The sequence below is a fragment of the Eumetopias jubatus genome, unplaced genomic scaffold (assembly GCF_037043125.1).
Source record: "Eumetopias jubatus isolate StellerSeaLion01/CBP00866 unplaced genomic scaffold, mEumJub1_p1.0 scaffold_4, whole genome shotgun sequence".
NCBI classification, from domain to species: domain Eukaryota; kingdom Metazoa; phylum Chordata; class Mammalia; order Carnivora; family Otariidae; genus Eumetopias; species Eumetopias jubatus.
This window is the reverse complement of record NW_028274810.1, coordinates 6,387,656-6,459,744: the sequence shown is the minus strand read 5'-3', so window position 1 is coordinate 6,459,744 and position 72,089 is coordinate 6,387,656. Positions and strand designations below refer to the sequence as shown.

The following is a 72,089-nucleotide window of genomic DNA, read 5'->3' as shown; positions in this document are numbered from 1 at the left end:
CCAAATAGGAATCATGACACTTTCCTCAACATCTGTAACTATAAACTTTGGAAAATTAGGAAGAAAATAGGAAAATGAAGGGAGGAAGAGGAGCATGATGGGACAGATGAGGTGGATCAATTGTGAGTGGTTTTCCTCTGTGTGTGAAATTATCTGTGTCATTAACTCAGTATACATGTATGGCTATATCTATTAATTTTCCAAAATCTCTTGCATATGGTATTATTGGAGAGCCCAGAATCTTATTTTTTAATCCTTCCCCCAAAATCTCACCCACAAGAGTTCCAGGAGCTCACACAGTTGCAAAGAGGTTTGTAATTATTTTCTGGAAAGAGAACCTGGCATCCACCACAGTCACTGGTGGCCCTTCATGACTGGACAGCTACTTTTGACTTCTAATGCTGCGAAGACCTTGCCTAGGTCACTATGGTCCTCCATGCAAAGATTGCAACTCTTTCGAGCTCACCTTGCCTTGTTCAGCCATCAATCTCCAGAGCACACACTTTGGTGCCTGAGCACTGTGTCTGGAGGTGCTCCCAGAATGGACCTTACCAGTCTGTACCCAAACCACTCCCCAACACTGATAGACAGCATCATTGGTCCCAATTCTCCACCTCTCCCTACATCCATGTCCTTTGCCATGTATCTTGGGAGTTTCCACCACTAAAGGGCAGAATATATTTCCCTACCTCTTAAATTTGGATTTGTCCATGTGACTTGCCTTGGCCAAAAAAAGAGCAAGTAACAGTGTGTCAGTTCTAAGACTAGGCCAGAAGAAGCCTCATGCATTTTCGCTTGTGGAACTGAGTTGAGCCACCCCAACCAAGGCCAGTTTAGATTAGCTAAGCTCCAACAAACCAGTATATACTTGTACAAGCCTATTGGAGATCAGCAGAACCATGAAGCTGAGCCCAGTATAGATCATTAAACCCTAGTCAGCCAGCAGACTCCTCATCTAAATGGTGCTTATTGGTTTTTCCGCCAATATTCTGTGGTTGTTATATAGAATTAGTGTGATCCTTGTTAACTGACCCATGCATCATTGGTTTTGTGTTGAGTTCAGGCCATCAATCTCATTCCTCCTTCCTCAGTATAATTTCATTTTTAGAGACTTCTCAGATCTTTCCTATCCCTGGCCTTGGTTAAGGCTAACCTGGTCCACCTCTGGTAGATTACTATTAATTTGATCCTTGGGACACAAGGTTGAGATCTCAGAAGGCCCCTGGGATCCTTTTGCAAATAGTTATAGACCCTTGCCAGAGCTTCCCTTTCCAAGGAGACAGGGAGTTTTATGAAGGCTTGAAATCCAGAAAAATTCAATTATTTCCTCTCTGAGAAAATTATAACCTGATCAGCCATCTGTGATGTAACTAACAGAGATTCCTCAGAATCTGCCTATACAGAGCTCTGGAAGCTTCTCTGGCTGGAAAAAAGTCTCTGAGAGTGCAGTGTATTATATAAACATAAGTCTTGGGGTGGCATCCAATTATGCATATTATTATAAGGTAATGATTTTATGAAGTAGTTTCACATTGAAGAAAACTGAAGCATTGAAAGCCTATATATCTGCCCAATTTCAAACACCTAAGGAAAGACAGAGTCAGCATCAGAATGAAAATGTTCGAGTTTTCCATTCATGTTTCTGGACATTTAAACCATGCTGGGGTGGGGCACCTGGGTGGCTCAGTTGGTTGAGCATCCAACTCTTGGTTTCGGCTCGGGTCATGATTCTCAGGGTGGTGGGATTGAGTCCCATGCTGCACTCCATGCTCAGTGGGGAGTTTGCTTAGGATTCTCTCCCTCTCCCTCAGCCCCTCGCCTCCTCAAATAAATAAATCTTTAAAAAAAAAAACATGCTGTGGTGTCTGAGGAAGCCCAATATAGAGCACACTCTTTTCTGTCCATGTTCTGTATAAATTAACTGGCAAATGGAGACAAAAATATGCTTTGTTTCTAATAGGGGCCAGGTTTGGAGGATATGGCAGTCTTTTAGCTGAGTAGATCTGCCAATGCTGGACCACAATAAGGAAAACGATCCCTCCCCTAGAAAAACAGAATAAAATGCTTCGTCTGTGTGAGCAACTTACTCCCAAGAGGAACATGGGTGGAACTGAGCCGAGCATGCCAAGATATATCAGTCAGTTAAGATACGCCATCCCCCCTGTGGAGAAAGGGGAACCCTCCTACACTGTTGGTGGGAATGCAAGCTGGTGCAACCCCTCTGGAAAACAGTATGGAGGTTCCTCAAACAGTTGAAAATAGAACTACCCTACGATCCAGCAATTGCACTACTGGGTATTTACCCCAAAGATACAAATATAGGGATCCGAAGGGGTACGTGCACCCCGATGTTTATAGCAGCAATGTCCACAATAGCCAAACTGTGGAAAGAGCCAAGATGTCCATCGACAGATGAATGGATAAAGAAGAGGTGGTATATATACACAATGGAATATTATGCAGCCATCAAAAGGAATGAGATCTTGCCATTTGCAACGACGTGGATGCAACTGGAGGGTGTTATGCTGAGTGAAATAAGTCAATCAGATAAAGACATGTATCACATGACCTCACTGATAGGAGGAATTCTTAATCTCAGGAAATAAACTGAGTGTTGCTGGAGTGGTGGGGGGTGGGAGGGATGGGGTGGCTGGGTGATAGACATTGGGTAAGGTATGTGCTATGGTGAGCGCTGTGAATTGTGCAAGACTGTTGAATCACAGTTCTGTACTTCTGAAACAAATAATGCAACATATGTTAAAAAAAGAAGAAGAAGAAGAAGATAGCAGGAGGGGAAGAATGAAGGGGAGTAAGTCAGAGGGGGAGACGAACCATGAGAGAGGATGGACTCTGAAAAACAAACTGAGGGCTCTAGAGGGGAGGAGGGTGGGGGGATGGGTTAGCCTGGTGATGGGTATTAAAGAGGGCACATTCTGCGTGGAGCACTGGGTGTTATGCACAAAGAATGAATCATGGAACACTACATGAAGAACTAATGATGCAATGTATGGTGATTAACATAACAATAAAAAAATTTAAAAAAAAGATACTCCATCCCCCCTTGGGGAAGTATGAGTAATGGACTGAAAGAGGAGTTACACTAAATGAGCTCCCTTTAACAAACAGAAACATCATGAGTTGAGTAAAAATGTTCCTACAGTACATCAGATTTATCTGATCTCAATCTAAGTTAGGTTTCATTAGAAAAGGCCATATCTTCCCCACATCCATAAAGCCAGATTGCTAGGTCTTCTGTCTCTACGTTAACAAAGACAGTAGTAATGTTTCAAACTTTGAACAAACCCTGAGGTACTGTGAAGTGGAGTAAGATGGAGTGTCTACTGAACCATCCTGAAATCACACCACCATATTCAACCATCCATTCTGCTTCTGTATAAAGTGGACCTGACTAACTCTGTCTGACACAAGGAAAATCCTCTGTGTTTCATCAGTTTGTTAGACACTATTTTAATTCTAGTAAACTTGTCATTTCCCATCCCATCCCCACCTTCAAATGTAGCAATGTTCTTTTAGGCCCAAACTGGTTCATCTTCTTCTAGAAAAATCATCTGTTAGAAGAATCTGGATCTTAAATAGCTTGCTGTTCTCTGCATATTCACAGTACATTACCTATTCCAGCTATTTATTAGCTCCTTGCAGCCAATTCATAAATGCACAACGAATGTTTAGAGAATAAGAATTGATAGATGGATTCTCCAAACCGTGGCAGCAAAGGTTACCAATTGCCAAAGGCTTTTATAAAGTAGATGGAGAGCAGGAATGGTTCTCATCATATGCTGTCTCCACCATCTTGATTCATCTACAGTGAAAAAGTAGGAGGGTATGGTGTGGAAATGTGTGTGTGTGTGTGTGTGTGTGCACGCGCGCACGCGCGCGTGTGCGCGTGTGTGTGTGTGAGAGAGAGAGAGAGATTCAAATTGCATTTTTTAGCTACATCTCCAGTAAGATGATTAAAGAACTTTAGCTCTTTGCAACCAGCTCAGCCAAAAGTTTGGGTATGCTTTGCTTTCCAAATATGGTTCTCATTTGCTTTCAACCTCATTCATTTCTTATTATTTGTCTTTTAGAGAAAAAGGCAGCAAGAAAAATCAACCTTGGGCTTCGTTAATTAAGGCTTGCATTCTTGCTCGTATACTTCAGAAAGACAATCGGTTCCTTTTGCCCCACTCTCTGGAGAACCTTATAATGTGGTTCTATTCATTCATCAGGGCTCTGTACAGCTTTGTGGCCTGTCCAGGTTTGGTGGCCCCTAAATTCATTTTCATGTGGAATTGTGGACATTGTATTGGTGTATTAAACTAATGTTTCTCCCTGCAGCACTCCAGCAAGCAACCACTAGGATAATCTCATAAATCTTCATTGGGAAGAAGCAGAAGCAAGGATTTTTATCTGACTTTGTGATTTCCATAATAAGGGAAAAGAAAAAAGGTAAGCATTAGATCTCTCACCCCCCACCCCAAACTGATCCAAATACCAAGCATTCTAGTTCTGATTCCCCATTTACTTGTTATGTGAGGTCCTGACCCATCTCTTAAGCTCAATCTCATTTTTCATGATAAACAACAAACAAACAAAGCAGGGAACTTTGGGGTTATCTTCCAGAATGTGGAACCAGACACAGTCAGAGGAGAAGTCATATGTCTGCCTTCTCAAATCTCTTCTCCTCTTCACATTAATGCTTTCTGAAAAGAAGACTGATATGGTTCAGTCATTTTACCCAAGCCCCTTTTGTCATTTAAACTAAAATAAGACTTTCAGGCTGGATTCCTTAGGTAAGATTGGATCCTAAAAGAAAGTTCTCCATCATAAATAATGTCAACAGACACTATTCTGCTCAATGCAACGGTGTGAGTGTTGTAGGGATTCAAAGATGAACTCACTGTGCCTACTAAGGGGTCCATAAACAGGACAGATATGGAACAGAAAGAGGAGAAGTAGAAAGGGATGAAGGGGAAGGCAGATAAAACACACCCCTTTGTGAAGTTGAATCTCACTGTCTTTGGTTTAGTTGACTCTTCACACATCATCATAATTCTAAACTTCTCCTCTAGTTCAGGATTCTTCTACACTGCCTCATTGCTTCCTAGGAACAAGGAAGCAAAATCAGCAACGAAAAGAAATGCACAAAAATCAATTGGCTGAAAACAAATGAGCCAAAAATTCAGTTTTGTAAAATCATTAATTTGTTAAATGATCAATTTACCAAACTAGTAATTACCAAAATTTTTTTCCTGTTAGGTACTTATAGAATTTATGCCAATTCACGTTGCTTGAATAGTTTCAACAAACTTGTGGAATTTTCCTAAATTTGGTTTCTTAGAGGTTTTGCTACATCCAGAGCCACTAGGTATCATAGAAGAATTCTACATATAAGAGAGCTTTATACATGTATATCCTTGATGAAAGAGTGGTCCCCCACTTTCTGGGGTGTTTCAGTGCATAGCTTTGAGAAGGATGCCCAGGAAGCAATGAGGGGTGGTCATGTGGCCAGGTAGCAATACCAAGTCAGCCAGGATCATGCATGAAGGGACAGATGTGGCAGCCCTCAAAGGCAAGTGGGGTTAGACATGGAAGAATCCTAAATATCAAGCGTGTGAGTTTGAAATTCCCAGGAGGCTCTGAATGCACTAGAATTCTAGGCTCTGAGCGCTAGAAAGACAAGAGTGTAGATGACACCTGCAACAGTGTATGCCACACAAAGGCACCCAAGACATACCTGTTGAATGAATAGCCTGCCTTAAGATACTCCATGTTTTTTTGCTTCAACTTGAGCAACAAGGCTGTAAGCAACCTCCTCCTTAAAGCAAAAACCAATTGCACTGATAATAGTTCTGCTTTGATTAGGTATGGGTCATAGCTGCATCTTTCTAATTGGAATATGGGACTATCAATGTTTGTGATATTCTTATTTAATTAACATCATCATTATCATTTGATAAATAGCCATGCTGTAGAATGGAGCATGGAAAATGTTGGACCCATGACTCAGAGGTGACAGTTCAAAACTATCCTCTATTATTAACATTTAAAACCTAGGGGGAGGGGCGCCTGGGTGGCTCAGTCATTAAGCATCTTCCTTCAGCTCAGGTCATGATCCCAGGGTCCTGAGATCAAGCCCCACATCCGGCTCCCTGCTCAGTGGGAAGCCTGCTTCTCCCTCTCCCACTCCCTCTGCTTGTGTTCCCTCTCTCGCTATCTCTTTCTGGCAAATAAATAAATAAAATCTTAAAAAAAAAAAAAACCTAGGGGGAGAGGAGGGTTCAAGATAGCAGTGTAGAAGGATCCTGAACTCACCTCATCCCAATAACACAACAAATCTACAAGTGCATATGCAACACTTCCTTCAGAAAAGGACCTGAAATGTAGCTGAACAGTGCCTCCACAACAAAGGATAAAAGGGCCACAGTGAGACAAGTAGAAGAGGTGGAGACATGGTTTCCAGGTAAGAAACCACACCCCAGGCACAGCCACCCACAGCTGGGAGAGAGCTCATACTACAGAGCTCATCTCTGAGGAGTGAGGGATTTGTGTCCCACATGAAGCACCCCAATCCTTGGGACCCATGGCAGAGAGATAAGCCCCCAAGTGTCTGGCCTTGAAAACCAGTGGGGCTTATTTCCAGGAGTATCATAGGGCCATAAGAAACAGAAAATCTGCTCTTCTAAAAGGCTCACAAACAGACTCATTCACCCGGGAGCCCAGTACAAAAGAAACAGTTTGAAAGGCACCTAGACCTAAGCAAAGGAGACTCATTTGCTTATCTGGAAACATCTGCAAGACAGAGATCTGTTGGGACATTCTCCAGGGACTTAGGCACTGGTGGGTACAATTGTTGTACTCCTCACACCCTGCCCCCCAGCCTGCTAGCTCCAGTGGTAGTGCCCAGCCCCTGGGCACCACAGCCATTGTTTGCTCTGCCACAGGGACCAGCTGAGCTCCCCTCCCCCACACATCATGGCTGTGGCACAGCAGGCCACAGCCAGAAGGCACAAGCAGCCCACTCAGATGCCACTGAGCCCATGGCCTGGTGGCCAGGGGGATTGTACTTCTGGGTCTGAAACAATCAGAGAGAAAATTTTTAGCAAGCTACCACCCCCTGAGCACTGCACAAACAGCAGACTGAAACACACCCCCACTCTTCATGTGAAAAAGGCCTATTCCTTGTCCTAGAGCTCAGCCTGAGAGGCAGTTTCAGGCTTGCCACACATCCAGAGATAATGGGAATGTAGGTAGAAACACATCATATTAGCCCCCTCCCTTGGCCTAACAACAGCTCACTGATAGCTCCCAAAAGGAGTTCATACACATATCTAAAGCCATGAGTTTTGCAACTGTCACCCAGGGTACACCTCCAGATCTCTTAGTCTGGAGGTCAGCCTAGTTTATAATTGCCAACCCACAGGACAATACCTATTTGCATACTTAAAAATCTGCTGCCTGAGGACCTGGGTTACAATTAGCCTAAAACTGGGCACTGTTTGTGATCCCTCCCTTTGGAACAGTGACAGGTCTTGGCACATCCTCAACAACTGGGACTTATCAAGGACAAATAAGGCTACTTAGACAATCACAAAGGTCTAAGAAACAAACGAAAGCTAGAAAAAGTTTGAATGATAAGTTTCATCTCCTACTTAAGTCCACTCCTTCAAGACTAGGAGAGATAGTTGTTTTGCCTAATTCATAGAAACAGTCAAGCAAAATGAATAGACAGAAAAATATGCTTCAAGTGAAAACAAGACAAAACATCAGAAAAAGGACTTAAAGAAATAGAAATAAGAAATCTACCTGATAGAGGTCAAAGTAATGGTCATAACAATGCTCACTGAACTCAGGAGAAGAAAGAATAAACACAGTCAGAACTTGAAAAAGGAGAAAGAAAAGATTGGAGAATACCAAACAGAAATTGCAGAGCTGAAGAATATAATCGCTGAACTGAAAACTATGCTACAGTAGTTCAACAGCAAAATGCTGTTGGATGAAGCAGAAGAATGGATTAATGACCTGGAAAACAGGGCAGTGGACATCACCTAAACAGGGCAGGAAAAAGAAAAAAGAATTTTAAATTTTTTTTAAGATTTTATTTATTTGAGAGAGGGAATGAGATAGAGAGAGCATGAGAGGGGGGAGGGTCAGAGGGAGAAGCAGACTCCCTGATGAGCAGGGAGCCCGATGTGGGCCTTGATCCCTGAACTCCAGGATCATGACCTGAGCCGAAGGCAGTCGCCCAACCAACTGAGCCACCCAGGCGCCCAGAAAAAATAATTTTAAAAAGTAAAGATAGCTTAAGGGATATATGTGAACCTTATGGTAACCACAAAGCAAAAATCCATAGTAGATACACAAAAGACAGTGAGAAAGAAATTTAAACATAACACTAAAGGAAATCACCAAACCACAAAGGAAGAGAGCAACAGAAGAAGAAAGGAACAGAGAGGAACTACAACTACAACCAGAAAACAAACAAAATGGCAATAAGTACATACCTATCAAAAATTACTTTAAATGTAAATGCACTAAATTCTCTGGTCAAAGGACATAGAATGACTAAATGGATAAAAAAAAAAACCAACCTACATGTTGCCTACAAGAGACTTGCTTCAGATCTAAGGACACACACAGACTGGAAGTAAAGGGGTAGAAAAAGATGTTCCATGCAAATGGAAGTGAAAAGAAAGCTGGTGTAGCAGTAATTATATCAACCAAAATAAACGTTAAAACAAAGGCTGTAAGAATAAATAAAGAAGGGCATTATATGATTGAAAAAAAGTCAATCTTGGGGTGCCTGGGTGGTTCAGTCATTAAACGTCTGCCTTTGGCTCAGGTCATGATCCCAGGGTCCTGGGATCGAGCCCTGCATCAGGAAGCCTGCTACGCACCCTGCTTGTGTTCCCTCTCTTGCTGTGTCTCTGTCAAACAAATAAATAAAATCTTAAAAAAAAAAGTCAATCCAAAAAGTATATATAACACTTGTAAATATATGCACCCAACACAGAAGCACCTAAACATATAAAGTGAATATTAACAGACCTAAAGGGAGAAATTGACAGCAATACAATAATAGTAGGGGACCTTAATACCTTACTTTCATCAATAGATGGATCATCCAGACAGAAAACCAAAAATGAAGCATCAACCATCTGACATTTTAGACCAGATGGACTTAATAGATATATACAGAAAATTTCATCCCAAAGCAGCAGAATACACATTTTTCTCAAGTGCATGTAGAACATTCTCCAGGATAGATCACATGTTAGGCCATATAACACAACTCAATAAATTCAAGAAGATTGAAATCATATCAAGCATCCTTTCTGACCACAATGGTGTAAAGCCAGAAATCAATTACAGAAAGAAAACTGGAAAAAAATGGCAATTACATGAAGATTAAACAACATGCTACTGAAGAACCATTAGGTCAACAAAAAAAATCAAAGGAGAAAGTTTAAAAATACCCAGAGACAAATGAAAATGGAAATTCAACAGTACAAAATCTATGGGATGCAGCAAAAGCAGTTTTAAGAGGGAAGTTTATAGCAATATAGGCCTACATCAAGAAACAAGAAAAATCTCAAATAAACAATCTAACTATACACCTAAGGGAACCAAAAAAAAAGAAGAAGAAACAAAGCTCAAAGTTAATAGGAGAAAGGAAATAATAAAGATCAGAGTGACATAAATGAAATAGAGACTAAAAAACAATTAGAAAAGTCAATGAAACTAAGAACTGGTTCTCTGAAAAGACAAAGCTTTTCTCTGAAAAGGAAAATTGACAAACTTTTAACTAGACTCACCATGTAAAAAAAAGAGAGGGGTTAAGTAAATAAAATAAAAAATGAAAGAGGAAAAGTTACAATTGGTATCACAGGAATACAAAGGCTCATAAGAGACCACTACAAACAATTATATGCCAAACAAATTGGACAATCTAGAAGAAATAGATACATTCCTAGAAACATACAATCTTCCAAGACTGAATCAGGAAGAAATAGAAAATCTGAATAGACTGATTATTAGTAAAGAGATTGAAGCAGTAATCAAAAATATCCCAAAAAAACAAAGTCCAGGACCAGAATTCACCAGGTGAATTCTAACAGATATTCAAAGAAGATTTAATACCTATCATTCTCAAACTCTTCCAAAAAATTAAAGAGGAGAAATGTTTCCAAAATTCAGTTTACAAGGCCAGTATTACCCTGATATCAAAACCAGACAAGGAGAGCACAAAAAAAGAAAATTACAGGCCAATATCCCTGATGAATATAGATGGAAAAAATCCTCAACAAAAATATTAGCAAACCGAAATCCATAATACATTAAAAGGATAATATATCATGATCAAGTGGGATTTATTCCAGAGATGCAAGGATGATTCAACACCCACAAAGTGATCAACATGATATACCACATTAACACAATGAAGGATAAAAACTATATGATCATCTCAATACATGCAGAAAATGCATTCAACAAAACTCAACATTCATTTATGATAAAAACTCTCAACAATGTGGGTATAGAAGGGAATGTTCCTTAATATAATAAAGTCCATACATGACAAACCCACAGCTGACATCATAGTGGTGAAAAGCTGAAAGCTTTTCCTCTAAGGTCAGGAACAAGACAAGAATACCCACTTTCACCACTTTTATTTAACATAGTATTGAAAGTCCTACTAGCCATAGCAATTAGGCAAGAAAAAGAATAAAAGTCATCTAAATTAGAAAGGCAGAAGTAAAACTGTCACTATTTGCAGATGACACAATACTATACACAGAAAATCTTAAAGACTTTACCAAAAAATGATTAGAACTAATAAATGAATTCAATAAAGTTGCAGGATACAAAATCAATATACAGAAATTTGTTGCATTAGTATACACTAGTAATTAACTATCAGAAAGAGAAATTTAAAAAAAAACAATCCCATTTACAATTGCATCAAAAAGAATAAAATACCTAGAAACAAATTTAACCAAGAAGGTAAAAGACCTGTATACTGAAAACTATAAAGCATTGATGAAAGAAATTGAAGAAGGTACAAATAAGTGGAAAGATCTTCCATGTTCATGGATTAGAAGACATTGTTAAAATGTCTGTCTTACCCAAAGCAATCTATAGATTCAATGCAACTCCTATCAATATCCTAATGGCATTTTTCACAGAATTAGAACAAATAATTCTAAAATTTCATGGCGCTACAGAAGACCCCAAATAGCCAAAGCAATCTTGAGAAAGAAGAACAAAGCTAAAAGTATCATGCTCCCTGATTTCAAACTATACTATGAAGCTATAGTAATCAAAACATTGGCATTGGCATAAAAACAGACAAATAGACCGTTGGAATAGAATACAGAGCCCAGAAACAAGCCCACACAAATATGGTAAGTTAATTTAAGACAAAGGGGTCAAGAATATACAATGGGGAAAGGACAATTTCTTCGGTAAATGATGTTGAGAAAACTGGACAGCTACATGCAAAAGAATGAAACTAGACCACTATCCATACACCATACACAAAAATTAACTCAAAATGGATTAAAGACTTGAAGGTAAAACCTCAAACCATAAAATCTGTAGAAGGAAACAAAGTGGTGATCTCCTTGACATTGGTCTGAGCAATGTTTTTTGGATCTAACTCCAAAAGCAAAGGAAATCAAAAGAAAACATTTTAAAATGAGACTATACCAAACTAAACAGCTCTTGCACAGTGAATGAAAGTACCAACAAAACAAAAAAGAACCTACTGAATGAGAGAAGATATTTGCAAATCATATAACCAATTAGGGGTTAATATCCAAAATATATAAAGAACTCATACAACCCAATAACAAAAGCAAACAAACCTGATTAAAAAATGGGCAAAGGACCTAAATAGACATTTTTCCAAAGAACACATGTAGATTGCCGACAGGCACATGAGAAGATGTTCAACATCACTAATTATCTATCACAGAAACACAAATCAAAATCACAATGAGTTATCACCTCACACCTGTTAAAAGGGCTATAATCAAAAAGAAAAGAAATAAGTGTTAGGGAGGAGGTGGAGAAAAGGGAATCCTTATATAACATTGGTGGGAATGTAAATTGGTACAGCCACTATGGAAAACTGTATGGAGATTCCTCAAAAAATTAAGAATAGAACTACCATATGATTCAGCAATTCCACTTTTGGGTATTTATCTGAAGAAAATGAAAACACTAATTCAAAAAGATATATGCACCAGCATATATATGCAGCATTATTTACAATAGCCAAGATATGGAAACAACCAAGGTGTCCATCAATGGGTGAATGGATAAAGAAAATGGATAAAGAAATTGTGGTATATGTTCATAATGGAATATTACTCAGCCTTTAAAAAGAAGGAAATCTTGCCATTTGTAACAATATGGATGGACCTTGAGAATATTATGCTAAGCAAAATAAGTCAGTCCAAATACCGTGTGATTTCCACTTATATGTGGAATCTAAAAAAACAAAACATATGAACAAACAAAACAAAACAAAAACAAACTCATAGATACAGAAAAGAGAATGGTGGTTTTGGGGGGAAGGAGATTGAGGGGGAGTTAAATGGATGAAGGGGTTCAATTATATGGTGATGGATGGTAACTCTACTTAAGGTGATCACTTCGTAGTGTATACATATATCAAATTATAGTGTTGTAATTGTGTCTGAAACATATAATGTTATATACCAATTTTACATCAATAAAAATAATTTAAATATAAAACAAAACCTAGGGGGAAAAGCTATTTGGTATCTAAAAGTTAAGCTATTCAAAGGGTTATAAAAAACAATGTCTATAAATATTGCATGTCAATTCTACCTCAATAAACAAACAAAAAAAACAAAAGAAGAAAACCCCAATGTCTATAAAATATCAATTTCATTTTATTGTTCTCCAATCACTTGTGTATTGGGTCATTATAAGCAAGAGAGTGAGAATGTTTAGAATGTGTTTAATTCCACTGAATTTGAACACTAAACACAAAGTACTAAGATCTTGGTATTAAACTGAGGTCTGGCTCTTCCTAGCTGTACACCCTTGAGTCAGCTTCTTATCCTTTCTGAGCCTTAGTTTCCTCAGCTGTAAAACCCATAACCCCTACCACAAAATGTTGTTCTGGAACTCAAAAGGCACAATCCCTGTGAGATTTGAATGAGGTGCTCCTTCTCTGACCGCACTGATGGATTCTCTCCCAGAGTACCTTGTTTATTATTTGGAATTGGTAGGGTCTGACTGCCTTGCTTACTCTGCTAATAAAAAGTATTAAAATAGCTATAATTAAAAGGAAATTACATGGGAGATGTATTAAACCAGTAGATTTCCATGGTCTTTGAACATTTCTCTCACTGCCCAGTTCCGCATGTCTTCCACCTGACTCGTGGGCTAAAGAAGCAAACATCTTCATGCTGCAGCTGCCACTGCCCCAGCTGCCCCCACCATACCGACCTTCCCACCAGGCAGAGGGCCTCCTTCCTCTTTTTTTCCTGAACTGTCTGCCCCCAGTTCTTTTTACTGTGTGCTTGCCCCTCCCCTCTATCCTGAAATCCACGGTCCTTATGGAGAGCAGGGGCCTTGATAACCTCAGTTGTCTTTCTGCGGTCACCACCTTTTGTCCCTCCTCTGGTGGAAAGGGACTCCTTTGGACCCCTTTTCATCTCTGCATCTTAGGAAACCCCTGGCCCCAATCAGTTAACTCATCTTATTCTCTTATGGCAAATTCTCCTCCCCCCATTGTGCACCCACCCATTCCCAATGCTATTGTACCTTCTAGTACCAGGTCCAACTTCAACTACCTCTCTGAGGGTCGTGTTCTCATTTACATATATTTAAATAACATGTAAGTCACACATGTGGGAGTTACATATGTATTATATGTAATACATACACATGTACATATATAAATCCAACATAGCACTTGACACTTTGGAGGCCTTTGATTTTGCCTCTGTCTCATATTCCCTATCTACCTGTTCAGTACAGTAGCCATCGGTCACATACGGCTATTTAAATTGTAATTAATTCATGTTGAGTAAAATTTAGAATTCAGTTCTTCAGTCACACTAGCCACATTTCAATGCTCAGTAGCCACATGTGGCTGGTGGCCCTCTGGGAACATCACTAACGTTCTATTGGGCAGCATCCCTCCATCTCATTTGTCCGGTCTTTCTGTGTCTCTCCATATTATTATCACATCCTTAGGAACCCAGAGGGATCTACTTTCGCTTCTAGAAAGTACTCATTCTTGTTCGACTCCGTTCAGCAAAACCCAAGACGAAGATCGGTCACAGCACAGGCAAGGCCTTATCCCAGGTTCTGGCTGGCACAGAATGGAGAAGTTTTCCAGCAGTGAGAAGGAACTCCAGTTCACTGTTCCCCCTCACCGAGCTTCAGCCCCCGGCCTCTGCACGGGTGCTTGATACTCTGAGTGAACAGCAGCGATGACATGTTTAATGAAAGGTAAATATTTACGGTCAGTCTCCAGCAGATGTGCTCTGTGGGTGGGTGTGAGGACAGTTGGGTCAGCAAGGTCATCTGCGTAGATGCTGGGATCCCATCGTGGTCACCCTGTTTGTCACTTGCTATGCTGCTGTATGCCTAAACTTGACCCTGTTGCTCTGAAATCAGAACAGGTAGGGAACCAAGCAGTCGAGGTGCTGTGAGCAGACATCCAACGCCCGGGGACAGCAGTGTGCTTGGACCTGGAACAACATTCCTTGTGCTGCTTTTGGAAACTCCCAGAGCTGCACAGAAAGAGCCATCCAGTCTCCTGGGCTGCAGCTGGCATCTAGTGGAAAGACAGGGAAGCCGCTGCTGTGCAAAAGTACTTGGCCCTCACACAGGGAGAGCCCCATCCAGACCTCACCCTACACTGTGGGGTTTGCATTCGACACCCCTGCTCTAACCAGAGCTCTTGCCAGCAAACGGAGAAGCCATAAGAATGGAAAGATGTCGCTCCAGCTCACCCAGACAGCACCCACAGTATTGGTTCTCAGCACTATCAGACCCAACGCCCTCTTTATGTGATATATAGTTCTTGCCCCCCCCACCATCCTATAATTAACTTCATAGATAAAATATACCTACCTATGCACATTATTATAAAAAATCAATATAATGTCCTAACTGTAATATAAAGGTGAAACATAGTAGCATGTGACTTTTCAAAATGTGTTTCCACGGGTATATATTCATGCATGAACAAACTAGAACATATAATTGGGTCACATGCTTGCACCTACGTAGAAGGATTGTGAACTTAAGAGAAGTAAGAACATCAGAAGCCACTCTCTACAAGAAATGCGGGAAAGTAAAAGAGCAAAAATACAGGTGCACACTAGAACAAAACCTTGTACTCCGATAAATCCTAGCAGACCAACCTGGTTATTTGTACCTAATAAGATAAAAGAAAATCACTTTCATGGAAGAGAAAAGGATACGGGTTTCCCATTGGGATCAGTGAAGAATGAAAATGGGACACCAATTTCGGGAGGGAAGACACAAGGGATGATCAAGAATTCAGCAGAAGCCGGAACTCAGGAAGAACCAGAAAGAGATGCAGGTGCTGAGAATCCACGGAAGCACGGAGGGGAGGGCTGAGAATCCCCCACTCATGGAAGGTGGGAGCCAAAGCAGGCTTATCTGCTGTGTAGTGTTCAAAAGAGGGTGGCCCCAGGTGACCCGGGTTACCTATCACAGCCCAGTCACTGTTGCTGTCACCTTGTGAGCTTTATCAGCGGGACGTGGTGCCTAGTTCAACAAAGGTGGGCTGTCGATTGAGTGGCTCTGCCATTTGAAAAAACTGCCATCTGGTTAGGGGCATCCTTGTGTGTCCCAAACCAGTAGCCTGCCTAACAATGAGGCTCCCATTTACTGAGCACCCATGGTGATAGGTGCTTTACACACATTACCTGATTCTTGTAACAACCTTGTAAGGTATTCTCTTGTTACCTTCACTTTACAGGGATGAAAACCCAAATTTGGAAAGTTAAGTAAATAACACAGCCAAGGGGCACCTGGATGCCTCGGTCAGTTAAAGGGTTAAAGCGTCTGCCTTCGGCTCAGGTCATGATCCCAGGGTGCTGGGATCGAGCCCCCGCATCGGGCTCCCTGCTCAGCGGGAAGCCTGCTTCTCCCTCTCCCACTCCCCCTGCTTGTGTTTCCTCTCTCTCTCTCTGTCTCTCTCTGCAAATAAATGAATAAAATCTTAAAAAAAAAAAAAAAGTAACACAGTCAAGCTTTTGGTAGGATGTGGCAGTCAGGATTTGAATGCAGCTGTATCTCATTTGAATCTCACACCCACCGTAGCAGGAAGGAGGGGAGAAATAAGAATTATTGTTCCCACTTGGTTTTGCGTGACCTGGCGCCAAGAGAAGTGACATGACTCACCAAATGCCACCTAGCTGGCATGCCATGTCCCTATCCTGACAGCAAAGTCTCTATCTTCCACAGCACTTAACATATTATCTTGGGATCTTTACTTCATATCTTATTTTAGGGATCTCAGAAATCAGCCGCAATCTTCAGCAAATTAAAGTCAACTCTACTGGCAGGATATGAGCATGGTAAATCATCAACTGTTTCATAACAGACCAGAAATTTAAATGTCATTTAGGGCATTTAGTTAAGATCTGTGCTCAGTATGGGAACAATTAGCTAACGGACTGCAAATAAATTTCTCTGATTACCCAGGAATGGTATAGTGACTTGTTGTAAAGGCACTCTTCAATTTGAGGGTGATCTGGCCTGAACATCTGTCATCAAATCGGTTGTTGGGTTTGATCCTGCATGGTGGGCTGAGCTGTATTGCCTTCCTCCTTTATTGCTCCTTGGACATCCTTCCTAATTTTGCATGCTGTGTCTAAGGTCCCAGTGAGGGGAAACCCCTTTTTCTAACAAGGGTACTAAAGTATGAAGCATCTCCGAGGAAAAGAACACTCAGAAATCTGTTTCTGAGACCCATTGTTATGGTTCTTTGAACCGTTCTAAGTGGTGACTATGTGCTAACAGAACAAACTTAGGCCAAGCCAAAGAACTAAAACTTTCGTACTCTGGGCTTGGGAATGTGAAATGGTATGACCACTTGGAATAAGTTTTTCTAACAAAGGTAAAAATATAACTACTCTGTTACTCAGCAGTTTTACTTTTGGGCATCTATCCAAGAGAAATAAAAATGTGTTCACAAAAAGAATAGTAGAGTGGGGCACCTCAGTCGGAAGAGCATGTGACTCTTGATCTCGGGTTTTGAGTTCAATCCCCATGTTGGGTGTAGAGCTTACTTAAAAATAAAATATTTTTAAAAAAGACTTGTGTAGAGAAGTTCATAGCACTTCTATTCATAGTAACCCCCAAACTGGTTAACAACCCAAATGCCCACCTACAGGGTAATGAATAAACAAATTTGAGTTCTGCTAACATAATAGAACAACACTAAGCAATGAAAAAAGGATAAACTACTCATACAAGCAGCAACATAGATGAATCTCAAAAGCATTTTGTTGAGTGAAAGAAGCTAAACATGCATAAATAATCATTTAATGGATTCCCATAAATTAAAGTTCTAGAACAGGCAAAACTAAGCCACAGTGATAGAAATCAGAGCAGAAATCATTGCTGTGGGTGGGAGGGCACTGACTGGGAAGAAACAGGAAATTTTCTGTGGTGGAAATATCCAACAACTTGACTGTGTCAGAGGTTATACCAGTTTTGTCAAAATCCATCAAACTGTACATTTAAAGTGAGTTTGTTTTATTATGTGTAAATTATACTAGAACTTAAAAAAGTGAAACCTAAGACGGTTTCAGCAACTGGGAGACCATAACTGTGTCTTATTTCTGCTCCTGCCTTCTCTTGCATTTCTTTTCTCATGCCGCAGACTTTTGAGTGACCAAGAATCATACAGTGGAAATAATTAGGGTTGAGAGCCTGGGGCGATGGGGTAGAACTGTAGCTTAATGTTTAAAATTATAGTCAACCCATGATTCTAGGAAGTAGATCCGGTTTGTGGATCAAATAGGCTTGAGAACAACCAATGCTTGCTGCCACCTCCCAGCAAAGTATAGGAATGCCAGGCAGCACGATCACAGAGCCTGAATTTCCCTACTTCAAGGAATGAACCTTGAGTGCACACAGAATACTTCCAAGGAAAGAAGACTTGCAAATTCAGTGTATCAAGGGGAAAGAAGAAGGGCAGTTTCAGGCAGCTGCTTTCCAGAGGCACCAAAAACTCTTCTTACCCCTAGTGGTATGGCAGGCGTGGTGGGTCCATTTGAGCCCAAGGTAGCTCACTCAGCATTCACAATGGCGGACTCCAGTGGGAGTCCAGCGGTGTGGTGATATGTGGGCAAGGAGCTGGAGGGCTGTTCGGAATCTTGGGACTTAATAAAGCTGACTGTATCAACAGAATGTGTGATCACTTGGAATTTGGCCCCTGAATCTACTCATGTCATTGCAAGTTCAGAAATGTGAACCTCAGTCAGCAGTCCAGAAACCAAAGATATCCTGACCTTTGCATTAAATTGGCCCTACTCTTCCAGTGCCACCCATAGGAGAAAGGAAAAAGAGGAGGGTGAAGTGGGTAAAAATGGGAATGAATGAGGCTGGCTGCATGCTATGCCTGTTTCTTTGAGCATTCAGGTTGTATCACTTGTTTCCTAACTCTACAACAAACTATCATCCTGTGCCCATTGTGTGCCAGGCCCTACGCTGGGCAGTGGGATTCTAGAGCCAATACAACATGGTTTCTGGTCTCAAGGAACTCAAAATTCTGCAAAAGCCACCACCATAATGGACCCCCTGGAGTAGAGTGTGACAAGTTTCACACACACATACACACACACACATGAGTCAGCTCTGTCTGGTAGACTGGGGAAGGCTTCATGGATGGGTAGACACATCAATTCAGTGTTACAGACAAGTAGGAGCAATGAGAATATTCCAGAAAGAAGGAACAGCAAGTACAAGGCAGAGGCATGAAAACAATGTGTTTTGGTGCAAGTAGAGGCAAACGTTAGTCACCTTGGAAGAGAGGATGCTCCTTAGCTCAGTGATCAGATTCAAAATGTTCCCAAAACACTGTAGTAGATTCAAACTTGAGAATCTACTTTCAACCAGATTCAAGCTATGAATCAAGTTATGAGACCTATATGTTGTATCTATTACGAGACCCTTAAAAGCATTCACTGATTTACTTCTCATTAAAGTGTGGGAAATGTTATAGAAAACTGAAATATAGAGAAATTAAGTGGCCACAGATTTGAGCTCAGGCATTATGCTCCAGGGGCTGGGCTCCTAACCCCTACAACTAATGTCCCCTGGAAGGGAAGGACACGATCCAAGATTGGAAAATGGCAATGGAAAGTCTGGATCAGGGGACAGTGAGCAGGCCAGGTGTTGGGGGAGCTGACCGTGGGCATGGCCTAGAGGCTGATGGTGGAGTGAAAATTGCTGTGGAATTTCCAGATCCCAGAGTATGGGCCCTTTGAAAAGCATTTCTGAGGTCACACTGCCATCTAGTGGTAACACAACAGGTAGCAATTACTCTCCAAGCAAAAGCAGTATAGAGTAGCCAGTGGGGATGATATAACAAATCCGCAGCAAAGTGATATTTTTGCTCCAACCACAGATCCTAAAAGATAGACAAATCCCACTGCCGTGGTCCACAGAATTGCCTACAATCTTCACATGCCACCGAATGGTGGCTGCAGGCTAGAGTCAAATCCCTACTCTGCTCCTTAGGGAAGAAAGGGCAAGTTAAATAACTTCATTTTCTCTTCTGAAAAGATGCGGAAAATAATATCTGCCCATGTGGCTGCAGGTGACGATCGAGTAAAATAATGCAGGCAATATGTCAGGCCCATTGTAAGCACTTAATAAATGTTCATTTTTGTTACACTACTAAGGAGATGTGACAAGAGCTGGGGCATGCCCAGAGGGAAGGACCCGGACAAATGATTTTTAAATTATTGACATTTTAAATTATTTTAAATTATTCAGTGAACATCCCCAGACAATCCTTTCCTTTACAACACAGATGCTTTTGTAATTCTCCACCTGAAATCACCTGCTCCCTTTCTGAAACCATCTTTGACGAATTGGGAAACTATATGGCTTGGGAGCATAGAGGCAACTATTTTAGTTTGGAGTTTAATTGTGTAATCAAACTCACTCAAATTTGAGATGACTTTGCAAAACCCACAAAGTTCATTTCAAGATTAACCTTGTGCTGACCTAGTTGCTCATTTACTTCCAAGCTGGAAAATTAACTTATTACCTTGAATTGCTTCTGAACTCAAGGAGTTGTGGGTAGTGACCTATGTCTCCTGCCACATCCAGCGGTAAGCCAGGTTTCCAACAGCTGCCTCTGGACACCACTCTCCCCAGGGACTGGAAGACGCTAGCATCAGGTTTGTTCCTTGGTATCTTCTGTGCGCTTGAAAGGGGGAAGCAGATCAAACGGCAAGAGGTCTAGAAGAGAGGCGGGAGACTGTGTGGGCGTTAGAGGTGCTGATCGTGAGTTTTCAAGGGGAGCGATGTGGCCAAAAGGGGCTGTATAGAGACAGGTCAAGGGACACTGAGGGGACTGGCAAAGGAAGGTTTTGCTTTAAAGACACTACAGAGAAGGTTATGCCTAGCGAAGTTAAGTCTTAGAAACCACTCAATGGAATATTTATGGGTGTCCGTCAGAGGGAAAAGCCCCAGCCCTCGGGAATGTACACTGTAACTTGACCATTGCTTCCTGATTACTGGCAGAAGAAACCAGTGACATGGTTATCACTTCCAAAAGGCAGAGAAGTCAACTTTTCTCAAACAATTGGACTGGGGTAGTTTCTTTGAGAAATAAGCTTGCACGGAACTAGGTACCAATTCCCTCCAATGCAGAGCCTTCTGGGATTGCGACTGGGTCAGACTGAATCTGTAGATCAATCTGGAGGAAACTGCCCAAGAACCATGATTGAGTCAGTGTGGTATTGGTAAAAAGATAGACAAATAGATCAGTGGAGCAAAATAGAGAGTCTTGAAATAGAATCAAAGGAGAAATGACTTTCTGCGTTCTCCTATCTCCAAACAGGAAGCAAAAGTCCCCAAACTTTACTCTTAACCACTAGGCTATTCTGCATTTTATAGGATCCTTTCATTTGTACAAGATCTCTAAGATAGTCACTTCCTCACTTTATGGGTAAGCTGAGAATTGGAGCTTGTCTAAACCAGATGGAGTAGAACATCATCTATGGATATTACCTGAGAAGCAATGGGAATATTCCTAAATCCCCTGATAACTTCCCCCAGGAAAGGACTCCTGTTAACTCTATGCCATAGCAACTAACAGAGAATGAGCTATTAAAGTCTGTCTTCTTTGACTATAAGCTTCTTGAGAGCAGAGATTGACATCCTAAAAGGTTTTTTTTTTTTTTTTTTATATCTTTATTGTTCGGCACAATGCCTAGTTATGTATGTATTAGTTAGGTTTGGCTGTGCTGTAGTAGAGAATAAACCCTGAGGTCTTCGTGAGTTAATACATGAGTATTTATTTTTTTGTTCAGACAAGATCAGCTGATCTCCAGGGCTACTCCTGTCCGAATGGTGATTCAGGGACCAAAGCTGCCTTTATCTTACAGCTATGGCTTTCGGGGAGCACGGCCTCTACTTCGTTGTAGCCAAAAGAAGAGGAAGATGAAGGGCCGCACATCAGTTCTTAAATTCCTGGCCCAGGATTTAACACGTTACTCCCCCCCCAGCCCACTGGCCAGAATGAGTTGCAGAGCCCTGCCTATCTCTTAGCAACTGGGAGATGTCAGGGAGCTTATGAGGAGCAGTAAAGTTCTCTGACTTCCTGGCTCACTGTGTGTACTCGGTAAATCGTGTTGGATAAACTAACCAGTAGACCTGCCACAGGGTCTAAATTATGCTAGCACAGAACTGAAGCAACTTGTAACCTCCAGAGCCTCAGATGAGAATGCACATGTCATCGACAAGGGGAATAATGCACATGAAGCTACCATTTATTGAGGACTACTCTACATGAGGCCCTGTTCTAGGAACTTTACATGGGCTATAGTGTTTAGTCCTCACAAGGGCCCTATGGGATCCTTAATATTCTTCCATCACGAACCACTTTTTCACAAAACCATGGTGAGCAAGTAGCAGAGCTGAGGTTGGAGCCAAGTGGGCCAAGTTACAAAGCTTAGGAGAGTCTATCTTCTTGACTTCACGGACTCCCTCAGCTATTAATGCCTTAGGGAACATTATTAGCCACTGAAAGCAATACCCTTCAGAAAGACAATCGGAGTCACTGCCCTAGCGAGAGGTGCTAGGAGGAAGGCAAAGAGAGACAGGGCTCCATTCCATAGCTGGTCTTCCGCATTTCCAACGGCTCTCTGCCTTTTCTCATCTCTCTCCTGCTACCTCCTCCTAGGGACTACCACTCTCAGACAGAAATGCCCCTGTAAGACCTAAAGTCAGTGGTGAGAAGAATAGAGTTCAGAGCTTGTTCTGAACATTCATGTAGTTTGCAATGTCTGTTTCACACACGCCGTCTGTTTGAGCAAATGAAGAGGCAGGAGCAGTGATCTCCACCTGGAACATCTTTCCCAAAAGCCTAGATTGTGTGAGAATTGGCCAAGCTCACTTTATGCGGCTCTCCCAACCTGTAAAACAGAGACCCGAATGTGTCCTAATGCACCACTAAGTACTCCATCCCAGCTCAACTATGTCCACAGCAAGTCAGAAGGATTCCTGGTCAGCTTTGCTATTTTCATCTTGTGCACACAGATAATTCACCTGGCTTCTCTGGGTTTTAATTTTTTCATCTATAAAATGGGATTGTTGCACATCTACTCTCTGATCACTGTCTCCCTGGGTTATTGTGGGCATCTAATGGAATAATACATGGAAGAGTGCTTTTAGATTGCTAGATTGTTTACCTGCTTAACTGGTTATTGTTTATGACCAGCCAAATAATGAAATTTTCTTACTTTCTGATTGAGTTGCAGCTTGTTGAGGGAACTTGTCGAGCAAAGCTACATATGCCCATGGCCCTTAAATGCCAACTCTCTCATTCTAGAAACCACACTTGGCTGTACACATTTGCTTTTTTTTATGATGCTTAAGAGCCAGGCCATGGAAGGCAGAACATATTACCACATGTGTGATGTGGGGCAAAGTATTAATTAACTAATCTCTCTGAACTTCAGGTTTCTCACATGTGAAATGGGGATAATGACATTTGTGTTTGGGAATTATTATAAGGGTTGAAATAGTAATGCACATAAAACGAGCTACATGGTGCATGGCGCATCATAAAGCACTTGATAAATGGCTGCGATTTTATTGTCATTTTATTATCAAGGAGCCATCATGCTGTCTCCAAGGGTCTTTGTGTAATCAAATTATTCCCCTGCTCAATAGAATTAGAAAATCCCCAACCTTTCAAAACACCATATGAGTACTTGGATCAATGTCTCCCACTATGCCCTAAACAGTCTCCAACGCCCCCATAGAAAGCACACAATTTATAACATGGCTGTGCTCCAAAACTCTACTTGGAAGTTATTTGGAACTCAACACATATTTTCCCATAGAAAGAATGCTATTAAAATAGTGGTTGGATTCCCAGGTCACTGGAAATACCCACTTGATTTGCAAAGTAGCAGAAAATTGGCATATTTGCAATGCAAAAAGCATAAAGCAATGCTGTTGCATTGCTAGTCATAGGCTGAAACTGAAAACCAAGAAAATTATGTAATACAGAGTTTCTTTTACTTTTCGTAAATGGTGGAGATGAGGAAAAGTGGGCTTAATTAGAGGAGGTGAGAATAAGTAAAGAATATTAACTTTTTTTTTTTTTACATTTTTGTTCTTAATCCAAGAGACTACATCACACTAATCTCATCCACCACAGTGGAGTTATTTTTGGTTTGCAAACAGAAAAGGGAAAGAAATGGGAGAGATCCTGGAAATGGAAGCAGAGGTGAGAAAGACTTCCCGGGGTGGGAGGGGGTAGAAATCAGTCAATGGTTTGGATAAACTGAGGAAGGAGGAAGAAGCATACACAGGTAGTAAGATGGATTCCCAGGGTCTGGGAGCAGGGAACACAGGTTGGGTGAGAGGCCACACCCTCTTGTAGAAGGGAAGGGGTGCTGTGACCCATCAAACAGGTCCCCACTGAAGCCATGGCTGTAGGCTTTGCAGCCACTCTCCTTGAGGCTGTCACCACATATACAGTGATTAAAGCACTTCCAGCCAACCTTGAACAGTGTAATCCCTCAGACAAGGTCCCCAAAGTATAGCCTTGATGTTATCTCTCCCGCTCCATTGAGAAACTTGGCATAAGTTCCCAGGGGACCAGGCCAGAGGGTCTTCAAGGACACCACCTTTCATCATCAAACACTTGCACCTGGAGCTGGACCCTCATAGGTGGCGCTCCAGGACCAGAGCAGCTTGTAGAAAAAGAGACCTCAAGGTTGGGGGTCAAGAGGGAAGGAAGGCTGTGAGTACCCAGCTACTTGATGTTAGGAAATAAGCCCAAATGATGTGCTGGTTCCCCGTCCTGAACTATACTGCCATGAAGTAAATGGTGGACTAGAATGTTAACACGTCCTCATCTAAATGAGGTCTTTGCATTTACTGGCCAGGGAAGCACAGAATGTGAAGGTCCTCAAGGACCTCAGCCCAACCTTTAATTTCTGGTGGCTTCAAACCTGGCAGAGATTAAAAAGAAATATATAAAAACCAATAGTTTTCAAATGACAGACTGAGGCCCAGGGAGAGGAAGTAACTTGCCTAAGCTCATATAACTCTAAGTGTCAGTAAGCTCCCCAAAGCAGGCTGCCTCTCCTGCTGCTGCCATCACTAGTCCACTGACCAGTTCACTGGTCCAGTTTGTGCTCTACCTCCAACCTCAGCCCTTCTGGCTGATATCGGCTAACCAAGTTGGGTCAGAAGGAGTAGAGGAGGACCTGGAATGATGAAATCCAGGGTAGATAAATCTCTGGAAGCCTTAGGATTTTTTTTTTTTTAAGATTTTATTTGTAAGCAATCTTTACACCCAATATGGGGCTCGAACTCACAACCCCGAGATCAAGAGTCTCCCGCTCCACCAACTGAGCCAGCCAGGAGCCCCTGGAAGCCTTAGGTTTATGCTGAGAAGCTAGGTCTCAAATAATGAGCAGTGAATTCAGGTACCATTGCCAGGCTATCCAGGGGAAGTTGCAAGAGTCACCTAGTATATCAGCAAGAGCACTGAATGTGGAGGTAGAAGACCTAGGTTAATTTTAAATTCAGCTAAGGTATGAGTTTGCACACATTTCTCCCTCTCTCTGATGCAGCTCTTATTGTCTTCTAATCCTCTGTGGTCTTGTGGCCTGGGGAGGTGGGGCAGTGGGTAGCTGATGACCTAATTAGGCCACAATAGCTCCAGGGCAGGCATATCCCTAATATAAATGTGCTTCCCCTCAGAACCTCAAAAACTCCTTCAACTTGTGATAAACAAAGCTTCTGGGGTAAAACAAAGGCAGGAGTCATTCCCTATCATTCCTGCAGAAGAGGTTCTGCAGAACCAGAACATCCTACTCTTCATGGTAGAACATGAGCACAGGTCAGGAGAAGTTTAATTACTGAAAAGAAAAACCAACTAATGGGAGTAGTGGAGGGGTGGTAGGCTGAAGAAGAGAGATGATTATTACACAAAACAGAATAAAAAATTTTTTTAAATGGGCATCATGGCCCGGAAGGGGTCCTGAGTCCTCAATTCATACCGTGTTGAGGGCTCAGGAGAAAGACCAGAACTGATCCTGGGCTGATAGAAACCTAAGTCAATTCTCAGCAAATTTGACTAGGCTGGTGGCTGTCAGACCCGCACTGGGCCCCTTGTTCCCTCGCTGCCACATGAATGCAATCCTTGGTTCCTTAGGCCCCCCAGTGTTATGGGCACTCTGATTGATATCTGACCAGCTGTGCCTAGAAATCCAACTCCTCTACCCTGACCTTTCCTCCCCATTTGGAGCACTCTCTAGGAGTTCATGAGCCTCAGTCACAAGCATTGCTGATTCATGTCTTCTCTGGTCCTGACACTGACTGTGGTCCCAGCCCTGGACTCCCCCTCCCTCTACCACCACACATTCCACTACCAGGGCCTCCTCCTGCTGCCATGTCTCCCCTCCCAATGCTACCGTTGCTATAGTAATGGCTGTAGGCTTTGCAGCCACTCTCCTTGAGGCTGTCACCACATATACAGTGATTAAAGCACTTCCAGCCAACCTTGAACAGTGTAATCCCTCAGACAAGGTCCCCAAAGTATAGCCTTGATGTTATCTCTCCCGCTCCATTGAGAAACTTGGCATAAGTTCCCAGGGGACCAGGCCAGAGGGTCTTCAAGGACACCACCTTTCATCATCAAACACTTGCACCTGGAGCTGGAACCTCAGAAGCAGCCTTTGCTCCCCCTTATATCCCAACGACCTGCCCTGTGATTTCCACCCTGACCTTTTTTACAGAACACCCTGGGGTTTCTCACACAAGTGGAAGCTCTGATAAACCAGATTCTTAAAGTGACACCAACATGAATTATGAGTCATCTAAAATCTTCAAAGACAGACAACTTGTTTATCTAGCCTAATTGCATTAGATCAAATGGCAATCTTGAAGAAAAGGTCTGCCTTGAAATACCTACTGGTCATAGTCTATGTCATTCTTTCTTTCTTTTTTTTAGTTTTTTATTGTTATGTTAATCACCATACATTACATCATTAGGTTTTTTTCTTTCATTTTTTATTGTTATGTTAATCACCATACATTACATCATTAGTTTTTGATGTAGTGTTCCATGATTCATTGTTTGTGCATAACACCCAGTGCTCCACGCAGAACGTGCCCTCTTTAATACCCATCACCAGGCTAACCCATCCCCCCACCCCCCTCCCCTCTAGAACCCTCAGCTTGTTTTTCATTGTCCATCGTCTCTCATGGTTCGTCTCCCCCTCCAATTTCCCCTCCTTCATTCTTCCCCTCCTGCTATCTTCTTCTTCTTTTTTTTTTCTTAACATATATTGCATTATTTGTTTCAGAGGCACAGATCTGTGATTCAACAGTCTTGCTATGTCATTCTTTCTTTCCCAGTCAGGGAAAACTGCTTGATCTTCCAGTCATGAGCAATGGGTACCACTGAATGTCCTTGCTCTTATGTTTGAGCTTTCTTATCTCCCATATGCTAGTTGTACCTCACCATTTTTTTACCAAGAGACAAAAAGCCTGAAGAAATTAAATGACCTACAATGAGCTAAAGTTCTTGCAAGAGACTTTTCTACCTTTCTACCCTTTTCTCCACTTTCTCTTCTTCTTGGGTAGTTGGGATAGAGGAGAAAAGAAGAAAAAATACTGCAGTGGAGATAAAATAAAATGGGAATACAAGAAAACACTCGATAACTTAGATCCTCCTTTGAATTCCTGGCAGCTTTAAGTCTGGTATGGATCAAATGGAGATACATAAAAACATATAGTGCTAAGTCTCCCTTCCTAATGTGGGGAAGGCTTTGAACAATGAAGTTGTCCTGTTCAACTAGAGGCCTCATATTGGACCTCTGATAAAAATAATGGGCTCAGTACTTTACTAAACTATGAAAAGAGAAAAATGCATCATAATTATATTTTCACCCTGCAAAATTCTTTTAAATTCAATGAAACAAGTAGTTGATGTGACCCAACTATTTTGCTCTGCACCATGAAATCAAAAAAGGAGAATGTCTATCTTTAGGGGCTATCAGAAGACATGACTCTGAGGCTTCTCCTGTCATAATTTACTGACTGATCTTTCACAAGTTATTCCATATCCCGGGCCTCATTCTCTCCAAATGCAAAATGAAGACACGGATACCTTCTCTGTCTACTTCACAGGGAGGTAGAAAGGAAACAGTAGACAGAAAAAGAAATGGTAAATAGAAATGCCATAATAAAATATTTGGTGTATACAAAGATGCTGGGCATTTCTTTATTTCCAAAGAGTTTCCAGATACTCTCATTCCCACAATTCCAGTCAAGTAATTCTGAGTGAATCTGAGCCATCTCTCTTGGACTAGACCCAAGCTTTGTTGAGCTTTTATGCTAGAAATCTGCAGAAGAGTATTTCTGTGAGTGTGTAATGTATAGGAGATGGAGATTAGTTGAGACATTGGGAGTAGAAACCTGGTGGAGAATTCTCATCTGACAAGGCAGAAATGACAGATGGGGGAATGTTACATTCAAATAATGAACATTCACGAACAGCAACTCGCTGTCACATACCATCTGAACGCCTGGGGAGACAAAGCATGTTGGGGGTCCCAATTCAGGGATTCACTAGGAAGACACATAGGACACAGCATGTGGTTGAGGCTATGATTAATTACAGAGAAAGAATGAGAAGCAAAATTAGCAAAGGGAAAAGGCTCATGGGGCAAAATCTAGAGGGAAACAGGTATAAGCTTCCAAGAGTCCTCTCCCAGTGGAATTACACAAGATGCACTTAATTCCTCCAACCATGAGTTGTGACAACACGTGTGAAGCATTGAACACCACAGAGGCTCATTTTAGAGACTCATTGCCCAAGGCTTTTTGTTGGGGGCTGGTCATATTGACATTCTCTGCCAAACCCATGCCAAAATTCTAGACCTTCGGAAGGAAAGCAGATGTTCAGCATAAACCACGTTGTTTGTACAGTTTAGACCAGTGAGCCATGCCATTCTTATCAGAGAGTAGTGGGAACCCTCTTGAAGTCCAAGTTCCCAGACTCCAACCAAGATCCAGCTTTGCAAGCAGGACTTTCGAGGGCTAGCATTCTCGAGCCTGGTCTGTTAACTCTTATGTACACAGAGGTTTAAATCAGTGATCACAATACTGATGGATAAGTACAAGGAGAAATTCATTCAACCCAAATCACTGAGACTTGAAGGGTCGGGCAGGAATGAGATAAATTAGACATGGTTGCTGTACCTTGTCAAACTCAACTCAGCACCTCAATGACTCCTTGCCCACCCCACTGACAAAGTGCATTACCTATAAAAAGCTCTGTGGCTACGCTCCAAATTCCTCACTGCACATCCCAAGGGATGTTTTCTGCTTGCCATAACTTCTTTCTCCTTAGCCCCTTGGGTAGGAGTTTGAGGCTACTTCTCTGTTGGACTTGACTAGATTCCGGCATGGTCCTGGATTCCCTCTACCAGTTCTGCCCCATCCTTACCCCCATCAGGATCCCCAACACTCCACATTTTATCTGACCTCCTTGGCCCCCTTGTCCATTAAAGGAGCTGCCCCATTCATGTTTGAAGTCTTAGTTCCTGGGACTTATCCCAGTCCCTCAGTCAATGACTTAAAACTCATTCCATTTCTACTGACAGCCTCTGGCTAATTTTCACCCCACTGCCAGCTGCCAGGGAGATGCCCCGGACTATGGACTACAGATTTCTCAGCCTTTCCTGCTGGGCCCCTCTCCTGCAGGAGCTCCACATGCTGTCCTTGACTGCAACCAGTGCCTTCAGCATCTCTGCAGCTAGAGTTCCCACTGTCCTCACCCCTACTAGATGGATCTAGCCTCAAACCATGCCCTCTTTCCTCTTTAGGTGGGGCAGAGGGGGTATCAGAAGTACCAACCTCCAGGTTTACTTTAGAATGGGGGTGGGAATGAATGGAGGACACATATGCTGTTTTCTTGGTCTCAAAGTGAACATGTTCAATGACCCTGCCAAGGAGTCAAAAACGGTAAGCTTCTCCCTGATATCAGTCAGAGCCCCAAGCAATTCATTCATCCAGAGATTCCCAGGAACTCCTGGGTAATAGTATCAGATTGGCCCCAATTTTCCCAGCCTGATGATCTCCTCCCCAAAAGGTAAGAAACGGCCCTTGGGCATGTTCAGGAAATGCTTGTAGTGATTCAAATGACAAGGAAAAACCACCCAGAAATGAAGCTGGTAAGATAGTTAGGAGCTGGTCCAGGAAAGCTGTGATGACCATCACAGGGGCATTTGATCAGACTTGCATTTCAGAAAGATCCAGGGACCTGGAGGGAGACGAGATAGAGAGGGAATCTGGAGGCTAGGAGACAAAGAGAAGAAGTTTCTGTAATAATCTTACAAGAGGTGGCATGGCCTCAACCGGATCTGAGGCCATGGAATTGTAGAGATGAGGGGACAAACATGAGGGATATTTAGAACACCAGATAATCAGCCTTTGGGTATGAGGAGTGGAAGAATGGAGGCATAGGGATCAGCATCTTTGGTAATACCTCCATTGGGATAAGGAATACACGGGGGTTATTGTTGAATCCAAACAGCTTCAGGCCATAGCCCCCACATTTACCCTCTCCTCTACATCTGACGCATTCTCAGTGTCTTGCTTGTTTGGTTTTGGTTTTTCCTTTGAAGGTCCAGAAATGCCCTTGGTGTGTTTGACAGACTTTCAGGCTTATGCCCAGGAGCATCTTTCTAAGTCAACTTGGGATTTTATTGAAGGAGGAGCTGATGAATGCTTCACCCGTGATGACAACATGGCAGCATTTAAAAAGTCTGGTCTTCTGTATCCTTTCTCTTGTTAAGTTAAGGTGCACTGGGTGAGGGGTCCTTGGAAGGTAGCAACCCTGTTCTCTGCCTCCAAAGAACACAGAGTACTCAAGATATATCAATGGGTTTTGTTGTTATTGTTTTGGGTTTTGGGGGGTCTTCTTGGGGGGCGGGCAAGTGGCCGGGGAGAAGATAAATGGAGAAAAAACATATCTTATTGCCTCTGCAGAACTAACACGAGTCACCCTCCCTCTGCATCCCAGCAACTCTGCCACCCAACAAGATAGGACAAGAGTCCAAGGTCACCAGTTATCTGGGCAGGGAGGAGAAGCTGGTGGGGTAGGCCTAAATCTCCTGAGTTCCTAAACTTCTGGCTTGAAGGAGATAATGTCTGTTGGGAGAGGGGACACAAGAAATATGGAGACCCAAAGAGTCTTTAAAAAAAAAAAAAAGATTTTATTTCTTTATTAGTCAGAGAGCACAAGCAAGGGGAGCAGCAGGCAGAGGGAGAAGAAGGATCTCCACTGAACAGGGAGCCTGATGTAGGACTCAATCCTGGGACCCTGGGATCATGACCTGAGCCGAAGGCAGCCATTTAACCGACTGAGCCACCCAGGCATCCCGAGACCCAAAGAGTCTTAAGGGTGAAAGGAGGTTGATTTCAAAGAAGAGCTGGGCTGGAACAGCAGCGGGTAGGGCACAGCGTGGTAAACAGCCCACAGGCCACGTCGAGCCCACCGCCTGTTTTTGGATGGTCCACAAGCTAAGAATTTTTGTTTTCCATTTTTAAATGGTTGAAAAAAAAACTAAAAGAAGAATGATAATTTGTTACAGGTGAAGATTATATAAAATTTGAATTTCAGTGTTTATAAATAAAGTTTTATTAGAACCAGCCATGGTCAGTCATTTACATATTGTCTATGGCTGCTTTTGCATTACAACAGCAGATCTGAGTAACTGGGACAGACTGCATGGTCCACAGAGCCTAAAATATTTACTATCTTGCCCTTTACAAAACAGCTTGCTGCCCCCTATAATAGAGAGGTCAGGAGAAAACTGAAAAATGGGATGGAATGTGAACACAGCGTTCTGTATTTTCATACTTGTTTGGCACTATACTAGGCCCCTTACTTGCTTTAGCTCATTTTGTCTTCATGAGACAATTATGGAGTTTGGATTATTCTCCCATTTCACAGATGAAGTGTGTATCTTACCCAAGTTTGTACAAACAATATATCTAGCAAAACCTTTCTACATTTGTATATGGGAATAATAATATTTTGTGAAAAATAAGGATTTTTGGACCCTGAGACTAAGTCTCTATTGGACTTAAAAGTGTGTTTTATATATTTACTATTTGTGAATTCCCTACCTTTTTCTAAAGCAGTAGTTAAGTCAAACCTTCCAATGAATTAGCTTCTAGTGAAAAACAAAATAAAACAAAACAAGCCCCCACCATGATCATTCTCTGGGATTTGTCCTCTTTTAGAGACCTTTTCTTACTTTATAGAGACTTGTTTCTAACCTATGAGCAAAGCGCCTAGAACTCCTTCCTGCTTATTCTTTTCTTTTCTAATCCTCGTTACGGTAAATCAATCAAAGCATCCAAGTGTTGAGAGTCTGCTCAGGAAGGCAAGACTCAAATACACAGATCTGTGCCAGAGCAAGGCCAGAGGTGGTATGGGCCACACATGCACTGGGAGTTTAGAGGAAGTGGGGTTAATGTGGGCCAGGATGTTGGGAAAGGCTTTCTGAAGGAAAGTTGGTCCGTGTGGCTTAATCAGCCAACTGACCCCACCAGAGGTTTCTTGGGACCCAGTCTGGTGTACACCTGCACCCAAATCTGGAGGCCCCAGCCCCACACAGCAGCTGCATGCTGGAGAGTAATAGAAGAATCTTTGTTGCCGGGCACAGAATCCGCCTCCGCCCCCGGTACCTGAGAGATGTGCAAGAGGTGGACACCCGGACCGCAGTCCAAGGGGAGGAGATCACGGCCCCCATTGGCATTGCGCCCACAGGTTTCCACTGCCTCGTCTGGCCAGACGGAGAAATGAGCACAGCCAGAGGTATGACCCAGCTTCACCTCGAGCCTCCCTTCCCAGGGGCCCTGAATTGTGCAGGTATCCTTCAGAACAATAGCAGGATTTCTCCCAGAGGGAGCTTAGGGACAGCAATCTGGTCAGAATTAAGGAAGGATGTTCACATAACATTTCATCTCAGTTTGAGAAAATATCCATTTCCATCATAACAAATGGTTAGAAGCAGAGTGGCGCAGCGGAAGCGTGCTGGGCCCATAACAAATGGTTAGAGAGGGCGGCTACAGATGAAAAGATGTGGAAATCAAGCAGGTCATCTTGTCAAGGAGGGATGCAGGCCACTCACAGTCTGCGGGGGAGGGGTCCTCAGCGTGGCTTCAAGGATAGGGCTCTCGTTGACCTGACCGCTCATGGGCCAGGGCTGGGGATGAATGGTGAGTCTCTGAATTTCGGATGAGGAGAGAGTCATGACATGAGGTCTTAACAAAGCCCTGGGCAGGTGTTCCTGCCCAGATGTTGTGTTTCCCTTCTTGACTGACTTTGTTATCCTATTGCATATGTCTCCTTCCTAGTAGCCCCTTATTCTCTTCCCTCAACCCTCTGCACTAAAAAAAAAAAAAAAAAGGAGAAGGAAGAGGGGAGGGGAAGGGCTGAAAATAGTCCTGTGACTCCCTTTATAATCTTTACTCTACGTCACATCTAGGAAATAATTCATTTGCAAGTTGCCCAGGACTTCCCTGGGATCTTTTCCTTTGACTCCGTGATATAGGAAGCAATGAATCCAAGGATTCTGGAGCTGCAAGTGGCATCTGTCTGGTTAGGAGCCAAGTCTGGCTAGGCTCAATATGAATATCCTGTAGGACTATGACTGTTTTAACTAAATCTTCACGGTTGGACGTGTGGTGTTGTTTTTGTAGTGGGGCTGAAGAATGGAGTATCTCCTGTTGATGTTAGGAGTTGAAAATATTAAATCCTGATTAGGCCAGAGTCTCTGCCCGCGGGTTGTGGAGTGGTAGTGACGTTGACCTACTGGAGAATCCTACTGAAAACAACAATCACAGTAGGAAATGAGAAATATGCAGCAGTGTCAACATCACAGTCACTACCACCCTCGCCAACCTCGTGATCACTAAGCCTTTGTACGGCACATCACTTAGTAATTTTAAAAACGCTTCCAGGGGTGCCCGGGCGGCTCAGTGGGTTGAGCGTCAACTCGAACTCTGCTCTGGTCTTGATCTCAGGATCGTGAGCTCCACGCCCAGCCCTACTTAAAAAAATAATAATAATAAATAAAACACATAAAAACGCTTCCATATCTAGTATCGTGTTTAATCTCTCAGCAACCCTATAAGAGAGGTATTATTATTTCCCCCCATTTGACAGACAAAGAAAATGAGACTCAAGGCACACAGCTAAGAGTGGGGAGAACAAGGACTCTTCTAACTCAGATATCATGCTTTCTCCAGGACAGAGCTCAGCCTTCTCCCCTGGCATCACATTTCCTCACCCTTTGTCCTCTTTAGTTCCCTTCTTCTTCATCAGCGACTTCACGGGCAACCCATTCTCCCATCAGAAAGCTGCAGCATGTCCAACCAAAATCGTTCCGGGGACTGAATGACTTCTCCAGCCAGGAAACTTGACAGGGTCTGGAGGACAGGCTCTACAGCTGGGGAGGGGGGCGCTCCAGGGCTGACCAAATACCCCCTATGTCTCCTGCCCTAGTGGGAAGCAGAATGAAGTCAAGCTTTATCTCCACTCAGAGGGCAAACAGGCCAGAGGTGGCACAGACTGTGAGGGCTTCTCCCCTGGACCCAGAGCCCTGCCCTGCCTCCAACCTGAGTTGTGCTGTTGGCTTTGCAGCCGCCCAAGCAGCCGGGATCTGCTACATCACCAGCACCTATGCTAGCTGTCCCTTTGAAGACATTGCTGCCACAGCCCCCAGGGGCCTCAAGTGGTTCCAGCTCTATATGCAGCCAGACCGGCAGCTCAACAAGCAGCTGGTCCAGAGGGCTGAATCCCTGGGTTTCAAAGCTCTGGTCATCACTGTGGATGCACCCAAAATCGGCAACAGGCGACGTGACTTTCGAAACCAGCTGAACTTAAAGATGAACTTGTTGCTGAAAGACCTTCGCTCACCTAAAGAGGTAGGAAAGATACCAGATCCAATGGTCAGGCATGACAGGAGGCAAATATCCTCCCCTCCTTCCTCCCTTCTCTCTTGCTACAAAAAGTCACTGAGGACCTGGTCTTGCCAGACACTGCAGATGCTCCGGTTCAAACAGCAGATCTGGTTCCTGCTATCCAGAGCTACCAGGTGAGCAGGCTAGAACACAAAACGTCCTCAGTCCTGGAGCTACCCAACCTGTCCCCAGAAGTGTTCTGGCCAGGGCTGGTTGTTAAGAAATAGGAAAGCTATGGAAAAGGATTTTTCATGGCATTAGAGAGTAGATTAACCAAGTTCTTCCAACACTGTCTACACCATGGGACACTTAGCAGATGATCATTTTGGATGGCACATTTAGGTAAACCGACCTCCTGAAGAGGTTGCTCACAGACAAGGTGACTGGCCCACAGAGTGTAGCCTGCCCAGGCCTCTGACCCTGCTGCCTTGAGAACTGAGGGTCAGTACCTCTCGACACCTAGAACTCCTCCCTGGAACTGCAGTACACTTGTTTGGAATCTGAAATAGGTGACTGCAAAGGCCACTTCCCCATTAAAATCCTACAGTCAGATGGGATGGAATGCCCCAGAGCGAGAGAAAGTTTTGGCAACATTGGAGTCCCTTGGTTACATTAGAGATAATGATAACAGCCTTTTCAGCCACTGGGCGGCTGTGATACTCAGTCAAGTGACTCAACAGTTCTACTCATTAACCACAAATTAGCCTTGAAGTTTTCTGGAATCCTTATCTCAGATTCCAGAGACACATTGGGATTTACAGATATTTGATTCACATGGTGAGCCAAGGTTAGATATAAGGTAGTATCTCATTCAGGATTATCGAAGTATTTCTTAGTTCTTATAACCTTGGGCATATCTCAAGCATAACACGTTACATCGGCCTATAAATGCTTTTGTTTATCCCCTTCACTCAACTAAACTCTGAGATTCTTTTTAAGTTGGGACTGTGTCACTGGGTATTATACACAACTAATGAATCATTGAACACTATATCAAAAACTAATGATGTACTCTATGTTGGCTAATTGAACTTAATAAAAAAAATAAAGTAGGGACTGTGTCTTATTTGTCTTTGTGTCCCCAGATCCTGGCATAATTATAGAACAGGGCACAATTAATGGTTAATGAATAAGCAGTTGAGATAGTAATTCTTTTGCACAAATTTTGTTAGGAAAAGGAGCTGTAAGTGTTGTTGATTCTGTTACTACTCTTTTAAGGCTTATGAAAGGTGGCTATCTGAATGTGTCTCGGTTTGGAATGGATCAAACAATCCTCAATGAGCTCAGGTCTAAGATTCTTTTTTCTTCCCCACAGAGATATTCAATGCCTTATTTCCAGATGTCCCCCATCGACTCATCCTTCTGCTGGAATGATCTCTCCTGGCTTCAGAGCATATCGCGATTGCCCATCATCCTTAAAGGGATCTTGACAAAAGAGGATGCAGAGTTAGCTGTGAAACACAATGTCCATGGCATCATTGTTTCCAACCATGGTGGGAGGCAGCTTGATGACGTTCCCGCTTCTGTAAGTAGGGTGACTTCAGAGGGGGTATGTGGGTGTGTGAGTGTGTGTGTGTGCTCGAGTATGCCTACAGCATGGTACTCTGTGCACTTTGGCCCACACTCCCCTCTCCCTTACCACATATGCTGGTATGTAACTGTTAATTGCAAGAACTTTTAATTATTAACAGTCTAGCGTGTGCCAGGTTATTTTTAGGAACTTCACATACATCATCTCTAAATCTCACAACCATCCTGCAAGATGTATAGCATCATCACTCTTTTACAGATGGGGATCCTGGAGCTTAGAGATGTTAAGTAACTTGTCCAAGTTCACAAAGTTAGGCGAGACATTCCAAAGGCACTGAGGTCTCCTGCCTTCTGGAGGAAGTGTTCAGCTTAAAGCCTGCCTGTGTGCATGGAGTGTAACAACATATTTTCTCATATGACACATCCTGGGAAGGAACAGTACCTCACTTAAATGAATAAATAACCATTTTTCACAGTAAAACTAAAAAATGCCATATGAATCTTTTTCTAAAAATTTGTGACAGTCTGTGATTTTCCCCCAGCTTTTGAATTTATGTCCATTACAGACGAAAAGGAGGCAGGCAAAGGAAAGAATCTTTAAATGGGAATTAATTGTTGATTTATTTTCTTGGAGATATATAGCTTATATTTTTCAAGAGATTCTTCTATCACTACTTGATTTAAGTAAAGGAAGTGTGGGGTGGGGGCGCCTGGGTGACACAGTGGGTTGGGCTTCTGATTCTTGGTTTCGGCTCAAGTCATGATCTCGGGGTCGTGGGATAGAGCCCCACGGCAGACTCTGCTCTCCCTGGGATTCTCTCTCCCTTTCCCTCTGCCCCTCCCGCTCATGCTTTCTCTCTTTCACCTCTCTCTAAAAATAAAAATCAATAAATTAAAAAAAAAAGGAAGTGGGTTTTTTCTCTCTTTTGGCCTTTCTATTACATAAGTAAAACATGTTCACTGCAGATAAATTATAAAATGTACATATGCAAAAAGAAGAAGATAAAAATCACCCCTAATTTCATCACTATCACTAATGACAATATTTTGGGAATTGTTTTTTATCAACTTCTTAATGCAAAGATGACAGTTTAGGTTTAAAAAGCTATATACTATTTTGTAATTTTTCTCTTTTCACTTTATCAATATATTAAGAGCATCATTTCATTTCAGTATATATGTTTCTCTCATTTTTAATGGTGTAGAGCACAAAGGGACAATTTATATAACCAACTGCCTATTGTTGAACATCCGATGATTTCCAAGCCTTCACTATTTTAAACAACGCATCAATGACCATCCTTAAATCTTTAGCACAGTCTCAATTACTTCTTTAAGACGAATTCCAGGAAATGGAGAAGCCATATCAACCAGTTTGTACATTTCAAGGCTTGTGAAGCTTGGAGGCTTAAGGTGCCAATGACTCACCCCTTCCTCCCCACCAGGCTCTCACTGAGAGAGAACAGGCACAGAATAACAAGCCCACTTAGAGAATAAGGGGCACAGGTTACTGTAGCTCTCCATAAGAGCTGATTGAAGGGAACAGTTGGGCATCCCACTTCCCATCCCAAATTTTGACCTGTGACCCCAGGAGAAAGTAGATATGCAGAGCACATGCCAGCACTCTCACCCAACCCCTGCAAGGATGCCCCCAGGCCACCTCCCACACACCCAGAAACTGGCAGAACAGGATGCTATAAAGTATAACAGATCTTGAGCACTCCCAATTGTGCCTATGGGTAGGAACAGAAAACAAAATAGAGCCCACCACCAGCAAGCAGCAAATAGAGTAGAATGTTGACTCTTGAAATAACTCTAATAAAACAGTATGCAATAGGCTTATGAATCAGTTTAGCTAGTGTTGCTCCCTGGCAGGGAGGACTGAGTAATACATGGAGAAAGAGGCCGAGTAATTTGCTCCCCACTGCACTTCCTCAATAGAGAATGACTGTTGGCAAAGGTAGGAACCAGAGAGAGAATTTCTCCTTCCGCATCATGCCGATCAACACGTCATTCTCCCAAGCCATCTGACTTAACAACCAAACCCAAGGGGACAGTGCCGAGATTGGTGTGAAGCTAGTGAGGTACCTCTGGCTCAAAATTTGAGAAGGTGCCAGAAAAACTTGTAAGATAAATAATAGTTTAGGGGTGCCTATGTGGCTCAGTTGTCAAGCGTCTGCCTTCCGTTCAGGTCATGATCCCAGGGTCCTGGGATCGAGTCCCACATCGGGCTCCCTGCTCAGCGGGAAGCCTGCTTCTCCCTCTCCCACTCCCCCTGCTTGTGTTCCCTCTCTCACTGTGTCTCCCTCTGTCAAGTAAATAAATAAAATCTTTTAAAAAAAGATAAATAATAGTTTAATGCACTATTTAAAAAAATTAAAATTAATGCAAAAAGTTCCATGGTGAACAAAATATCAACATTTTAAATAAAAATAGGATCTGTCCCTGTGCTTGCATAACCTGCCTCCACACATCTCTCTGTCATCCTGACCCCAGATCCAAAAAAAAATTATTTACAAAAACAAGCACTCACCCACCCTTGCTCCCAGGTCAAAGTTTGCCATTTGATTTTTAAATATTACATCCAAATGTTATTTATCTGAGTGTTTTGGCATTCCTTAAATTTTGTGCCTGAGGCCAATGCTTCACTCCTCTCACCCCAGACCCCTCCCTGTGAGGGGTATGACTCTTTGAAGCTCCCATCTCTAGAAGGTTCCATATATTTCCTGTATTTCTTCCTGGAACTGGAAAAAAGGGTCAGCTAGCTATTGTCCCCAGAAGGCTCTAATGAATGTCCTATTGTGACCTATCGAAAGTAACTCTAAAGCAATCCTGTACCCTAGGCTAAAATTGACTCCCTGGTCTGTTTCTCCAAATTCCATCAGCTCCATTGTCCAATACAGCTCACTGGAAGAGTTTGCACAGATGTGTTTATTTCTTTTTCCCAATATCATTGAAATATTCCAAATAATACCATGCTGGGGCTATAAAAATACTCCTTATCTGGACATGCATTCTCAGCAGTTATCACATATAAGTCTAAAGTATTCAGTTCTCCTCCCCTTGTAAATTAGAGTACAAAGTTCTTTCCTCCCTGATTACATATTCTGCTCAGTCACCCAAAGGATCTCATTGAGATAGAATTGCCATTGATTCCTTCTGCAGCAGAAGTCCCCCAGGGCCCAGTTTCACCTCCTCTCCAGCTGTCTGTCCAAAAGGCATAGAACAGGAGCCCTGAGACAGTTCCAAAACTCTGTCCTCAAGGACCCTGCTCCCAGACTCTGCTGTCACCCCTCCTCTTAGACTCAGAGGTGCTCAGGACTACGGCTCAGTCTGGGGCACTGTGGGTTGGCAAGACCTGGTAGCTGCAGAGCCTGGAACAGGGGAGGCAAGGTGAGAGACAAAGTCTGGGGAGAAACCAGGCCAAGTGATAAGCTGATTTTGTTTTGCCTTTCAGAGTCTGCAACCCTACCTCGACAGCACTGCTGCTTGCATTCCCAACCCGTGTCTCAGATAACCCATACGGGAGTCAGGAACAAGTTGTTCAAATGTGATGTGTTAAGGAACAATGGGCATCCCAGTTATACAAGACAGGCTGTGGTCCAGACACATTTGCTTTACCAAAAGGACTCAGTGCCTTAGCAATGGAGAGCATTCCTACCTGTGCCGCCCTAGAAACAGAGAGGGCAGGAGAAAACCAAAAGTCAAAATGCACTTTAAAAAGAACATTAAAGTGAAGACCATAAATGGAAAATATCCCCTTTAGGATGTGAAGAGGAACCAAGAGTTTCTTCCAAGCTGTAGATGGTTGAACAAGGAGTCAGAGAGAAGCTACACTCTGTCAGGGCAGAAAATGGCAAGAGGGAGAGCCTGCAGAAAGTCCCTGGGGCTCACAGGGTGCCTGGGTGGCTCAGTCGGTTAAGCATCTGCCTTCTGTTCAGGTCATGGTCCCAGGGTCCTGCTCAGTGTAGAGCCTGCTTCTCCCTCTCCCTCTGCCCCTCCTCCTGCTTGTGTGTGCACAGTCTCTCTCTCTCAAATAAATAAATAAAATCTCTTTAAAAAATAAAAAGAAAGTCCATGGGGCTCGGGAACATAGCTGCACTATACTTGGACTTCCTGTTCCTGACCCACATTGAGGGCACCTCTGCCCCATGATCCCCGAGAGTGAAAAATGGAAATCCCTCAAGCCGTGCATGTCTCTTTCTCAGATCGATGCCTTGACAGAAGTGGTGGCTGCCGTGAAAGGGAAAATGGAAGTGTACCTGGATGGTGGGATCCGAACTGGCAACGACGTGCTCAAGGCTCTGGCCCTTGGGGCTAAGTGTGTGTTTCTGGGGAGACCAGTCCTGTGGGGTCTTGCCTATAAGGTGAGAGTGGCACAGTGAAAACCAGTGGGAAGATACTGGGCTTCTCATTTGCTCCCGGGCTTTACTGTGGTTTGCCATCCAAGCTGAACTGTCGTTTCAGGTGCCACAGATCCCGAGGGACAGCTCCCCCTTGCCCGCCTCTCCCGCTTCCTCGGCAGGGCATTTCACATTCTCAGGCCCCCTCACCCCCATCGTTTCCTCTTTGCTTCCCTGTCTTCCCCGTGTAGTTCCAATTTCACAGACATCCTTATCCTCCCCACTGCAGCTGGGAGCACACCTAGAACAGCTACTCAGCACCTGGGCAGAATGTTCTTCACGCTTCTTTTTGTCTCTCCCCACTCCCCCACCCCCATCTTGGGAGCAGGGTGAACATGGCGTTGAGGAAGTTCTGAACCTTATAAAAAATGAATTCCACACTTCCATGACCCTGACAGGTAAGTTTTCACAATTCTTTTCCTGATTTGGAGCTGAAGGCCTGAGGGCTACAGAACGGGAGTGGTGGCCCCTCCTTCTATTTCCCCTTCCCCAGCCCAGTGGCTGCCTAGAAGAGAGAGGAGGGAAGGGATGCCCCAGACAAAGATTGAACACAAACTCAAAAGGTGCTACCTTTGCCACAAAAGCAAATGCAATTTCAGATTATAGGAAAGAGGGTCCCCCTGTGCTCTGGCCTGCTCAGATCACACAAGCAGGCTTGTTGGGTGTGGTTCTGTGGGTCATTTTTTCATACTCATGGGCTGTGGGGAGTTGAGAAATTATGTCAAGGAGGAAGCATGGAGGAAGTGGGGAGACAGATACAGCAGGAAGAGAGAAGGGGGAAACAGGAGAAGTGCCGTCCTGTATAACCAAAGCCAGAGAAACAGGAACATCTCGAAGTTCCATGCAGGTGGACTTCAGTCAAAAATGAAGTTATTGTAAAGTAGTGCTCATAAAAATTTATACATTTTTAGCAAAGCCTGGGATCCCAGTGACCTATAAAATAGTAGTTCTCAACTAAGATCGACGATGATTGCCCTCTTCAGGAAGAATTGTTTTTAGAGTTTTGAGTTTATTTTTTTCCAGTTGGCACAAAGACTGCAGGGTGGATACTTCCGGTAGTTAGTGCTCAGAGGCTAGGAACACTAAATGTCCTAAAATGTCTGGAGAAGTCTCATAGAAAAGAATTATCCTACCCAAATGCCAATGGCCTATGGCTCTGTCTTTGATTGTCTTTGTCTGCTGTAGATCTAACTAATCACAATGTGAAAGGACAGACAAGATGAACCCCAATGAGACCTTCGTTCACTCCTCAATTCTAAAATTTGGTAATAGCAGACACCGTCTCCAGAAGTAAGAAAATAATGAATCAAGAGCTCTGATGTGAAATTAAGACCGTTTTCATGCCATTAACTTATTTCCATAAATGTTACACAGCATCGGCCATGTACTGAGCATAAGGCAGGATGTCCAGGTTCTTCTCAAGTCTGGGTTCGGTCTGATATTTAAACAAGTGTCTTAGACTCAGTGTCCAAGTTATGTTAGTAGTGTCCATTGGGGTTGCAGACTCAACTTTTGGGCTTGAGTAATACAAATAGAAAACTTAGAGAAGCATTACTGCCAGCACCATCCTCCTTCCCACTGAGCAAGTTAATTAAAGAAAAAAAGGGGGGAAGAATAGATCAAGGCATGGAAGACAAGGACCATCAGCTTTGGACCAGAGCCATACTCTTCAGAGCCTGTGAAGATAAGTCAGTAAATGACTTGGTGTCACCCAGGCCCTCTTGTAAGGGAGGGGGAGGGCATGAGCATGAACAGATATCATATTGGTGTGTTTTGTCCCTGGGAGGGAGGGGCGTGAAGGATGGGTAGACCCATGAGCTTCTGCAGATGCCAGGGGGTTTAGATGACTTCTCCTGCTCCCCCAAATATTTTCTCCCATCCTTGCAAAATGATGTCTGATATTCTTTTAACAGAACCCTGTTGGGGGAATTCACAATAACAAAGCTTTTTTATCCTACCAAAAGTTTACACTTAACAACCCCTGGGGTAGGGGGCGGAGCAAGATGGCGCAGGAGTAGGAGACCTGGATTTCATCTGGTCTCATGAATTCAGCTGAATAGGGATCAAACCATTCTGAACACCTACGAACTCAACAGGAGATCAAAGAAAAGAATAGCAACAACTCTCTGAACAGAAAAGCAACCACTTTCTGGAAGGTAGGACTTATGGAGAAGTGAATCTGAGGTGATATTCAGGAGGATAGACAGCGGGGGAGGGGGCCTCCGTCTGCTGCTTCTGGCAAGTGATAGAGCCGCGGAGCACAAAATCGGAACTTTTAAGAAGTCGGCTCTGCTGAGGGACGTCACTCCAGTGGCTAAGCGGGGGGGGAGGGGGGGGGTGGAACCCTCGAGGGACAGTGTGGTCTCAGGACCCTCAGGGTCACAGAAGGACCGGGGGTGCCTGAGTGTGGCACAGCTCCCAGGTATCGGAGCGGGGAAGCTGGCTGCAGAGACAGAGCCGAGGCGCAGGCTCTCAAGCTCCAGGTTGCCATAAACCGTGATCCACGGCCCAGTCGGGCCACTGCTCCTCCAGCAGGGACCCAACAAGCGGCAGATCCAGGGAGACTCCCCTTCCTCCCCCGGGAGGAGCGGCGCAGGAGCGCACTGCAGGGATCTGCTGGGTTTGGAGACTCCACACGGGATCAGGTGCCAGAGATAGAAACGCTCAGTCACAGGCCGGGTGAGCACAGAGTGTGGCCAGAGACCAGGGAGATGGGAGTGACTTACTGCTTTTCTCTGGGGGCGCACTGAGGAGCGGGGCCCCGAGTTCTCGGCTCCTCCAGGGCAGAGATTGCGAGGCTGCCATTTTCACTCTCGTCCTCCAAAGCCATACAGAAAGCTTGCAGGGAACAAAAGCTCCCGAGAGCAAACCCGAGCAGATTACTTAGCCCAGACGGACAAGGGCGGGGCAATTCCGCCTCCGGCAAAGACATTTGGGAACCACGGCAACAGGCCCCTCCCCCAGAAGATCAGCAAGAACAGCCAGCCAAATCAGGGAAATCCAAATCAAAACCTCAATGAGATACCACCTCACACCCGTCAAAATGGCTAAAATTAACAAGTCAGGAAAAGACAGATATTCTCAGGGTGCGGAGAAAGGGGAACCCTCCTACACTGTTGGTGGGAATGCAAGCTGGTGCAACCACTCTGGAAAACAGTATGGAGGTTCCTCAAAAAGTTGAAAATAGAGCTACCATACGATCCAGCAATTGCGCTACTGGGTATTTACCACAAAGATACAAATGTAGGGATCCGAAGGGGTACGTGCACCCCAATGTTTATAGCAGCAATGTCCACAATAGCCAAACTGTGGAAAGAGCCAAGATGTCCATCAACAGATGAATGGATAAAGAAGAGGTGGTATATATACACAATGGAATATTATGCAGCCATCAAAAGGAATGAGATCTTGCCATTTGCAACGACGTAGATGGAACTGGAGTGTGTTATGCTGAGCGAAATAAGTCAATCAGAGAAAGACATGTATCATATGACCTCACTGATATGAGGAATTCTTAATCTCAGGAAACAAACTGAGGGTTGCTGGAGTGGTGGGGTGGTGGCAGGGATGGGGTGGCTGGGTTATAGACATTGGGGAGGGTATGTGCTATGGTGAGCGCTGTGAATTGTGCAAGACTGTTTTGAATCATAGATCTGTACTTCTGAAACAAATAATGCAACATATGTTAAGAAAAAAGAAAAAGAAGAAGATAGCAGGAGGGGAAGAATAAAGGGGAGTAAGTCAGAGGGGGAGACGAACCATGAGAGACGATGGACTCTGAAAAACAAACTGAGGGTTCTAGAGGGGAGGAGAGTGGGGGGATGGGTTAGCCTGGTGATGGGTATTAAAGAGGGCACACTCTGCGTGGAACACTGGGTGTTATGCACAGACAATGAATCATGGAACACTACATCAAAAACTAATGGTGTAATGTATGGTGATTAACATAACAATAAAAAATTAAAAAAAAAAAAAAGAACAGCCAGCCAAGACCAAGTTTACCGATCAATGAGAATGGCAGAACTCCAGAGCTAGGGGAATACTGCACATAGAATTCATGGCTTTTTTACCATGATTCTTTAGTCTTTCAAAGTTAATTTTTTTAACTTTTTTTTTGAATTTTTCTTTTTCCCTTCTTCAACCAACATCTTATCAATCCCTTTTTTAAAAAAAACATTTTTATTTTTCACTTTTAGAGTCATATTCTATCCCTTCATAGTAGTTAACCTTATTTTTGGCATATATATATAAGTTGTTCTCTCTTTAAAATTTTGAGATTCGGTTTCTTCTAACAGATCAAAATATACCCTAAATCTCTAGTGTATGGCTTTGTTCTAGTCTCCTGCCTGATCACATTCTCTCCCCCCCTTTTTTCTTTCCTTCTTTTTTTTTAAATCCTCTTCTTTCTTTTTTCAAACAACTTATCTTTTCAATTCCTTTTATAAAATTTTTTATAATTTTCATCTTTACACTCATATTCCATCCCTTCATTGTATCAACCCTTATTTTGTACATATATAAGTCTTTCTTTCTTTAAAATTTTGGGAGGCACGTTCTTCTAACAAACCAAAATACACCCAAAATCTAGTGTGTGGCACTGATCTATGCACCAGTCTGATCATGTTTGATCATATTCTGTTTTTTTGTTTTGTTTTGTTCTGTTTTTGTTTGTTTTTATCTTTTTCTTTTTTCTCTCTCTCTTTCTTTTTTCTTCCTTTCCCTTTCTTTTCCCCTGGTTTCAGGTCTTTTCTGATTTGTTTAGAGTATATTTTCTGGGGACGTTGTTACCCTGTTAGCATTTTGTTCTCTCATTCATCTATTCTCCTCTGCAAAAAATGACAAGACGGAAAAAATCAACAAAAAGAACAAGAGGTAGTACCATCTGCCAGGGACCTACTCAATACGGACATTAGTACGATGTCAGACTTAGAGTTCAGAATCATGATTTTAAAGATATTAGCTGAGCTTGAAAAAAGCATGGAAGTTATTAGAGAAACATTTCTGGAGAAATAAAAGAACTAAAACCTAACCAAGTCGAAATCAAAAAGGCTATTAATGAGGTGTAATAAAAAATGAGGGCACTAACCGCTAGGATAAATGAAGCAGAAGAGAGAATCAATGATATAGAAGACCATACGATGGAAAATAAAGAAACTGAGAAAAAGAGAGATAAACAACTACTGGATCACGAGGGCAAAATTCGAGAGATAAGTGATACCATAAGAAGAAACAACATTAGAATAATTGGGATCCCAGGAGAAGAAGAAAGAGAGGGGCAGAAGGTATATTGGAGCAAATTATAACAGAGAACTTCCCTAATGTGGGGAAGGAAACAGGCATCAAAATCCAGGAGGCACAGAGACCCCTCTCAAAATCAATAAAAATAGGTCAACACCCCAACATCTAACAGTAAAACTTACGAGCCTCAGAGACAAAGAGAAAATCCTGAAAGCAGCTTGGGAGAAGAGATCTATAACCTATAATGGTAGAAACATTAGATTGGCAACAGACCTATCCACAGAGACCTGGCAGGCCAGAAAGGACTGGCATGATATCTTCAGAGCACTAAACGAGAAAAATATGCAGCCAAGAATACTATATCCAGCTAGGCTATCATTGAAAATAGAAGGAGAGATAAAAAGCTTCCAGGAGAAACAAAAACTAAAGAAATTTGCAAACACGAAACCAGCCCTACAAGAAATATTGAAAGGGTCCTCTAAGCAAAGAGAGAGCCTAAAGGCAGCATAGACCAGAAAGGAACACAGACAATATACAGTAACAGTCACCTTACAGGCCATAGAATGGCACTAAATTCATATCTTTCAATAGTTACCCTGAATGTAAATGGGCTAAATGTCCCAATCAAAAGACACAGGCTATCACACTGGATTAAAAAACAAGACCCATCAATATGCTGTCTGCAAGAGACTCATTTAAGACACAAAGACACCCCCAGAATGAAAGTGAGGGAGTGGAAAACAATTTACCATGCTAATGGACACCAAAAGAAAGCTGGGGTGGCAATCCTTATATCAGACAACATTAGATTTTAAACCAAAGACTGTAATAAGAGATGACGAAGGACACTATATCCTACTTAAAGGGTCTATCCAACAAGAAGATCTAACAATTGTAAATATCTATGCCCCTAACATGGGAGCAGCCAATTATATAAAGCAATTAATAACAAAAGCAAAGAAACACATTGACAACAATACAATAATAGTGGGGGACTTTAACACCCCCCCTCACTGAAATGGACAGATCATCTAAGCAAAAGATCAACAAGGAAATTAAGACTTTAATGACACACTGGACCAACTGGACCTCACAGATCTATTCATCCCAAAGCAACAGAATACACAGTCTTCTCTAGTGCCCGTGGAACATTCTCCAGAATAGATCACATCCTAGGTCACAAATCAGGTCTCAACTGGTACCAAAAGATTGGGATCATTCCCTGCATATTTTCAGACCACAATGCTTTGAAACTAGAACTCAATCACAAGAGGAAAGTCGGAAAGAACTCAAATCCATGGAGGCTAAAGAGCATCCTACCAAAGAATGAATGGGTCAACCAGGAAATTAAAGAAGAATTTAAAAAATTAATGGAAACAAATGAAAATGAAAACACAACAGTTCAAAATCTTTGGGATGCAGCAAAGGCAGTCCTAAGAGGAAGGTATATAGCAAAACAAGCCGTTCTCAAGAAACAAGAAAGGTCTCAAATACACAACCTAACCCTTCACCTAAAGGAGCTAGAGAAAAAACAGCAAATAAAGACTAAACCCAGCAGGAGAAGAGAAATAATAAAGATCAGAGCAGAAATCAATGAAATAGAAACCAAAAGAACAGTAAAACAGATCAACGAAACTAGGAGCTGGTTCTTTGAAAGAATTAACAAGGTTGATAAATCCCTGGCCAGACTTATCAAAAAAAAAAGAGAAATGACCCAAATCAACAAAATCATGAATGAAAGAGGAGAGATCACAACCAGCACCAAAGAAATACAAACAATTATAAGAACATATTATGAGCAACTCTATGCCAGCAAATTAGATAACCTGGAAGAAATGGATGCATTCCTAGAGATGTATCAACTACCAAAACTGAACCAGGAAGAAATAGAAAAACTTGAACAGACCTATAACCACTAAGGAAACTGAAGCAGTCATCAAAAATCTCCCAACAAACAAAAGCCCAGGGCCAGATGGCTTCCCAGGGGAATTCTACCAAACATTTAAAGAAGAATTAATACCTATTCTCCTGAAACTGTTCCAAAAAATAGAAAAGGAAGGAAAACCTCCAAACTCGTTTTATGAGGCCACCATTACCTTGATCCCCAAACCAAACAAAGACCCCATCAAAAAGGAGAATTACAGACCAATATCCTTGATGAACATGGATGCAAAAATTCTCATGAAAATACTAGCCAATAGGATCCAACAGTACATTAAAAGGATTATTCACCATGACCAAATTGGATTTATCCCTGGGCTGCAAGTTTGGTTCAACATCTGCAAATCAATCAATGTGATACAATACATTAACAAAAGAAAGAACAAGAATCCTATGATCCTCTCAATAGATGCAGAAAAAGCATTTGACAACGTACAGCATCTTTTCTTGATCAAAACTCTTCAGAGTATAGGGATAGAGGATACATGCCTCAATATCATAAAAGCCATCTATGAAAAACCTACAGTGAATATCATTCTCAATGGGGAAAAACTGAGAGCTTTCCCCCTAAGGTCAGGAACGCGGCAGGGATGTTCACCATCACCACTGCTATTCAACATAGTATTAGAAGTCCTAGCCACAGCAATCAGAGAACAAAAAGAAATCAAAGGCATCCAAATTGGCAAAGAAGTCAATCTCTCACTGTTTGCAGATGACATGATACTTTATGTGGAAAACCCAAAAGACTCCACCCCAAAACTGCTAGAACTCATACAGGAATTCAGTAAAGTGGCAGGATATAAAATCAATGCACAGAAATCAGTGGCATTCCTATACACCAACAACAAGACAGAAGAGAGAGAAATTAAGGAGTCGATTCCATTTACAATTGCACCCAAAACTATAAGATACCTAGGAATAAAACTAACCAAAGAGGCAAAGGATCTGTACTCAGAAAACTATAAAATACTCATGAAAGAAATTGAGGAAGACACAAAGAAATGGAAAAACGTTCCATGCTCATGGATTGGAAGAACAAATAGTGTGAAGATGTCAATGCTACCTAGAGCAATCTACACATCAATGCAATCCCCATCAAAATACCATCGACTTTTTTCAAAGAAATGGAACAAAGAATACTAAAATGTGTATGGAACCAGAAGAGACCCCGAATAGCCAGAGGAATGTTGAAAAAGAAAAGCAAAGCTGGCGGCATCACAATTCCGGACTTCCAGCTCTATTACAAAGCTGTCATCATCAAGACAGTATGGTACTGGCACAAAAACAGACACATAGATCAATGCAACAGAATAGAGAGCCCAGAAATGGACCCTCAACTCTATGGTCAACTAATCTTTGACAAGGCAAGAAAGAATGCCCAATGGAAAAAAGACAGTCTCTTCAACAAATGGTGTTGGGAAAATTGGACAGCCACATGCAGAAGAATGAAACTGGACCATTTCCTTACATCACACACAAAAATAGACTCCAAATGGTTGAAAGACCTCAATGTGAGACAGGAGTCCATCAACATCCTAAAGAACACAGGCAGCAACCTCTTCGACCTCAGCCACAGCAACTTCTTCCCAGAAACATCGTCAAAGGCAAGGGAAGCAAGGGCAAAAATGAACTATTGGGATTTCATCAAGATAAAAAGCTTTTGCACAGCAAAAGAAACAGTCTACAAAACCAAAAGACAACCGTCAGAATGGGAGAAGATATTTGCAAAGGACATATCAGATAAAGGGCTAGTATCCAAAATCTATAAAGAACTTATCAAACTCAACACCCAAAGAACAAATGATCCAATCAAGAAATGCGCAGAAGACATGAACAGACATATTTCCAAAGAAGACATCCAATTGGCCAACAGACACATGAAAAAGTGCTCAACATCGCTCGACATCAGGGAAATCCAAATCAAAACCTCAATGAGATACCACCTCACACCAGTCAGAATGGCTAAAATTAACAAGTCAGGAAACGACAGATGTTGGCGGGGATGCGGAGAAAGGGGAACGCTCCTACACTGTTGGTGGGAATGCAAGCTGGTGCAACCACTCTGGAAAACAGTATGGAGGTTACTCAAAAAGTTGAAAATAGAGCTACCATACGATCCAGCAATTGCACTACTGGGTATTTACGTCAAAGATACAAATGTAGGGATCCGAAGGGGTACGTGCACCCCAATGTTTATAGCAGCGATGTCCACGATAGCCAAACTGTGGAAAGAGCCAAGATGTCCTTCAACAGATGGATGGATAAAGAAGAAGTGGTATATATATACAATGGAGTATTATGCAGCCATCAAAAGGAATGAGATCTTGCCATTTGCAACGACGTGGATGGAACTGGAGGGTGTTATGCTGAGTGAAATAAGTCAATCAGAGAAAGACATGTATCATATGACCTCACTGATATGAAGAATTCTTAATCTCAGGAAACAAACTGAGGGTTGCTGGAGTGGGGGTGGGGTGGGAGGGATGGGGTGGCTGGGTGATAGACATTGGGTAGGGTCTGTGCTATGGTGAGCACTGTGAATTGTGCAAGACTGTTGAATCACAGATCTGTACCTCTGAAACAAATAATGCAATATATGTTAAGGAAAAAAAAAAAGAACAAGATAGCAGGAGGGGAAGAATGAAGGGGGGGAAATCAGAGGGGGAGACGAACCATGAGAGACGATGGACAATGAAAAACAAACTGAGGGTTCTAGAAGGGAGGGGGATGGGGGGATGTGTTAGCCTGGTGATGGGTATTAAAGAGGGCACGTTCTGCGTGGAGCTCTGTGTGTTATGCACAAACAATGAATCATGGAACACTACATCAAAAACTGATGGTGTAATGTATGGTGATTAACATAACAATAAAAAAATTTAAAGGGAAAAAAAATGACCAAGCATTCTAAAAAAAAACAATCGCTGGGGTAGAAATGGTGGCTGGAAAATCTCTTTCTGAAATAGAGTGGAGAACATCCTTTTTTAAAAGGGGCAGAGAAAAAACAGAATTGTGAGCCTGTTTAGGGCTGACAGTTTATATTACCCTCCTTCTAACTGTTGTACAATGAGAACATATTGTTTTATGCATATATAGAAAAATGAGTAATCACAACCAAACATGGGACAGAGAAGGGGGAGGGAGAAAGAATAGGAAACTCAGGCAGAAGGGCATCCGTTGGCATCCTCTGCATAAGTGTCTCTCCTCCAGGCTAGTCCATGGGAAGAAGGGATCTCAGGCGTGGGGCCTGGCTTTTGGTGGAACTCACTAAAATGCAAAATCATAATGTGAAAGCGCCAAGATTCTGTCACCCCTTAGCCCTTCCACACACAATGCACATAAGATGTCTGACACAGAATCAGCACCCAGGAGGAAACAGTCATATGATTTATCTCTCCTAATTCCCCTGGAGATGTGTGACATTTTTCCCTAAAGACCCTGTAACATCACAGCCCTGGGAGAAGACCTCTATTTGCACTATTGCTGAAAGCAAAATAAGCTTAAAAAGTCATGGTTTTTCTCACCATGAGACCAATTGCTGAAAATATACTTATAGGAAGGTTAAAATCATGATCTGTCTTGAAAAATGTCCACATATAAATCATATCAACACAGGCTCACTAAAGTCTTATTCTTCATAAGGGAAGGAGGCTGAATTAAAAAGTATATGAACCTTCTTGAGGTTTATTGTTCAGAATTCCCTACTTCACTTCAAAGTAGCCAAAACATTTTAGTGTAAATATCCTCCGAATTTACAGTAATGAAAAAATTATAAATATGCATTCTCTCTCAAACTTCTACTGAGCCTCTGCCAAGGGCAGGGCAGTGCCCTTGGTATTTCATGAGACCCAGAAACCAATCTGATGAGAGTCGAATAAGTACAGAAACATTACCAAGGTTTATGGGTCAAACGGTCTCAAAATGGAGTCATAACATAATCTGGATGCAACTACTGAGATATTTTTACATCATTTAAATATGATTTTTATTACAATATATAACCGAAGATCATATTTTGGCATCCTCTGTGCTTCTTGAATAGGACTGCCTACTGTGAAGACCCACTATTCTTTGCCCTGGGGAAACCCAAAGCTCTTAAGACCACTGTCCATTCTGAGAAGAGCTGCCTCTGGTACCAAATTCCTGCTTCTACTGAATAAGTTCAGTTTGTGGGTTACTTATGCATCCCATGCCTGCCATTTCTGTCCACTACAATCAACCCAGGCATGGTTTTTAGAGGGGAAATGAACCCTCTCATTAGTTATATTTTTGCAAGTAATACATTTTGCTAAAGCTGTGTTTTGGGAGGTGAAGATGCACACATCATACATGTGGGGAAAACTTCGAATTAATCATTACACATCCTGGCATTCAAGTCTTTCTGCCTTATCATCACCAAGGATTTCCTGTCTACTCAAGGTTACAGCTCTCCAGTCTGCACCAACAGACTACCCCCTCTTTCTCCTTCCTCTTCGTGCTTCTTATCTGACGCCACTCTCTTCAGTCCCTGTGTCTAATCTCAGCTACAGTTCTAATTTTGCATTTTAGTTAAGATCCTCCACTAAAGAAGTGTTACATTTTGCAGCACGTTCCCTTAGAAGGCAACCACTGTATGAAATAATCATTCCATCTCTTATTCCTGACTCATATTCTTCCTTGACACATACTTCCTATATCCCTGAGCCTTATCAGCACTCAGATAAAGGTCAAGTGTATCTATGGCACATATTAATTGATTTTTCAAATGCTAAGATGGTGTTTCTATATTTTTACTATGCCATTTTGACATGGCTGTGTTGAAAGAGGACTTGGGCACAGGCTCACAAAATAATTCTCAAGGCAATCAGAATCACATTATTCCTCTGGTATCCATAATGTTTTTTCAGGGTGGGCACAAAGATCAAGTCAGGCTTGTTCCCATTGGATCATCCCATTACTCATGATGGGGTGGGTTACTGGTGTTTTAGAGAAATAAGCTTGTTAACTGTTCTTTTAGGTTGCCGGTCGGTTGCCGAGATCAATCAGGACCTGGTCCAGTTCTCCAGGTTGTAAAGAAAGAGGGCTTATGACCAGACTGCTGAGGCTGCCCACAGGGGGAAGACAAACTCATAGCGTGGTACATGATGCCTTCCTCCTTGACCCCATCCTATCCAGAGGCTCATCCCCTGCAAGTTCTATCATTCTACCCCTTGTGCTTCAGGCCCTCCAAACCCCTCCTCTTCCTCAAATGCGACATGCTCTTCTTTCCCTCACTGCTTGTTATATGTTCTTGCTTAAAATCCTCCTCTGAAAGAAAAAATGTTAAAAAATTGATCAGGGGTGCCTGGGTGGCTCAGTCATTAAGCATCTACCTTAGGCTCAGGTCATGATCCCAGCGTCCTGAGATCGAGCCCCACGTTAGGCTCCCTGCCCCGCGGGAGGCCTGCTTCTCCCTCTCCCACTCCCCCTGTTTGTGTTCCCTCTTTTGCTGTGTCTCTCTCTGTCAAATAAATAAATAAAATCTTTTAAAAAAAAAGTGGATCAACAATGACTGAAATATCTAGTGGATTAATTTTTTTGCATATCCTATGTATCTCTATGAACCAACTATGGGAATTTACACTCTGCACAGAAGAGTTATATGTACAAAATATTCTCCCACCAAAATGCAAGCTGGTGCAACCACTCTGGAAAACAGTATGGAGGTTCCTCAAACGGTTGAAAATAGAGCTACCCTATGATCCAGCAATTGCGCTACTGGGTATTTACCACAAAGATACAAATGTAGGGATCCGAAGGGGTACGTGCACCCCAATGTTTATAGCAGCAATGTCCACAATAGCCAAACTGTGGAAAGAGCCAAGATGCCCATCGACAGATGAATGGATAAAGAAGAGGTGGTATATATACACAATGGAATATTATGCAGCCATCAAAAGGAATGAGATCTTGCCATTTGCAACGACGTGGATGGAACTGGACTGTGTTATGCTGAGTGAAATAAGTCAATCAGAGAAAGACATGTATCATATGACCTCATTGATAGGAGGAATTCTTAATCTCAGGAAACAAACTGAGGGTTGCTGGAGTGGTGGGGGGTGGGAGGGATGGGGTGGCTGGGTGATAGACATTGGGGAGGGTATGTGCTATGGTGAGCGCTGTGAATTGTGCAAGACTGTTGAATCACAGATCTGTATTTCTGAAACAAATAATGCAACATATGTTAAGAAAAAAGATAAAGAAGAAGATAGCAGGAGGGGAAGAATAAAGGGGAGTAAGTCAGAGGGGGAGACGAATCATGAGAGACGATGGACTCTGAAAAACAAACTGAGGGTTCTAGAGGGGAGGAGGGTGGGGGGATGGGTTAGCCTGGTGATGGGTATTAAAGAGGGCACATTCTGCGTGGAGCACTGGGTGTTATGCACAAACAATGAATCATGGAACACTACATCAAAAACTAATGATGTAATGTATGGTGATTAACATAACAATAAAAAATTTTTTAAAAAATATTCTCCCAACAAAATAATACTCCTATCTGTAGATAACAGGGAAATAATATAGTTAAAAATATGGGCTTTGAAGTCATACACATCCTCTATATCTCTGTGAAATAACTATGGGAATTTGTACAGAAGAGCTATCCATATAAAATATTCCTCAACAAAAATCATCCTCTAGAGCTGTCTATCAAACAGGACAAGACAGACCAACCAGATGAAAGAAGGAAAGTAAATAAAGTGTAGTTAGAACACTTAGAAGAGCAGTAGATACTTTACAGAATCGTGGTCTTTGAAAAGAGGCTCAGGACACGGATTTAGATGACATTAATGGGTTGATAAAAGGAAAAAGGTAACTGACCGGGATCCCTGTGTTAGACCCAAACTTTTTATTCAGTTAAAAGTTCAAATTGGGGGGCGCCTGGGTGGCTCAGTCTTTAAGCGTCTGCCTTCGGCTCAGGTCATGATCCCAGGGTCCTGGGATCGAGCCCCGCATCAGGCTCCCTGCTCAGCAGGAAGCCTGCTTCTCCCTCTCCCACTCCCCCTGCTTGTGTTCCCACTCTCGCTGTGTCTCTCTCTGTCAAATAAATAAATATTATTAAAAAAAAAGTTCAAATTGGTTCCTGCACTGGTGTGCTTATGGTCAGTTTGAGGCCAAGGAGCAAGGATGGGGTGTTTGTGCTACAAGTTTAGGGACACACTAAGGAAGTGCCATGTCCGAGGGCAACTGCCTGGCTGATACAGCAGTCACAATTGTACTATGGGACAGGAGGCCTACATGACCATGGGTCTGGAGATGACCCCTCAACACACTGACTGGAGTGGCCATGTGTGCCTTGAAAAAGATGGAAATTTCACATGATCAGAAAGGGATATAAGGCAGGCGTGATCCTGGTGTAGCCTAACTCATTTACTACTACAATCAGTCTTGGGAAATTTTTTACTTTAGTTCACAGAGCCAAGGCCAGAGACATGAAAGAACAGAGGAGCAAACAAAAGCCTAAAATATTTGTGTTCATGGCTTACAATGCTACAGGATCTTCTGACCCATCAAATGATGTCTTTCTGTGTAGTTCCCCTCCAAGAGAGGTATCTCCAAGAGAAGTAGCAAAAAGAGAGTTTTGATATGAGAGATTTGGGGACTCTGGAAACAAGTTAAAATAGAACATACCAGTCCTTCACCAGCAAATGAGAGAGATCTTTATTTCAATCATATTATATAATCCTACTGGATAGATGTAGGCCTTTTCAATACAGTATCAAAGAGCTAAACCAACTGAAAAGATTAAAGGCTGAGAAATATTCTGTTACTCAAGGGTCCCCAAGAACATGGACTCTAATGGTGGGCAGGCTCTGGGCAGACTCATGAGGGAACTGTACAATCCGGCCATTTCACGTAGTATGCAACCTCACCCAGACAGATTTTGCTCTTCTCTGGCCTATTCCTCAGCCCTCACACTCCTGTCATCCATTAGGACTCGGCATCATATATGGTGGGGCTTGGTGCTGATGGCCAGGTCATCTCTTCAACCCTGAAATCACCAGCTGGGGACTTAACTGTCATTCCAGATTGGTTTGGGGTAAGAGTGAGACAAATCACAATAGCATGTGGCATTAAGGCAATCTGGTCTATAGATAATGGAGTTAGCTTACTTTACAAGAGAATTTAGTACAAGTTTTCCCTGTACATATCTATCTTGGTGATAGCTGTGCACACATGTGTGTGCTATTTTTTAAGTGGCTTTTCCTTCTGACTCAGAGAGCTAGCTCCAAGGTTCCAAGGGAAATGTGCAAAGATATTATAAAGATAGTGCCAAAGGGCTGTTCTCATTGCCTCAGAAGTGTGGAGAGAGGAATTTCTACTGTCACCTGAAGAGATGCATATTAAATCTCAGAAGGGACTTCTTGACCCCCAAAAATGTCCTACACTAGAATGGATGGGTAAAGAAGGCAAAGAAACCTTCTCCACTGGAACATTTTCAACAATTGAACAGAATACTGGGTATCTAAGAGATAAGCATTGTGTTCTGATAAAGAGAATCAGCTTTAGAGTTGTCCCAGAGTCAGGCTGCTTGGACTCAGACTCTGGCTCCACTGTCCTCAAGATGTTTGGCAAGACTAAAAACATCTTTGTCTTTAGCTATTAAATAATAATACTAATCTTCTTGGATTCTTACTGTGAAAATAAATGATTTAGGGGACTTCTGCTTCCCAATCCAGGCTGTAGGAGCTTGGAATTCACCAGTCCATCCCAGCAAAGTAAAAAGCTTAACAAACTGAAAAATCAACAATTCCTCTAGATACCTCAGAAGAGTGAAGTCAGAGGGAAAAACCACTGTCCCCAAAATTGGAGAGACAGGCAAATACACACAAGCACAACTTACCTGAGCAGAAACCTCCATGAAAACGAGCAGGTTGTTACAGGTTCAGAACACCTACACTGTAATTGGTGAGATGCTGGAGGCTCTATGTGGGCAAGTCTGAAAGTTAAAATGGGGGCCCATTAATAGGAGGTCCCTGCCCCCATACTTTTGTTCTACCTCTAGGAACTCTACCAGGATCTCATGGTGAGTAGTAGAGAAAAATTCCCTAGAGCTTCCAGCAGGAGGAGGGAAAAGTAACCATTTTGAAATATATGAGAACATTCTGTTCTCAACAAGGTTAAGGTCAAGAGAAGCCATTTTACCAGACACTAACCTGCTAGGGTTTTATCAGAGCCTAACTGACCTGGGAGGTGCAAAATACCCAACTCCAGCCCCCTGTAGTCACCCTGTCCCAGCAACATTGGTAAATGTCACAGTCAAGGGGCACAGGCTCACCAAAGACTGAGGCCTAATCATACAACTACAGAACACCCCCCCACACACACACACACATACACTTTACCACCACATCACTACAAGTCTACTTACCAGAGTTTCTTTTACCCATTACATCATATCTGGCTTTAAACAAAAAAATTTCAAGGCATACTGAAAGGCAAAAGATACCATTCGAAGAGACAGAACAAGCATCAGAACCAGACTCAGATATGGCAGTGATGTTGAAACTATCAGACCAGGAATTTAAAACAACTATGGTTAATATACTAAGAGCTCTAATGGACAAAGTAGACAACATGCAAGAACAGATGGGTTATTTAAGCAGAGAGATGAAAATTCTAAGAAAGAATAAAAAAGAAATGCTAGAGCTCAAAAACACTAACAGATCTGGAGAATGTCTTTGAAGAGCTCATCAACAGACTGTACGTGGTAAATATTTTAGGCTTTGTGGGCCATACAGTCTTGTACCTACTTAACTGCAGCTGTAGCATGAAAGCAGCCATAGACACCTCATAAACAAATGGGTGTGGCTATGTTCCAATAAAACTTTACTCACAAAAGCAGATGGTGGGCTGGACTTAGCTTGCAGGTTACAGTTTGCAACCCAATTTAGACCAGTTGGGTCTAAATTGATAAAATAATATCAAATATTAGGCATAATGCACAAAAAATTTTGTTCTCATACTCTTTCTCCTCTTTGCCTATCTGGTATCCCTCTAATACGAGATAATCCCTGCCATCCTCCTTATTATCATTATTTAGAGGATTAATACACTGGGCATTGTGTTGAGCTATGGGTACTGCATTTCAAAGGGTTAATGCATTCTTTTAAGGACATTGTGTATTTCATGGAACTGTTTATAGAAAGTTCTAACTGATTGATTGATTTGTTGTTTGTAAGAGTTCTTTGGACCCATGGGAGGAAGGGCTGCTTAGCTAGGCTAATTAAGTTTCCAGGTTTGGTAGGTTTTTAAACAAGGGCCTATGTGGAGCGAGTGAGCCTTTCCCCTTACACTTGTGGCCTACTGGCTGTCAATATTCCTCCCACCACCTGTCATTTGCCAGCTCCAGGAAGCAAAGTATACAAACTGTGACATATCACAAACTGTTTTTCTCCTGCCTCTTATGAAATCAACTGAGCACAAGATGGAACATGGGGTATGAATTTGAACCAGAAAGTTCTATTATAGCTAATAATCATGGACTTTCAGGGGTATCATACACTAGAGAGTGGCTGTACTCAGATGGACCATGGTATTTGTGCCTGGGATATGATCTGGAAAGAGGGTAATGTGATTTTCCCTTTTATTTCTCATTAGCCCATTATCTTCCCTCCATCTCCATACCATGACTTTAATGAGAGTTACCATCTTTTCTTTTAGACTTTCAAAATCCTTTCTTAATAGGTTTCTCTGTCTTCTAATCTAATCTAATCTGTTCTCCATACAGTACCCAGAGTGATCTTTTAAAAATGCAATTCTCATCATGCCACTGCGTGACTAAATTCCTTTTTGGGTTTCACTCTGCTCTTAGGAGAAAACCAAAATCATTGACATGAATTTCTCTCAAGTCTATTCATGCCCTGGCTTCAGCTCACCTCTGCAATTTCATCTAACTCCACTCTCTCCATGTTCTGGCATTTCAGCCACACTTGCATGGTTTACTTGCTTAAACAAATTCTCCATACGGCTCCCACCTAAGAGCCTTTACTTCTTTTGACATGCTATTGTCTATTGATCTTCTGTTTATAGTTTTGATTTCTTAAGTCTTTTTTTAACCTGTTAACCCCTTTACCCATTTCTCCTACCCCCACCTCTGGCAACCACCAATCTGTTCTCTGTATCTATGAGTTTGGTTGTTTTGTTTTTGTTTTTTAGATTCCACATATAAGAGAGATTGTACAGTATTCGTCCCTCTCTATCTGACTTATTTCATTTAGATAATGCCTTTGAGTTCCATCCATGGTATTACAAATGGCAAGACTTCCTTCTTTTTTATGGCTGAATAATATGTGTGTGTGTGTGTGTGTGTGTGTGTGTGTGTGTGTGTGTGTGTGTGTGTTTATCACAATGTCTTTATCCATTCTTCCATCAGTGCACATTAAGGTTGTTTCCATATACTGGCTACTGTAAATAATGCTGTATGAGTGTGGGACACATATATCTTTTCATTTTAGTGTTTTCATTTTCTTTGGATAAATACCCAGAAATGGAATTGCTGGATCATATGGTATCCCACCCACCAGTGTACCTGTGGTAGTCACAGCTCAGCCATAACAGGAGGGCATGTGCAGCCCACACAGGGGACAACTGGTTCTTGTGACCAGGAGTATTACACTACAGGGCACCACAGGACCCCTTCTACCTAAGGTCATTACTTTCAAGATCAGGAGACATAGCCAACCTACAAACATAAAAAGTCAGACAAAATTAGAAAACAGATATGCTCCAAATAATATATTCTGAAATAAAACCACAAAAAAAGATAAGTGGAATAGAGATAAGCAATCTGCCTGATAAAAAGTTCAAAGTAATGGTCATAAAGATGCTCACTGAACTTGAGAGAAGAGTGGATAAAATCTGTGAGAACTTCAACAAAAAGACAGAGAATATAAAAAAGAACTAGTCAGAGCTGAAGAATACAATTGAAGTGAAAAACACACTAGAGGGAATCAACAACAGATTAGAGGATGCAGAAGAATGGATAACTGATTAGGGGGAGACAGGGTAAAAGAAAGCAACCAAGTTGAACGGCAACATTTAAAAAATGAGGATAGGTTAAGGAATTTCTGTGACAATATCAAGCATACTAACACCCATATTATACAGTTTCCAGAGGAGAAGAGAGAGATAAAAGGGCAAAAAACTTATTTAAAGAAATAATAGCTGAAAACTTCCCTAACCTGGAGAAGGAAATGGACCAGGAAAGACAAGGAAGCACAGAAACAAGATGAACCCAAAGAGGTCCACACCAAGATACATAATAATTAAAATGTCAAACCTAGAAATAAAGAGAGAATCCTAAAAGCTGCAAGAGAAAAGCAAACAGTTATGTACAAGGGAAATCTCATAAGACTATGAGCTGATTTTTTAATAGAAACTTTGCAAGCCAGAAGAAAGTGGCATTATATACTCAAAGTTCTGAAAGGAAAAAACCTACAACCAAGAATACCCTATCTGGTAAGGTTATCACTCAGAATTAAAAGAGAGATAAAGAGTTTCAAAAACAAACAATAGCTAACAGAGCTCATCACCACTAAAGCAGCCTTATAAGAAATATTAAATGGACTTCTTTAAGTGGAAAAGAAAAGGCCGTAACTAGAAGAAAGAAAATTATGAGGGGAAAAATTTCACTGATAAAAGCAAACATATAGTAATAGATCAATCGTTTATAAAGCTAGTATGAAGGTTAAAACACAGTAGTAAAATCAATTATATCTATAAAAATTAGTCAAGAGATTCACAAAATAAAAAGATGTAAAATGTGACACCATATATATAAAACAGGGAGTGGAGAGTAAAAATGTGTTTTTAGAATGCATTTGAGAACTTAAGCAAATATCAACTTAAACTGTTATATACATAGGGTGTTATATGTGAACTTCATGGTAACCACAAACTAAAAACCTATAATAGATACACACAAAAAAAGGGTAAGGAATGTCAGCATAACACTAAAGAAAGCCATTAAACCACAAGGGAAGAGAGAGATAGAAAAAGAAAGAGAACCACAAAAACAACCATAAAACAAGGAACAAAAAGGCAATACATACTTATGGATAATTACTTTAAATGTAAATGCCCCAATCAAAAGACATAGGGTGACCAAATGAATAAAAAAACAAGGTCCATCTATATGCTGCCTACCAGAGATTCACTGCAGACCTAAAGACACATACTGACTAAAAGTGAAGGGATGGCAGAAGATATTCCATGCAAGTGGAAGCAAAACAAAACAAAGCTTTTTGGGTTTAGCAATACTCAGATAAAATAAAGTTTAAACCAGACTGTAATGAGGGAAAAAAAGGGGCAATATCTAACAACAAAAGGATCAATTTACCAAGAGGATATTAAAAAAACAATTATAAATATCTATTCATCCAACATAGGAGGACCTAAATGTATAATGCAAATATTAACAGATATAAAGGGATAAATTGACAATAATATAATAATGGTAGGGGACTCTAACACCCCACTTAACATCAATGGATAGATAATTCAGACAGAAAATCAATAAGGAAACAGTTGTCTAATCAGAAAGTCAATAAGCAAATAGTAGTGGCTTTGAACAATGCATTAGACCAGATGGATTTAACAGATATATATACAGAAAATTCAATCAAAAAATAGCAGAATACACATTCTTTTCAAATGCATGTGGAACATTGTCCAGGATAGATAGATCACATGTCAAGCCACAAAACAAGTCTCAGTAAATTTTAAAAGACTGAAATCATGTCAAGCATCTTTTCTAATCACAATGGAATAAAACTAGATATTGATTGTAAGAAAGAACTAATAGAAATGTAAACACAGAGGCCAAACATGTTACTAAACAAACCAATGGGTCAATGAAGAAATCAAAGAGAAAATTTAAAAATACCTTGAGACAAATGAAAATGGAAATACAACATTCCAAAATCTTTGGGGCACAGCACAAACAGTTCTAAGAAGGAAGTTTACAGTTATACAGGCCTAACTCATGAAACAAGAAAAATCTCAAACAATCTAACCTACACCTAAAGGAGATAGAAAAAGAAGAGCAAACAAAGCCCAAAATTAGTAGAAAGAAGGAAATAATACATACAAGAGCAGAAATAAATAGAATAGAAACTAGGGGTGCCTGGGTGGCTCAGTTGGTTAAGTATCTGACTCTTGATTTCAGCTCAGGTCATGGTCTCGGGGTTGTGAGATCAAGCCCCATGTTGGGCTCCACACTGGGCATGAAGCCTGCTTAAGATTCTCTCTCTCTCTCTCCCTCTGCCCCCCCCAAAAAGAATAGAAACTAAAAAAAAAAATAGTAAAGATCAATGAAACTAGGAGCTGTTTTTTTGAAAATATAAACAAAGTTGATAAAACTTTACTTTGACTCATCAAGAACAAAGAAAGGACCCAAATAAATAAAATCAGTAATGAAAGAGGAGAAGTTACAACAAACACCAGAGTAATACAAAGGATTATAAGAAAATAGTATGAAAATTATATGCCAACAAATTGGACTACTTAGAAAAAAATGCATAAATTCCTAGAAACATACATTCTTCTAAAACTGAATCAATAAAAAATAGAAAATCTGAACAAACTGATTACTAACAACAAAATTGACTCAGTAATCAAAAAAACTCCCAACAAACGGAAGTCCAGGATCAGATGGTTTCACAGGTAAATTCTACCAAACATTTAAAGAAGAGTTAATACCTATCCTTCTCAAACTATTTCAAAAAAGAGAAGAGGAAGGAATGCTTCCAAATTCATTCTATGAGGTCAGGATTACCTTGATATCAAAACCAGACAAAGACACTACAAAAAATGATTACAGACCAATATCCCTGATGAGCATAGATGCAAAAAATCTTCAACAAGATGTTAGCAAACCGAATTCAAAAGTACATGAAAAGAATCATCCACCATGATCAAGGGGGATTTATTACAAGAGTGGAAATATGGTTCAATATACACAAATCAATCAAGGTGACACATCACATTAGTAAAATCGTAAAATAAAAGATAAAATCATATGATTATCTCAATAGGTGCAGAAAAAGCATTTGAAACCATTCAACATCCATTTGTGATAAAAGCAACAAAGTGGGTATAGATGGAACATACCTCAACATAATAAAGGCCATACAGAGACGCCCATAGCTAACATCATACTCAATGTTTAAAAGCTTTCAGTTTTGGGCGCCTGGGTGGCTCAGTTGGTTAAGCGACTGCCTTCGGCTCAGGTCATGATCCTGGAGTCCCGGGATCGAGTCCCACATCGGGCTCCCTGCTCAGCAGGAAGTCTGCTTCTCCCTCTGACCCTCTTCCTTCTCGTGCTCTCTATCTCTCATTCTCTCTCTCTCAAATAAATAAATAAAATCTTTAAAAAAAATAAATAAAAGCTTTCAGTTTTTCCTCTAAGATAAGGAAAAAGACAAGGATGTCCACTCTCACCACTTTTATTCAACATAGTACTAGGAGTCCCAGCCACAGAAATCAGACAAAAAAAAAAAGAACAAAAGCCAAACAAAGTGGTGAGGAAGAAGTGAAACTGTCACTACTTGCAGATGACATGATAGTATATATAAAAAACTTTAAAGACTCTACCAAAAAAACCATTATGACTAATAAATGAATTCAGTAAAGTATCAGGATACAAAATCAATATACAGAAATTTTTTGCATTTCGATACACTAACAACAAAATAGCAGAAAGGGAAATTAAGAAAACAATCTTACTTACAATTGCATCAAAAAGAATAAAATACCTAGGAATAAATTTAACCAAGGCAATGAAAGACTTGTACTCTGAAAACTGTAAGACAATAATGAAAGAAATCGAAGACAACACAAGCAAATGGCAAGATATACCATGCCATTAATTTTTATTATTAATAACAATTATTAATAGAATTAATATTGTTTAAAAGTCCATACTACCCAAAGTAATCTATAGATTCAATGCAATCCCTATCAAAATACCAATATTTTTCACAGAACTAAAGGAAAAAAAGGCCTAAAATTTGTATGGAACCATAAAAGACCCTGAATAGCCAAAGCAATCTTGAGAAAGATAAACAAGGCTAAAGGTATAATAATCCCAGTTTTCCAACTATACTACAAAGCTAAAGTAATCAAAACATTATGGCACAAAAACAGACACATAGACCAATGGAAGACAAGTGAGAGCCCAGATATAAACCCACACTTCTATGGTCAATTAATCAATGACAAAGAAGTCAAGAATACACAATGGGAAAGAGAGTCTATTCGATAAATATTTCTGAGAAAACTATACAGCTACATGCAAAAGAACGAAATTGGACCACTTTCTCACACCATACACAAAAATAAACTCAAAACAGATTAAAGACTTAAATATAAGACCTGAACCCATAAAACTCCTAAGAGAAAACATAGGTAGTAAACTCATGGACATCAGCCTTAGCAATATTTTTCTGGATATGTCTCCCCAGGCAAGGGAAACAAAAGCAAATATAACCAAATGGGACTACATCAAGCTAAAAATCTCTTGCACAGTGAAGGAAACCATCACCAAAACAAAAAGGTAACCTACAGAATGGGGGAAGGTATCTGCCAATGATGTATCCAATAACAGCTTAATATTCAAAAATGTATAAAGAACTCACACAACCCAATACCAAAAAAGCAAATAATCTGATTTAAAAAATGGACAGGGGATATGAATAGACATTTTTCCAAAGAAGACATACAGATGGTCAACAGACAAATGAAAAAATGCTCAACATCACTAGTCATCAGGGAAATGCAAATTAAAACCACAGTGAGATATTACCTCACACCAGTAAGAATGGTAGTATCAAAAAGACAAGAAATAATAAGTGTTGACAAGGATGTGGAGAAAAGGGAACCCTTGTACACTGTTGGTGGGAATGTAAATTGGTGCAGCCACTATGGAAAACAATATGGAGTTTCCTCAAAAAATAAAAATAGAAGTATATTATCCAATATCCAATAATCCAAGAAAATAAAAGCATTGAGACGATATGTGCATCTCTATGTTTACTGCAGTATTATCTACAACAGTCAAGATATGGAAGCAACGTAAGTGTCTATTGATAGATGAATGCATAAGAAAGATGAGGTATATATACCCAATGGAATATTACTCGGTGACAAAAAAGAAAGAAATCTTGCCATTCACAACATGGAATCCTAGAGATTATTATGCTAAGTGAAATAAGTCAGACAGAGAAAGACAAATACCGTATGATTTCACTTATATGCAGAATCTAAAAAACAAAACAAACAAAAACAGAAACACTCATAAATACAGAGAACAAACTGGTGGTTGCCAGAAGGGAAGGAGTGGAGGGATGGGTTTAATAGGTGAAGGAGAGTAAGTGGCACAAACTTCCAGCTATAAAATAAGTCACAGGATGAAAAGTACAGCATAGGGAATATAGTCAATAATATTATAATAATTTTGTATAGTAACAGATGGTAACTGCACTTCTTGTGGTGATCATTACATAAATGTATAGAATTATTGAATCACTATGTTATACACCTAAAACTAATATAACATTGTATATCAACTACACTTCAATAAAAAGACAATCTGTCAAAACTCACACAAGAAGAAAGAGACAATCTGAATAGGCTTATATCTATTGAAGAAATTGAATCAATAATTAATAACCTTCCAAAACAGAAAGCAGCAGGTCCAGATGGGTTCACTGGTGAATTCTACAAAACATTTAAGGAAGAAATTACACTAATTTTCTACAATCTCTTCTAGAAGATAGTTGCAAAAGGAATATGTCCTAACTCATTCTGAAACCAGTATTACCCTAATACCAGAACCAGACAAAGACATTACAAGAAAAGGAAACAACAAACCAATATCTCTCAAAACACAGATGCAAAATACTCAACAAAATATTAGCAAATCAAATTCAACAATACATAAAAATAATTATACAACACAACCAAGTGGGATTTATCCCAGGTATGCAAGACTGGTTCAATATTCAAAAATGACTTAATGTAATCTATCACATTTACAGGCTAAAGAAGAAAAATCACATGATTATGTCAATAGATGCATAAAAAGCATCTGATAAAGTCAAATACCCATCCATAAGAAAAACCCTCAGCAAACTAGGACTAGAGGGGAACTTCCTCAACCTGATAAAGAACATCTACAAAGAACCTACAGCTATCATCCATACTTAATGGTGAGAAATTCAAAGTTGTCTCACTAAGATCAGGAACAAGGAAAGGATGTCCCCTTTCATCATCCCTTTTCAGCATCATTCTGAAAGTCCTAACTAATAAGACAAGAAAAGGAAATAAAAGGTGTACAGATTAGGAAGGAGTAAATAAAACTCTGTTTGTTTGCAAATGACATGATTACCTAAGTAGAAAATCCAAAAGAATACACACACACACACAAAAAATCTTCTTAGAGCTAATAAGCAATTACAACAAGGCTAAGGTTAACAACAAAAGTCACCCACCTTCTTATATACCAGTAATGAACAAGTGGAATTTGGAAATAAAAACACAATTCCGTTTACATTAGCAACCAAGAAAAGTAAATACTTAGGTATAAATCTAACAAAAAAATCTGTACAAAATCTATATGAGGAAAATTACAAAACTCTGAGTAAAGACATCAAAGAGGAACTAAATAAATGGAGAGATGTTCCATGTTATGGATAGAAAGACCCAATATGTCAAGACATCAGGTCTTTCCAACTTGATCTATAGATTCAAATACAATCTCAATAAAAATCCCAGCAAGTTATTTTGTGGATATTCACAAACTGCTTCTAAAGTTTATATGGCTAGTCAAAAGACCCAGAATAGCCAACATAATATTAAAGGAGAAGAAAAAGTTGTAGGATTGTCACTACCCAAGTTCAAGCCTTACTATAAATCTCCAATAATGAAGACAGTGTGTATGGGTGAAAGAATAGATAAACAGATTATCATGGAACAGAATAGAGAGCCCAGAAATAAACCCATGTAAATATAGTCACCTGATCTTTGACAAAGGAGTAAAGGCAACACAGTGGAGAAAAGATGATCTTTTAAACAAATAGTGCTAGAACAACTGAACACCCACATGCAAAAAAAAAAAAAAAAAAAGAATCTAGACACTGACTTTATACCTTCACAAAGATATTAACTCAAAATGGATCACAGACCTAAATGCAAAACGAAAAACTCTTAGAACATAACATAGAGGAGGAAATCTAGCTGACCTTGGGTATGGCAATGACTTTTTAGATACAACACCAAAGGCACAATCCATGAAAGAAATCATTGATAATGTGGGCTTCACTAAAGAACTTCTCTGAGAAAGAAATTGTTAAGAGAATAAGAAGACAAGTCACAGACTGGGAGAAAAATTTACAAAATATGTATCTGATAAGGAATGTTATCCAAAATTTACCAGAACTCTTAGAACTCAACAATAAGAAAGCGAATAACCTAATTTTAAAATGAGCAAAAGGCCTGAACAGACTCTTCACCAAAGAAGACATAGAAATAGCAAATAAGCATATGAAATGATGCTCCACATCATATGTCATTAGGGAGCTACAAATTGAAATAACAGAGATACTACTTCATACTAACTAAGTTGGCAAAAAATCCAAAACACTGACAAGACCAAATGTTGATGAGGATGTAGAGCAACAGGAATGCTCAGCATTAGTGGTAGGAATACGAAATGGTAAAACCACTTTGGAAGACAGTTTGGCAGTTTCTTATAAAACCAAACATACTCATACCATCAGATCCAGGAATTGTGCTCCTTGGTATTTACCCAAATAAGTAGAAAACTTCTGTCCACACAAAAACCTGTACATGCAAGTTTGTAGGAGCTTTATTCATAATCAACAAAATTTGGGAGCAACCAACCTTTAGTAGGAACATGGATAAAATGGGGTACATCCACTCAATGGAATACTGTTCAGAGCTAAAAAAAAAAAAAATGAGCTGACAAGCCATGAAAAGACATGGAGAGACCTTAAATACATATTACTAAGTGAAAGAAGCCAATCCAAAAAGGTGCATACTATATTATTCCAACAACATGACATTCTGGGAAAGGCAAAACTATAAACACAGTAGTTAAAAGATCAGTGGTTGCCAAGAATTAGGGGAGAGGAGGGGATGACTAGGTGGATCAGAAAGAACTTTTGGGGCAGTGAAACTCTTCTATATGATATTGTAATAGTAGAAGCATGCCATTTTGCATTTGTTATTAGCTCTAGAATGGACAACACCAAGAGTGAACTCTAATGTAAACTATGGACTTTCAATGATAACACAATATGCCACTTCATTGATTGTAACAAATATACCACTCTGGTGTAGGATGTTGATAATGGGTCAGGCTGTGCATGTATACACGGGAATTCTTTGTACTTTCTGCCTGATTTTGCTGTGAACTTAAAAATGTTCTAAAAATATAGTTTGTATTGAAAATGAAATGAGATATTACATGTAGTTTCCACACATAAGGAGCTTGGAAGTCACCACTCCATCCTAACAATGGGTGAAAAAGGTGAACAAACTGAAAGATTAATAACTCTTCTTGGATCTATAAAAGAGGGGAGACTACAGGGCAAATTGCTGCCTCCAAGACTGGAGAGACAGACAGGCAGATATGGGGAGTCCCATTAATATGGGAAGCTTTCTAATACACTTAGTTCTGTGGTCACTGCTCTCTTCTATTTCCTTTTACGTGTTAGTCCATAAGGTTTTCAAAAGCATTAAGACATTTTGGAAGACCTTGATTGTCCATGTAACCCTTCATTCATTCATTCATTAAGTGCCTATAATGTGTCAAATGATGTGTATTTCTTATGGGAATATAAAGATGTATAAGACATAGACACTTCATCCAGTCAAACGTTCAACAATTTTTGAACATCTACTGTGTTCCATGCACTGTGCTAGGTATTAAGTATTCAGCAATGAAGGGAGCATCCCATTTCAAAAACAGTGTGACAACCACAGCAACAAACTCTTGACCCCACTGGCTTTAACATGTCTCTAGGGAGATCTTCATGGTGCAACTCCTTGAAAAGGTGAGGGTTTTGTTTGTTTGTTGGGGTTTTTTTTTGTAGTCACTCTCTTAACTTCTTTTGGACTCAATGCACTCCAATTGCACTTTCAATCCAACACATTCCAGTAGGATTTTCAACATACCTTTTCATGAAAATTGCTCTTACCAAGTTAACTATGAACTCCATGTTGCCAGAACCAAAGGTAAGTTCTTTTTGTCATGGCATTTGATGCCCAGCACCATTCAACACGGTTGACCACACTTTCCTTCTGGAAATACTTTCTTCACTTGACTTTCATAGAGGCACACTCTTCCAGTTTTCCTCCTGCCTCACACTGCTCCTGCTCAGGCTCCTTAACTGGCATCTCTTCCTCTGTTCAACCTCTAAACATTATCATCTCTGTCCCAGGATTTAGTCCTGAGGCTTTTCCTTTTATCCATGAATATTCTCGCCGTACAGTTCATCTAATCCTGTGACTTTAAACTTATTGTATGTTTCCATTTCCCAAAACTTACCTCTCTAGATGGCATAAGGGGCATAATTGTCCTAAAGTGATCCAGGAGTTTAGCAAGGTACCAAGAAGAGGGATCCACTCTTCCTGGCATGAAGGACTATATCCTGAATTGCTCTCTGTGGAACCAGTGGCTTTCTTCCCAAACCCAGACCGTCTGGCACCAACATCATGTGCGTTGCTCCGTTGACAAAGCTGCTCTCTGTGTTTATCTGATACAAACATAGAATAAAGGAGGCTAGTGTCCCTACACTGGAATGCAGACCCACACTGTGCACCACTTATGCATCAGTGTAGAATGGAAGGATGGGAAAATCATGCCTTCTATTTCTTTGCCAATTCTTGGTCTTTGTGAGTTTTCCTAACACAACATATTGGTTAACCCATGTTATGGCATATTGGGGAATTCTCAAACTCTCATGTCAACTGGTAGTGATGCAGATGGGCCACACCTTACATGACACGTCCTGATCTTCCCCGAGCGCATAGACTCTCCAGCTGTCCCAGCACCATTTGCTTTAAAAAAAATCCTTTTCCTCTGTTAAATTTACTTGGCATCTTTGTCAAAATCAAGTGGCCATACGAATGTAAATTATTAACTCACACCACAGGCAAAAATTCCCTCAAAATGGATCATAGACCTAAATGTAAAGGCTGAAACTATACACCCCTTGGAAGAAGACATAGGTGAAAATTTTTATGACCGTGGGTTGGACAAAAACATGAGTGATAAAAGAAAAACAAATTAAGATTTATTGATTGATTTTAAGGAAAGAGTGCACCTGCGAGCAGAGGGAAGGGCAGAGGGAGAACATCTTCAAGCAGACGCCCTGCTGGGTGTGGAGCCCAGTGCAGGGCTCAGTCTCACGACCCATGAGATCATGACTTCAGCTGAAACCGAGAGTCCATGTTCAGCCAACTGAGCCACCCAGCTCCCCCCAAAGAAAAGAATTTTTAAATGGGATTTCATCAAGATTAAAAATGTTTATGCTTCAAAAGACACCACTAAGAAAACGAAAAGATAAGCCACAGACTGGACAAAATGTTTTCAAATCATTTATCTGTGGAAATTAATAAAAAGAAATTTCATTTAGGATGGAGTCAGTAGGCCAACAGGGGGAGAGCTTATGCCCAACCACTCATTGTCAATTGCATACCCAACAGGAGATGCACCTTGTAGGTAGATACCACTTTACTACCCCAAAAGGCTTTCCTCCTCCCCCAGCAGGAGCCCAGCCAATGAGACTGTCACAGCTCAATCAATGAAAAGTTACTATGCTTCAAAATGGAAGTTTGCTCCAATGGACTTTCTGTTTATAACAGTGTCCCAGCTTCCCCTTTTCTTCAAAAAAAAAAAAAAGTGTTCTTATTCTTTGTTCTATGCACTTGCCTATGGTTCTGTCCTAGCTTGCTTGTCTAGGATTGCAGTTCTCTGCTATTCCTGAATAAACCCGTTTTTTGCTGGTAAAATAACTGATAGTTTTATTTTTTAGGTTAATATATCTATTAAAGAACTTGTATCCAGAATATGAAGTACTCCTACAACCCACCAATAGGAACGTAAATAACCCAACTGAAAATGGGCAAAAGATTTGAACAGATATTTCACCTAAAAGGTATAGGAATATCCAATAAACACATACTCAGCATCATTTGCATTAGGGAAATGCAAATCAAAAGCATGATGAGACACCACTTCTTACCCACTAGGACAGCTATAATTAAAAAAAAAAAAAAGGTGCACAATAACAGTTGAAGAAGTGAAGAAACAATGTGGAAAAAAATTGAAACGTTCACTCAATAATGGTGGGAAGTGTAGCCATTTTGAAAGAAGTTTGGCGCCTTCTTAAGTTAAAGATAAATTTACCGTATGCCTCAGTGATTTCACTCCTACCTATCTACTCAAGAGAAATGAAAACATAGGTCTATACAAACACTTTATGTGGATATTCATAACAGCTTTCTCTGTAATAGTCCAAAAAGTGGGAAAATTCCAATTACCCACCAACTGGTGAACCAATAAACCAAATATGGTATATCCATACAATGGAATAGTATTCAGCACCTAAAAGGAATGAAATATGGACACATGCTACAACAGAGATGAACCTCAAAAGTATATTATGCTTACCGCATGGAGCACTGGGTGTTATACGCAAACAATGAATCATGGAACACTACATCAAAAACTAATGATGCAATGTATGGTGATTAACATAACATAATAATAAAAAAAGAATATTTGCTTAGAGGAAAAAAAAGTGTATTATGCTAAGTAAAACAAACCAGAGGCAAAAGACAAAATATTGTATGACTCCATTCATATGATGTCCTGAAAAGGCAAATTCACAGAGTCAGAAAGTCAATTTGAAGTTGCCTAGAGCTGAGGAGTGGGAATGAGGAGTGGCCGCTAATGGGCACAAGAGATCTTCTGGGGGTGACAGAAATGTTTCAAAACAGGATTGTGGTGATGGTTACACGAGCCCATAATTTTATTTAAAATAGTAGATTACATACTTAAAGTAAGTGGATTTTATGGCATGTAAATTATATACCAATAAAGCTGTTTGGAAATAAAAGATATGTGATATTGTGGCCCCCATCTGCCTTGCCCTT

At 41.2% G+C, this 72,089-nt stretch overlaps 1 protein-coding gene across 1 annotated transcript; it reads left to right on the top strand.

Moving 5' to 3' along the window:
- Nucleotides 1-20,350: 20,350 nt before the first annotated feature.
- On the top strand, nt 20,351-41,932 carry HAO2 (hydroxyacid oxidase 2). Its single transcript, XM_088022250.1, has 9 exons — nt 20,351-20,441; nt 24,309-24,317; nt 30,426-30,564; nt 32,475-32,626; nt 34,457-34,740; nt 36,092-36,301; nt 40,515-40,673; nt 41,035-41,107; nt 41,895-41,932. Exons 1-9 carry the CDS (start codon nt 20,351-20,353, stop codon nt 41,930-41,932), a joined length of 1,155 nt encoding a protein of 384 aa, XP_087878376.1.
- The last annotated feature ends 30,157 nt before the right edge of the window (nt 41,933-72,089 follow it).

What these genes read in the sequence shown, in the direction of transcription:
- HAO2 (XM_088022250.1), top strand. Translation starts at nt 20,351, where the DNA reads ATGTCTCCTGCCACATCCAGCGGTAAGCCAGGTTTCCAACAGCTGCCT. An exon ending in AACATGGCAGCATTTAAAAA is followed by an intron (nt 30,565 to 32,474) that starts GTCTGGTCTTCT and finishes TGCCGGGCACAG; the next exon opens with AATCCGCCTCCGCCCCCGGT. An exon ending in TTGATGACGTTCCCGCTTCT is followed by an intron (nt 36,302 to 40,514) that starts GTAAGTAGGGTG and finishes TCTCTTTCTCAG; the next exon opens with ATCGATGCCTTGACAGAAGT.